Source organism: Melospiza georgiana, chromosome Z (assembly GCF_028018845.1).
Source record: "Melospiza georgiana isolate bMelGeo1 chromosome Z, bMelGeo1.pri, whole genome shotgun sequence".
Classification (NCBI taxonomy): Eukaryota; Metazoa; Chordata; class Aves; order Passeriformes; family Passerellidae; genus Melospiza; species Melospiza georgiana.
Genome location: NC_080465.1, coordinates 41,029,250 through 41,097,409, shown reverse-complemented (window position 1 = coordinate 41,097,409; position 68,160 = coordinate 41,029,250). Strand labels below are relative to the sequence as shown.

Here is a 68,160-nt window from a genome sequence, read left to right as displayed (position 1 = left end):
CAGAACCCAAAAGCTTTTAACTAATGCACTCTTCAGGGTCTTGGCAAGCTTGATTAAATGCTGTATCAATTATATTACTTACAGCTGGGACCCTCCCAGTCCAAGGGAGTTTATCCCTTTAACCTCATCAGCATTTTGTCTTTCTCTCCTACTCCTTTGACATCTAAGGCAGGGTGGACGCCTAAAAGAGGATATCTAAATGAGGTGCAAGCTGTACCTCTCACTGGAGAGTTAAATGCAATGTACTAAGGGCCCAAATTTAAATTTCCCAATGTATTCTGAAAAGCTATGAGTACATGTGCAATCTAGTAACTGCAGGAGGAAGCATGTACTTGCCACAACTAGCTGTTTTTAAAGCGTTCTGCGTTCCCTTATGTGCAATTTGGCTACCATAAAATAACACTAATATCAGCAGGGATATAGTTTAACCTCACATTTTATTGTAATGTGTTCATGGCTTTAGTCATGATTAAGGGCTGCCTGTAGCCATTGGATTTTGCTCCTCCCCCAGATGCAACCATTTAACAGTGTCACACAACATGCTGAGATCTTAAAAACAAAATTAAAACCCACTTGGAACAAGCCTAGCATTGTATTTTTCCCAGTTGTAATCCATGACAACTATTTAGCATTTACAGGTTCAGAGGAGTCACTATGTAACAGCAATGAACTTCCCTTTTTTTATACTCTGCACTTACTTTCAGACTCTAAATCCCCTTTAGAACACAAGAGAAAACAAGAAGATCCAATTGCACAGGTTACTGCCTCCTACTCACACAAATGAAAAGGTCACAAAGCACACAATAAAGGTGACAAGCAGGGTATATGTTACATCCATGAGGCAGACAAGCCCAAGGCAGAGAGCCAGCTGGGAGGCAACAAAGATGTCCCTTGTTCCCAGCGAGGCACCCTGGAACAGTTTCCCAGACCCTTCTGTACCATGTGCAGCTCCAGCAGAGCTCTGAGCATCACCAGCAGGAGGGTCCTGCAAGCCAGGCTGACAGCTGCACCAACAGAAGGCTCAGAAATAACAGGACTTTTGCAGGTGTTAGGACTACCAGAGGCAAATGGCTGTGGCACAGGATCAAGTCACATTAAAAATTCTGCCATCCCTGAAGACTGCACTTTAAGGCACACCCCATGGTGCAAGTCCAGTAAAACTTAATCCAATACTGCATTGGCATGGATTGCTACGAAAGGCACGATCACCTATGGAGAGCCAAACTCAACCTGGATCCTAAAGCCCATCATTCAAATCCCTGCATTTTCTCCATTACAGAAACATAAAACAGTTTTATCAAACCGTCCAGTCATGCTGAGCTTTGAAATGGGGTTGGGGTAGAGCAAAGAGTGGAAAAATATAAACATGAACTCAGGCTCACCTGGAGCTATGGACTGAAGAGTGTTGTCACTAACTCGCTCAGCAAACATTATGTGTCTCTTCAGGGATCCATCATAAAAAAAGTAAAACTCAGCATCCACTGGGAGGTAAATGTCTTTGTCAAATTTTGCATGTACAGTCACTTGTCCCTGAAATTGAAAGTGCATTCTGAAACATCCAGTAAATTTCTCATCTTCAACAGACTCACTGATGTATATAATTCAGGTCTAAGCTTATTGTAATCTTCATAACTCTGGTACACACAGGCCCTGATAGAGTGACAAATCTTCCATTTCCTACTTCCACTTAGAAAACAACACTGGTTTTATGCCTGCAACAGCAAAGCTAATTTTTAAAAATGCTTTTTAAATAATATCTTTAAAGAAATTTATTTCATCTTACCCCACACAAATACAATTGGCTTTTTATTTAAAATGCATCAGAATAACTGAACCCAAATATTTTGTTATTTACAAAAGCAAGTTTTGTTTTAAAAAAGTTTAAAAATTCAGAAGCTATTTAAATTACCTTAGACTTCAGTCTTCATAAAGAAGCATCAATGCAATTCTACAAATGGTTTCAAAGAACACTAGTTCCCAGATATTTGTCTGTGGGTTTCTTTATAGTAAATAGAAAGCAACCGGCCAAGAAAAACCTGTCATACAATAGCTTCAAAAAAGAACAGGAAAAGGATCTCAGAAGTGGCAAACAATAACAGATGCCTGACAAGTCTGAGGGAGGAAATTTAGATCAAGCTGCATTTCCTTGAGGAGGAGGATAGTGTGCTACAGCATAGTTCCTGACTGCCACAGTTGTTCTAAATAAGGTAGAATTGCCCCAACATCTGGCAGAAAGCATGCTACAAAAGAATATCTGAGCCATATTTCCAAAGATGCCTGCCCTGCTCTATTCAAACAGTTACCACAGCACTGGCTCCACCAGCTCGACCGACAAGTCTTGTAAAAAACAAAGCATAACACGGTAACACAGAAATTTCGGTGGCTGAAAGCCACGCTTACACCTCTGACTGTCCTTACCCTGGTCATTATAAGCCAAACACTTCACTGCAGGGTGACTCTTGCCACCCTCAACAACTTCACACCTCAGCCTACTTTCCCCAAGGACACCTTTCTCATCACTCAAAACAATGCAAACTCTGCAGGTGTTTTCCTCTTCAATGCAGACAAATCTAATGAACTGGGGTCAAGAGGCAAAGACTGGTTTCAAGCCCAAAATCTTCCTCAGATAGGACTCTTCCCGTAAGGACAAATGGAAACAACATTATGAGTTCAGTATCAAGAGCAAACATGCCTGTTATCCCCAAACACTGATAACACCCCTTTTTTAGGTGGCCTGAAGTGTTATTATAGCTGCAAAGTGTTTCTCCTATTTGTCTCTGGGTTTTGCACTACTATAACCAGAACGTGTTATGATTATTGCACTTGCTGCTTTTACTGTTGTTATTAAAACAGTCTTCTTTTAAAAGAAATTATTGTATTTGTGAACAACCATTTTGGTCTGTTGAGTAATAATGTGGGGAGACAGGAGTAGGGTAAGTCTCTGAAGATCCTCCACAGTGTGCTCCAGTGAGCTCAGCTGCCTAGTAAACAGGAGCACAGCAGAATTTCTTCCACATGGGTGCCTGAGACCACAACTCCCAAACCATCTCTATGCCCTCTGGACCCCTGAGTCAGAGAAAGTACACAGCCACACAGTTTTCATGTTTTCTTTGCCCTAACTAAGCAAAACAAGGGAGATATTCTGTGGAAACTCTTCTCACTTAATTAGCCACTGTTGGCAGGGAAAAAAATTCAAGCCAAATTTAGCCACACTGCTCGTTTTTTAAAAATGCTAACGGAGGTTCACAAAAGACAGAGAAATATCTTAAACTAATTACATTACATAATATGTAAGCATGAGAGAGAATTTCACGAATCCTTGTCTAGAGGAAAAATGACAGTGGAAAGTTTGCGCACACATAATAAAAAACAAGTTCTATAGAGCTCACTCCTTGCAACACTAAAGAAAATTCAAGTCATGGTCATTTAAGCAAAGATTTTACAAAAAGAAGGAAATTGGCAGCTACCTTGTATCTGGCCAAACAATTAAGTGATTCAACTGGAAAGTCCCAAATTATCCAAAAAGAGGTTAAACCCTATATTACAGTATAAGATTCAGAGACAACACAGAAAGTAATAGTGGAATATTATTTTTTGTGCTGTATGATTATCACACCTGACATCAGAAACAGTTATTTAATGCAAGTTCCTATCATCATCTCCAGCACTTTCTACCCTGCCTTCAGATACTCCTGTTTCATGTTGCTCTGTTCAAAAGTATTTCTTCTTTCTGCTGCTGCTGCAACTAAAACATGTATCAGTTTACTTTCAAATTGTCTCTGTATGAAGCCAAATATATTACAGGACCTATTTAATCACTTTTTTTATCCAAAAAGATCACTTGCAGTCCATTCTTGAAAACTCCTATGTAGAAAAATACTTTGAGAATGTAATTCAAGTTTTATACCCATTCCCTGCAGAAGTATTTATATCCTGAGTCCCTCATGCAAGGTCAGTCCAGACCCAGGAGCAGGCTGCAGCAGGAACTACCTGAACAGATCTCTTCACCACAGAAAACTTAACTCAGAGTCACAGGAGTGGGAGCAATTCCAGCTCCCTTCTTCCTCCTCCTTTCCTAACAAGGCACACAATGAAGAGGGGAGCAGGCTAGATCTTGCAATGAGATCCAGTAATTTAGTCCTCCACCAAAGAAATGTCTGTCTGCTTCACAAGGCTTTCATGGAGGTTTTGGGAGATGACACCTCTTTTGTAAAAGCACTGCTTCCATTGCCAGAGTGCTCAATCCAGGTTTTCTATCAAAGCATATTCACTTAACTGTTACAGCAATTAAATGGTCTACATAAACAACAATGAAACATTTTTCCAGGTGTTCCATGAGAAATTCATACTTAGGAAACTCATTTGCCCAGCATCACTGTCACCTCAAGTGAGAGAAAGCCTTCTCCACTGCTTCACAACCCGTTCTGCAAGGCATGATCAATGCACCATCTCAAGTCTGAAAAAAAGCCCTGGCACTGATTTACTACTAAAGCACAAAGAAACTAAAACTACAGTTACTGGCATTGAAAAGTAAGTAATTAAGCCCTAACTCACATATCAGTACAAAACAGCAAAATCAACAGAAATAGATTACAGTATACACACCACCTAAAATGAGAACACTGGCTTTCTACAAAATTATTTTTGGTCTGAGTTTGTTCCAGACACTGAAACTGGAAACACATCTCAACTGTTTCTTCTACATTTCTAAACATAAAATTTAAGCTTATCCTCCAGATACCAAAACCCAAATGAGATAAGTCACACTGGCACCTCATCTTTGGCAAAGTGGCCAAATACACTGAATACAAAGCAGCTATGAGAGCATGGATCCAGAAGAGCCAGATTCGTGACAATCCCATTGCTAGATGTCTTTCACACCATTTTTACAGGTTCTTTCTTTTAACAACAGCCTAACAGCTCTCCCAACTCTTTCCTTGCCTTAATAAGGTTACCTGTATCCTCATAGACTTGGGAAAATGTCACAGAAAGAGCTTGATTTCTATGTGTAGGTATGCTTAAGCATGCTTTCAGGGTCCCCGTGAACCTTGGATAGGTCAGTCCCCATTTAATCAAAGCAAGGGGAAGGGTGTGCCACTTCACCATCTCAGCAAATAATCACAGCCCCTGGCCACAGCCCATTTGTCAGGCAGGTGCAGGGGAAGGTCCTTGCCTCAAGCTCACACTATGTTGATTCTGATGGACTTGTAGAGAAAACAAAATTTTAAGTCAAAGAGCACTTACTGACACTGACCAGCCATTATCTTACTTAGATTTACACAGGCATGGCTAAAAAAAGGTATTCATTTCTAGAGAATCACCACAGGAGCACATGAAAACTGGAGATCTCTCAAACACCACTCAGACCTGTAACAGAAGAGAACTTCAGCCAGCTGCAGCAACACCTTTGACCCAACCTACAGTCCTCAGCCTACTGCAGCCAAGAGGAGTTTTGACATCAATTTAAAGAAAGCAAAGATTGTCACTGTAATCCTTCAAATAAAAACCAGAAAAGCATACACAGAAACTGGGGAGAAGACTTTGTAGTTGGGGAGACCTTGAGTGAGACACAGACTCAACTCCAAACACATTAAACCTGTGGCTGAGGAAGTGTTAGTTTTTGTCTCTCTGGGATCCATAAAGTAAAGTCTACCTTTCATTAGCAGGGAAGGCACTGTCCTGGTACTGGCACCAGGGAGCAGATTAGCAAGGTTTGTGTTCTTAATAGGATTTATAGGTCTATGCACTCTTTCAGCATCACCAATCAGGTTTTCCAGACACACATTTTCCCTTGGTTTGTCTAGGGCACTTGAGAACTGACCACGTCAGCTGCACAGCAGCAGGTCCACTCACCCCCTGTCCTGGGCAGGAAACAGCAAAGGCCAGATCTGGGAGAACTTCCACCTCGTGACACTCATCTGACCCTGTTCTGCGGGGGAACAGGGTCTGAGGAATGTCCCTGCTCCCTGAAGGGGACTGAGGCAGGCTTTCTGGGGAGAAGGCAGTGTGGGTAGGAATCCCTCACAGCTGAAACACAGCAGCACCCAGGCAGGCAGGAGGGGTTTGACCATGGCACTTCCCCTATGCCTCATCCCCAGCCTGCTGCAAGACACTTCATGCCTCAACAAATAACTGGCCATTAATGTGAACTGTGCTTCTTCCACTTTGAATACCACCATCTTCCTCACCAGGAACCTGCCCCAGCAAAATAGGTGCAGCACAAAAAGATCTTTACAGGACTTCCAGATACAAGCCACCATGCTTAATTTCAACAATTGCTCTCTATCCATGTATACATAGCCTGGAAAAATCTACTTTCCCAGCAGATTTTTACCAGAAAAATAACACATTCTAAAGTATGCTAAAAATTTCCTTACTAAACTAAGCATGCAGTGTAATAGCTTGAGAAGTAATGTTTTATCCAGGGTTTCAAGAATATCATCTCCAAATGTAACAGGACAAATAAATACCAGCTTTGTAATTACATGCTGTAAGAAAAATATTTATGTGCTGGGGTAAAACAGTGGCTTAATTTTTCCTAAAACACAAGTCCCAACACACTGAAGCAAATGCAAATCTCCAAGTATTGCCAGCTAAAATAGGAATATTTTCCTCTATGTCAGCTGCTACTGGCCACTGCAATTTCACATATATATTTTTTCACTGTTGAGAAGGTTCATTTCAGAAAACGTTTATATTTTACTTGTGCCTGGACAAGAACAGTAGCAGCCATATAGTTTTAATGACCCTTTTGCAACTCACCTGCAACTGTGAACACTTCTACATAAAAGATGCTAAAATAGGGAAATTTTAGCAGTAGGAAAATTCTAAATGAATCCAAATCAATCATATTCAAAATATTAATAGCAAGAAAAAAGTTATAAATATGCCTCTCCAATGTTCTGTGATGTTTTTATAGTGTCCACCAGACAGACCTTGTCTACAAATTGCAGCAAATGCAGTTATGGACTTGCTTAAAAAGCATGCACTCCAACTGAATTGAATGCAATGGCATTCAGCACACAATGAAACAGCAGCACTGCATTTAGGGAAGGGAAGAAGTTACAAACTGGGAAAAAAAAAAAAAAAAAGAGAGATAAAAGCTGAACATTTCTCTAGAAGCATTAGCTTTCAAATTGTATAGCTAAAAGTGCACCATGGCAGATTCTCCAAACCACATCAGCTTTATGCATCAACCACCTGCAGGTATTTCTTCAGTATGTGGCAGGTTTCTGAGAAATGCAGAGGATGCATTTGCACAGATACCTCCAGCACAAGTAAGAAGCATCACCCCCACAGGTGCTCAAACCAATACAGCACACAGGAAGTCCACTGACTAGCAGCTGAGGCAGCTCTCTGTTCTTGTCAAAAAAAGTGAGAAAAGAAAGTGTTCAGTGACCACCAAATCAAAATCTAAAAGATGCCTCTAGCAAGGCCCCAGCACTATCTTGAATAGAAAAGAACTGAAAGAGAAAATCCTAATTAAGCTAATTTCCTAATAAGCTTCCCTCTTTTGATATGAAAAAGCAGGAAGCTCCTCATTTTGGTTAAGATGCACTGCCTTTTTTAAAGAAAAAGTAAGTACTGGTAGAAGTTAGAGCCACCTTTTTGAGTAAGTAGCCCACATAAACTGGAAAAAAATTAAGCACTCTATTACATCCAAACTGACCACAAAAGTACACTCCAAGCAAAGAAGGATGGAGGAGATACTGACAAATTAACTAGCTGACTCCCCTGCCTCACAGTATGATAAAAGCTGCCCAAGTTTACTCCCCAGAGATGGATTTTCCTCATCCTGCTTGAAAACACCACTCACACAGTCCCCTAACACACAGCACTGTGAACTTCCTCCCACCCAAACAATCCCTGTCTGGCCTCTCCCACCTCTTGAGCCTGGTACAAACTTTGTGCTTCTTTAACAGCTTAACATATCTTTGGTCTTTGGCATTGATTAGGGGAAGAGAGAGAAAGGATTGTTTTATGTTGTTGGGGTTCAATAGGAGACCATCCTTAAACCTTGTGGGTTTTCAGTCAAGCTTACTGCAATACTCCCCTTACAGTGACAGACTGAAATGCATCCGATGTATTGGGAGTTTCTGAAATTGCATACACTGGCTTTTACCCAAAGCTGATGTCTCAAAATGAGTTACACCTTCTACCTCCTCACTAGCCTCAACAAAGGTTTGCTCTCTTCAGAGACACAGACAGAAAAACAAGGGCTTTTGTTGAGAACTGCAAGATTTGCCTCCAGCAAAAGGAATTAGAATCCAACTGAATTTAAAAAAAAAAAAAAAAAAAAAAAACACAGAAGAAAGAAAAAAAATTCCTCTAATAAGAAGAAACAAAGTAACAGGTCATGACATACATATGTCTGCAAGTCTCTACGCTACTGTGCACTGTTAAGCTGCCTCTAACATTACCCACTTTAAAAATCATGTATTAGACATATGTTTTTCATTTAGTGCAAATGCAACATGTCCAGATGCTTTCCAGATCTTTATTTTCTATGGCATTATCTTACCACAAAAAAATTGTCCTCCTCAGTCCTAAGGAGTTTCTTCTGTTTAACCCCTGTTCCTCTCAACCAGTCCTTTACTCAATTTAAGATACAGCTGGCACCACCACCACTTCCACGTCACCATAAGCAACATCCAGTCACACTAACCTGACTCAGGTCAGACTCTGGGTACACAACCTCTTTTTTGCTGAATTAGTGAATGATGTCTGCTGGAGCTACCAAAAAACAGAGACCAGAAAAAAATTAAGAGAAGAAAAAGCAATTATATTTATTGAAGGGCCCTCAGGTACATTTTGGGCAGACAAGGCCTCCCCAGGGACTACACCCAAAATGGACAATGGGTCATGGGGTTTTGTAGTTATATAAGTTGGTCTGTTTGCATTTTGGGGGTTAATCTTCCAATTACAGCTGCAAGTAATGAAGTCATTTACCACAAGTTTGCTCTCACCCCCATTTGCCCAGCATTGACTTCATGACTTGCAGCTGTAATTGTCTACATTTTGTCCACATTTTGTCCACATTTCTCAGGGCCTGAGACAGAGAGGAACCCTTGATCCCCAGGCCTGGAGAGGAATTGTTTTGTCTGATCAAAATGGGAAAGCACTAAATAGCACTCTATATGGAGTTTAGAGTTATACACTAAAGAATTGCAGGATTACAAATACATGAAAAATATTAAAGCTAAAATCCTAAGGCATCCGTGAGAGCATACGATACAGAGCTTTTGCTGGCTTTGTGCTTTTTACGGCTGCTCTATGTCAGCAGCAGTATAAGGGAAGTCATGGAACTGACCATTCATGCAGAATTAATCTACCAGTGTTTTTAAACAGTCTGAACTGCAGCACAGGTCTACAGCAAATCAGCACTTTACATCAAACTGACTTTATTTTCCTTACCTTGGCACTACCAGTCTTAAAGCTGTGTTTAGCTAATTATCAAACTGAGACAGCAGCAAAGTTGGAGAAAAATTTTCAGAGTCCTACTTGGTAGCAACATAACATAAGTAATAAATAAATAAATAAATAAATGGGATATCTTTTAATTCTGGAAACACTGGATAAAAATAAAAATATCTGGAATGCTTTTATCAGAAAGGAGAGGGGAGAAAGCAGAAGAAATAGAAAAAATTTTAAACCCACTGCTTAAACATACATTATTGTGCTTGCTCATCTATCATTGAAAATATCATTCAGGGTTTTGCCGTCAGGGACACAACTTATGTTCATGCATAAAGTAATATGGTGGAATTGGGAAGCTTAAGAAAGAGATATTAACATAGGTCAGAAAATTTCTGCAATAAGAAAATCAACTTCCCTTCCGACATGCAACTGCTGACTAAAAGAAAAGGAGTAATCTCTTTCAGTTGACTTGGTTTAAAATATACAAATCAGACCAGTTATTATTCTCATGTCCTATGTAATATCAGGGCTCTACTGCTGCAGACACTACACAAAAACATGTAAGCTCAAAGTCCCTGCCCAGAAAAATCTCAGTTTAAGGACTGAGGGAAAAAAAAATAATATAGCAGTGGAACAAAAATTATCTGCCTGCTGATGGACACCTTTTGAAGCACCCATTCTTTTCTTTCATATTTTTTAAAATAGGTCCCATACTTTCAGATACATTTTCTCAGTCTCATTCTGGCAGCAAGCCTGCATCCAGAGGCCAGCCTGTGCATACTCTTTTGTGCATCCCCATGCAGGCATTCCATGACGGACCTGACCAGGCTCCCAGAGCAGACAACAACAAATTGCTCCTGACTCCAGCCAGAGCTGGATCAGCTCCGTGCAACACAGCTCTGTGCATTAGCAAAGGTATGCTGAAAGGCCAATACAAATTCACATTTTAAACCACACTTACTTTTTGTGTTTTGAAGTCTAAGTAAGGCAGTCATTTCAGCCTCACTGAACACAAAGATAGGCCCAGAATTAGGGCCAGACCCACTGCAAGCAAAGAATGTGAAAGCACAGAATGGGCAAGATGGCCCAGAAACCATCTTCTTTCCACAAAGGGCCGGCTAGAAGATACCGACTACCTGGCAAGAGCAGCAAATACACAAGCTGTATCCAACCATGGAAAATCATCCCTTTCCACCCCTCTTCAAACATCAACTACAGCATGGAGGAACTGGGAAGGCAGACAGCTTGGGCAAGGGAGACAATCAACTACTCACAATCAGTACCTAAGTCCTACTGCCGCTTCCCACCCAAATCACACAAAATCATGCTGGAATAGAGTTTGGCACTCTGCAGACCCAGCCCAGGCTTAGACCATCACTGAGCTTACCCAAAGCCTGAGAGTCTCCAGGCCCTCAGACACTGTAGCTGCAAGCAGCCTGGTGCCACATCCTACTCTCTGCCCTTCCTAACCCAGCCAAGAACGCCTCCAAAACTTCCCTCTAGGAATACTTCCATACATCAGTATTAAGCACCTCTCTCTCCTTGGCACCTATGCTTCGCCCAGGAAGATGTAATAGTGAAAACATTGGAGCAGGGGCACCTTAAGAGGAAGACTTTGTATAACAGAACACAAGACAAGGTAATTAAGCTTAAACCTTGAGGACTTTAAGCCAGCTCCAGTGGTTACATAGGAACATGTGATACCTTAGGAGAGTACATTTTGAGAATAGTAAGCACTTTGCAGCACAAGAGCAAATGAAAGTTCTAATTTCCAGGAGATCTTGAGTCTTGAAGGCAGGAGCCTGTGCTTCTGCCTCTTCACAGAGAATTCCAAAAGTTCCTTTGGAAAGACAAATACATACCCTTCAGCACCATCTCCTGGGGAGATGAGGTCCCTTTGGTGTCTCCACAAAACTGCTGGGAATACCCTCTGTGGCTCAGCATTTATTTATTTATCTCTCCTGCTCCCATGGGAAACATTCCTAAGGCTCTCAGCAGAAAAAAATTTACAAACTGCTGAGAACACTTATTTACTGCCCTTGGGAGCTCACTACTTCCACAGTATGTTTGCCCCATGGCAGTAAGGTATTTCTTTGCCAAAATCAAAGTTGGTAATCAATAACATTTATTTAAAACTAACAAAACCCAGTTACTTACCATTAAATAAGATGGAATGCTTTTCCATGAGAGAGATTTGTTTCTCCACACTAAAAACTGCTTACAATAGGAGGAATAACTGCCATACATAAATTCTTTAATATCTGAAGAGTGCTTCATCAAATATTTTGCTTTTATCTTTCATCATTCATGAATAGCCTTTTTTCCATCTACAATGAGACCAGTGTCTTCCAGAAGATAGTGAGGTTTTATTCCATATTGTGTCTTAAGTACACAATGAAATTAAAAACTCAGCTTGCTGCTCCTCTTACAAACAGAATTGGCTAAATATATTTTTATTTGTATCAGTTTAAAAAAAGCATAATTTAGGAGGGCAAAATCTACTTACATTCAAGTTCTATATACTTAAATGATGTATTATTAGCATTGAAAAAAGACTGTAAAGCTGCAACACTTTCAGGCACCAACTCATTAGATTAACTACATCAACCTCAAATGGTCAGTATAAGATCTGCTAAGATTTCTCCAAATTTCAGATGTGGGTTGAAAGAAAACTTTCCATCTTTCCGACACAAATACACAGAAATAAATATAGGAGACTGTTAAAAAATTACTACAATCCCAGGTTCTGAGAAACTCACCCCAGGTGCTCCCACTGCAAGTCCCTGGTAGTCCATTTTTCTCCACTAACCTCAGGCATGTTAGGACACTGGGGACCCACAAGAAAAACACCATCTCCATCTGCTGCCCCCCACAAGAAAATGAGTTGGTGACAATTCAAACTGCTCTCACTGGGTTTCTAGCAAGTTATGAGCTCCCTCTGGAATTTATCCACCTGGGTTGGTGAGAGGCTGAAGACCACAACTGGAAAGTTACCAAAGCACAGGACGACAATCAGCAAACCTTAGATCTGGTACAGACTTTCACCTGTGCAAAGCTTGGGGTGAATGTTCTCAACTGAAATCACATTCTCTCATCCAACACACTACAAGTGACTAAAACATTCCAAGCCTCCCCTGGTGAGTCCCTTGTTCATAAGAGATGTACCATTATTAGTCTTCAAATGCACCGTTTTGTATCATTCTTTGCACTTCTCACTGGCATAAATAACAGGAGGGAAAATTCAATCTTCCCACATAATCACTGAATTCTTCTCGGTACTAACCAGCATCTCCCAAAACTATGATGTCAATAGATTTACATATATTTTGCAAACCTATATCTGACTCATAGGGTTATAATCAAAGTACTACAGTAGCCTTAAGTATGACACTTAAGGACCTCTCTACCCTAAGAGCTCTTGCTTGCAGTACCCATACATCTTTATCTCTTTATATTAATCTTCCCCTTCTTTATTGTCCATAAGATTTTCCTGCGAGACACAGTACCAAATGTTTCATTTTCAACAACCTGGATTAAAACCACTGAATTGCCTTTTGCAAAGTGCTCAGTTACCTTATTATGGGAAGATACCAGATCAGTCAGATCAGCTATCACCATGTCCCTTACTACTTTTCCTGTAAAAATTTGTTTTTAAAGCCTTGCACCACATAATAAACATCACACGAGCAGGCCTCAAAAATACTTTTCTACCAAAGTCTTTAAAGATACTGCATCTAATTTTTGCAAGCCTGAGGTTCCAAGTCTGAAGCTGACCAATACAATGAAAAATTGTGCTGGTGCATTACCAATCATATGTTCCTTAAATACTCCAGGGTACAGATTATTTGTACTCCTCCTTTCCCATCCCCATCTCGCCACAATAAGCAGATAATTGTTTTGTTTCTTTGTTTCATCTTTTACCACCCTTTTGAAAACCATTCACTGTTCTCTCATTTTTCCGCTAGGCATCATCCATGTACCCCTGCTACCCTCATTGCAAAGCAGAACAGGTATAAAAAACACAGAAACTTGTTGCAATAATAACTGTTAAGAGTTCCCAAGATTTAATACTCACAATCACATCCCCCTGAAGGCACAAAAAAAATTTAAGTTATCTAATGTATGTCCTCAGTCATGCTACTACGTGTTTTTTAACTTGTAGTTCATCTATTTTAAGCAATTAAGCAATTATTGTTTTGCAGAAAAAAAATCCATTTCATTATAAATCTCAACTTATTTTTTTACATAACACAAAATTTCCTGCTTTGTGGAAACTGAGAGAATGGTAGTTTGGAATTTTGTAAGGAAAAAAACAACCAAAAATTGTGGGAAAGCAAATGAGAGGTGTCTCTTCACAGGTAGTAAAACTGATTTTGAAAATTGCAAGTGAGAATACTGAAGGAGAATAAAATAATTATCACAAAAGAGAAATAATTTCAAACTTCCTTCAGAGAGCTGAACTGCACTACTGGAAACTATCACTTTCACATGTGTGTCATCAGACAGCAACATTCAACATCCTCCAGTCTCAGAAAAACAGAGAATGGAGTTTAGTTTCATTCATCCTGATTTTGAATGAGCTATTACCCGAAAGAAAGCAACTCTCCAGGCAGAAGCCTAGTGTTGTAGGACTTACATAAAGAGGTACTTCAGAGCAGCTTAACTCCATTGTCACAGCATCTAAAAACAGAATAAACCAGTGGAATTATTACACACCCATGATGAGGCCTTGATATAACGTGCAATTCATGTCTGCAAACTAGGTCAACATCTTCCAGAACTGGGGGGGGCAAGGTGGGGGAAAAGATGTTAAGCTTATCAATTGCCCTAAATCTCCCCAGAATGAGAAAACACTGGTTTTCACCAGAGTCACATAATGCCTACGTAAGGCTGGAGGAGGAGTGGCTGGTGTTAGTTAACATGTCGCATGCATTTCAGATAATAGAAACAGTGAACAAAACAGGTCAGGCTGCGCCCAGCTGCTGAGACACTCCTAGCTGCAGTCAATTAAGTAGCAGGAATTTCAGCATTTATCCCTAGAAGTAAAGAATTGAACTTGAACTGCATTGTAGCAACTTTTACTCCCCACCAATTTCCCAAGTGTCCGGTGTTGATTTTTTTCAGCAACTTGATAGAAGTCATCCCCAGGGCAGGTTGCCTTAACTACCATAAACAGCAAACTACTGAGACAAGTCCTCACCAGATCTAATACAGCAACAGTCATCATAGCAACTCTGATTTCCATAATTATATTTGAGATTCACTACACCCTCAAAATTCATAGTCTAAAAGTAATATTCCTTTCAAATGGGAAAAGCATACAAGAGCAGCAAGGTGGGCTCAACAACTATGCACAAGTCTTCCTCAGCATGCTACAACAGGCTACAAAAAAAGAAGCCTGTCTTAAGAGAGGGCTGTCTCAGCTCAGATGTGGCCTTGTTTTTACAGCTGAACAGTTTCCAAGAATAACACAGTTGTGCCGCTCATTGCATGCTAATGTATATATACAGCATTTTATGAGTCAGATAGGATTTGAGAAGTTCCCTGCCTACAAATGCAGAAATTAAATGCATGGCTTCAGTTGAAGCCAAAGATTACCATCCATGCATATAGTCCTTTTAAACCTCAAATTTGTTAATTTTCATCTTCGGGTGCCCATCAATTCAAGTACATTCACAAATCCATACATTCCTGCAGTTATAAAACCAGGCAAAGTCCCATACAAAATCACTGGTCACAAAGATTCAGCCAAAAAACATCCAAACCTTTCATACTGTGAGAAAAAGATATCAAGGCGAACACTAATCCAGCCAGCCTATTCAGCATCAAGATTCAGGCAGAGGGGTTTCTTATTTTCTGTGCAGAAAGGAGGTATCCTCCAGCTGACTCCACGGCATCTCACTTCAACAGACAAAGCTCTGCAGCTTCCAGCAACAGCATCCTGAGCCCAACCTTAAGAGCACCAGCCCGTGAAGCACAGCCCTATTGGTACAGAAGAAAACAGGGTTACAAGAGAAGTTAAAAACAGTAACCTTAGTTCCACAAGGAGTAGTTTAAGCTAGAGCCCTCCACAAGTGTTAGCTGACAGAATAGATGACCCACATTAATATCTATCCCAGGCCTCACAATTACGGCTGCTCTTCTGAAGTGGGCATCACTTCATGGCTGTCTGAAACAAGAGACACATCAGTCAGCCACCTGACATCATTGCTTTATTCCTATGTATGAAACTCCTCCACCTACAATGGTTCTCAATCTTTCAAGGAACACATCCAAACTAAAATCCACCATCTCCTCTCTCCTCAAGAAAACATGACCACATTCCAGTCATTATACCATGCCAAGGGAGTAAGAACCACTCTTGGACGCTTTTGTCAAATTATTATTCTGACCTCCAAAGCCTTAAGAGATGTATCTCAACATCTACCTCCTCTGCAAGGATGAGATAGGCAGGTACTCAGTCTAGTCCACCTACTCTACAGAAAGCGTGAGCAAGAAAACATAACTTAGCTCTTCCTTTGGAGGATAAAAATTCCATCACCAGCACAAAAAAGTTGTTTTGTATTGGCAAATACAAACACAACTCACTTGTGGTGCCATCCTAGCTTCCCTCCACCCTTTGCTTGCATCACACTGTGGATCCCCTGGGAGCCTGAGGCATTGGAAATACTAAGTGCCCAGCTCAACACGAATTTTGAGAGGATGAATAAGCTCATCAGAACCAAACAAGGTTTTTCATACAGCACTGACCAGAACCATGCTGAAAGAGTATCAGTACTTTCCCTGTGTACTTGCCTGACAAACCAGCTTACAATGGATTCCTGGATGCAAAGGAGTATCTAATGGTACTCGTTGCTTTCTGCAGAAGAATCAATAAATATCAACACACAGCACTAAGTGGCTTCTTTTGCTTTTCTCACACTCTTAAGAATGCTGGCTGTTTAGAAAAAATTCCACGTGTATGGCTCACGTCTTTCCTCTGTCTGGGGCTTACAGTAACTCAGCCTGGCTGCTGGAAGTGGCTGGGAGAGGCAGGAAGAAGAGGATGCACGTAGGGAGGAAATACTCAGCTCTGGCTACAGCACAGCGCTTGTGCAATCTCCATTTCAGATCTTGGGACTGAAAGAGACACCACACATGCAGCTTACTACTCACCATTCACCTCCTCTGTACAGCAAAGAACTGCCCACATCCACAAAAGGGAGGAGAGCACACAAGGTGGCACGCAGACAAATCCTCCCCAGTGCTAAGGCAGAGTCCTACCCCACACAGCAAGGGCAGGGTCAAGCTCCCGGCATCATGAATGCACATAATTTCACAGAGCAACACCTGATCCCTTCCTCTGACATCTGTGCCTCTGACACAGAAACCAGCACGACGGACATCTAACAAACAGGTCTGGTTTCAGGCATTGCCCACACTGCCAATGACAGCAGTAGCAGAATTCATCTATACACATAAATAAACCTTCTCAGCATCCAGTTTAGCAGTTAATTTAATAGAATCATATGTTGTGATATGGTGATATGGTGCAAACTGGGAAGACTTGCAGTAGAGGTTTCTTTCATAGCTGGAATATGTAATTCCGATATTCTTCACCCAATATTTTATTTATTGGTTGTCAATTATGGGACTGTCATATATTCAAATTGTTTCAACATAATAAATTTTAGCATTTTACAGTATGGGTTCCCCAATTATCAAGATATGTTAGAAGGACTACAGTCAGAAAATAAACCCATGGAAAATAAAGACATCCATTATTTACTTAACTGCATTATAAGATGTCAGTTATCAAACATTTTTATTCTGTACACACCAAGAAATTAAATAAGGGGAAGCATTATTTAACTATCAGCAGAAAGGCATTTCTACCAGTTGACAACGTGACCCTTCAGCCAACACTGACTACTATTGGCTGTCCTAGCACTTACTGTCTATGCAGCATTTTCTTAAACACAGAAAGGCATTTCCTGATCCTACAGCAACTCAGCTCACAACCAGTGACTTAAGTCTCTCCTCTTCTTTGTAAATAAAGCATATCACTGCGGAAGAAAGAGACAGAGACTGTAAAGATGGCACTCTGGCTTTGATGCTGCTCTGCAATCCAGCAGTCACTTGTACAAACTTCACTGAACTTCTCTGTGCTCTGTGGCTGTTCCAGCAAGCCTCCACAGCTCTTTAAGCTGCACCAGATCGGTTTGTGCAAAAATACTGTGCCTTACAGAGAGATGCAAAGTGTGAGCAGTGGTATAAAACATTAATTTCATACTCCCATATCAATATCAATTGAATATCAATTCAAAGGTTACAAAACATAAGGTCTTTGCTTGTACTCTGTTTGGTACATTCTCCTTTCAGATCACAATCCATGCCACAGACCTGCTGCTTCATAACAACAAAGCAACTGACCTAATGCCAAAAATATACTATATAAATAAACCCTAAATGATTCTGCAGAGGTGTCCTGGAACTCAATTCTTCCTTTTTAACTACACTTCTTTTTGGTGACGGTCACACTGAAACCCATGTCTATAAAACACTGAGAATTAGTCTTATTACCACTATATCAAGACACATTAAATCTGTACTTGTGGTCAACCAAAACAACAATAAAGCAAGGATGCATCCCCCCCAGAGGCCACTGGAAGGCAAGCACGAATCCTCAGAGCATCATTTGTAATGCTTTAAAATCCAACATATTTGTCTTAGCAAAATGTCTTGTAGAAGTCTAGCAGCACATGCAGATCAAGAAGTCTTCTACTGAGCTCTCTTTTGCTTGTTGATTGTGTAACTAACCATTACCACCATTCTAATTTTTTTTGACCATGCAAATAATCTGTTTATATTTCTCAGATCTTAATACTCTTCAAAACCTGTGAGATTTCAGTATGGTGCTCACAGACAAGCCAGTGCCCACTACTAACACTCATCCCACAGCTCCCACTATAAAAGCACAGCAACAGAACTAAACTGTGTTCCTGAATTTATAGATTCCATCTGAGTTATGTTATGTTATGTTATGTTATGTTATGTTATGTTATGTTATGTTATGTTATGTTATGTTATGTTATGTTATGTTATGTTATGTTATGTTATGTTATGTTATGTTATGTTATGTTATGTTATGTTATGTTATGTTATGTTATGTTATGTTATGTTATGTTATGTTATGTTATTACACCAAAGGCTCACTCACAGCTTCCCCAGCACCAGGAACTACACTGCACAGCCACCAGGTCAAATGTGGTACAGAACAGTCTTTTAAGTACAGATCTTTTTTCTGAACCTGACTAAAAGATCTTGGATAAAATAAATGAAAGGGAAAAAACTAGCAAGCTGAAAATACATACATAATAAATATTACATTCCCAAAGTCAGAGATTTAACTTTACAGCCAAGGTTTTTGACATGATCTTCCATTTTTCCACTAGGGTCTCTTGAACATATAGAGAGCATCGGGGAATAGGGAGGGGACAAAGCAGAGCCCTCAGCTCATAGCTTCACAAGCACGTTCATTTACTGCCTTCTAACACTACTCAAACTGAGAGGTGAAATAAACCTTTGCCTGTCACATTTATCATGAAGCAGCATGCACTAGTGCTGATACTTTACCAGACACTAGCTGCTCTTGAAGGCAACTGAACAGAAGAAGTATAGCTAACCATCTTTTAAAATGTCACTCTTCTCAACAATTTGAGACAAACAGAAGCTTAAATCTTATTTCAAAAAAATCACCCCATTTAGGGCTATTGCAATACCAAAATACACACAAATTATTTTGTGAAAAGCATAGCCATTTTGTGATCCTTAGAAGGAAATTCAAGAGTCTCCAAAAAAGGACCATACTTCTTCACCTTTAAAGAACAGTCTTGGGTTTTAAAACACGGGAAAAAAATTCTTTTCTGACAGAAGTCTGCTGTTGAGGTTGGCAAAATACATTCTTTATGTATTCCTGTATTAACCTTCTTAATGTAGCACTTTCATTTCAACTAAAAAGAAAATGGGGCCCTAGATCTTAAAAATGTGAAATGTGGGTTTTACATCACCAAAAGGCAAAAATAAAATCAAATGTATTACTAAGGTTACTGAAATAAATAAAATATGTTTGATAATGTTGTGGGACACCTGTCTTACCTCACTCCTTTTAACACCTGTTTTGACAAAGACAGTAGCTTTCTAATTGTGAATTTTTTTACGGCTTTACCATTTATTACTCCCTAGTTTGGGCTCTGTGAACCCAGAGCAACAGCAAACCCTTGAAATAGCTCATGCAGCACAGTTGTACAGCTGAATGACAAGGTAGCAAAGAAAAGGACCAGAAACTTTTAGTTCTACAAATGCATAAAACTGAGGGCTCCAGTGCTATCTTGTGACACTTCATCATCCCTCAGGCTTGGCCATCCACCAAACTGCTACAATTAAGAAAGCAGGAGGATATTCTGTGTATTTAAAGATACTTTTGTAATTGGTATTCCATCTTCATGGACAACTAGAACTGTGCTACAAGTTCTACACCAAGAACCAGAAAAAAAATTTTATACCAAAATTCATTAAATATAATTCAAATAATCAAAGCAGCAGCTTCCATTGAGAAGTGCAACTTATAGCCCTCTTTTAACTATTAATGTAGTTTGGTGGTATCTGCTTGTCTTAATGATGCTAAGCCTGAAAGATACAACTCAACTAGTTTGTAGGTAAGTTTTTGAAAATTCCACAAATCATTGGCATAAATGTCTAATTTGCAAGTTAACTGAGAAGGCCAGATGAGTTGCCTATTACCAAGATACACCTACACAACTGCTTTCATTGTTTCAGTTAATATTCAAACCCATTATGGAAAAACAAAAGCATTTTAGTAGTTCAATATTTCCACCAGATGTTGTCCTGTCAGTTTTTCATCCTGAGCATACAGAATACAGCTCCATCTTTACTTATGTGGAAAAATCCCACTTAGTAAAATGCCCCCTGATATCCTATTTCCACAATGTGCAGTAAAGAGCAAATTACTTCTGTAACATAAAACATCTGGTAGATTTTCAGTCACATCTGTGTGCTTCAAAAGATTTACGAGCAGAACTTCAACCATTTTTGTACAAGATCAGATACAGAGGCATGAGTTAAGGCCGTAAAAATGAAGAAGGATTTTTAGTGGCACATCTCTAAGCTGCACACAGCAGTGCCCCAACAAGAACAGCTTCAAAAGGTGTTTCTCAGAATTTTACCGTTAGAAACGCTTCAATTTCCTTTATATTCTTGGCTACTAAAAAAGTTAAGAGTAACGTAGTTAAAAACTTCTTTTGCTCTGTATGAGAAAGGCAAGCATCTTTATGGTTAAGACCGAATACCTTGTCCCCACTGAGGGAAAACCCGGGGGGGGGGGGGGGGGGGAAGCGAGTAGCTTTTACGGCAAAGTAGTGAACTTAAAACAGGACAACAAACAGCCACATATATTGAAAAACAACAACAACAAAGCTACAGCAAAACCCCACTGAAATCGCTCTCGGCCTGTCGGGGCTCCGAAGGCCACAGGCAGCGCACGCAGAGGCGGAGCCCGCGCAGGCGCACGGCGGCGCCGGGGCGCGGTCCCAGCGCGGAACATGGCCGCAGCCGCTCGGAGCGGGGCGCCGCAGGCTCGGACCGTGCCCCGGGGCCGCGGCAGCAGCTGCGGCCGCGCTCGCCCTCCGCGGCAGCGGGCGCCTTACCTGCGCCTCGTGTGCCGGGGCACGGACGGACGGAGGCACGGAGGGAGGGCGGCGGTGCTGCCGAGCCGCCGCGGGAGCGCTGCGGGACGCGCCCGGGCCCGCCCCGGCAGCCCGCGGTAACAAAGGCGCTTTGTGACAGCCCCCGGCGCTGGGAGGCTCCCGGGGAGCAGGGCCCGGGGCAGCCGCCGCAGCTCCAGGGACAGGGAACGGAAGGCAGGAGCCACGGGGCGGGGGGCAGCCCTGGCGCGCTCGGGAGCGGAGCGGTGCCCTGTCCCGCTCCGTGCTGCAGCCTCCGCTCCGCAGCCCTGTCCCGCTCCGCTGCCCTGTCCCGCTCCACAGCCCTGTCCCGCTCGGTGCTGCAGCCTCCGCTCCGCAGCCCTGTCCCGCTCCGCTGCCCTGTCCCGCTCGGTGCTGCAGCCTCCGCTCCGCAGCCCTGTCCCGCTCCACAGCCCTGTCCCGCTCGGTGCTGCAGCCTCCGCTCCGCAGCCCTGTCCCGCTCCGCTGCCCTGTCCCGCTCCGCTGCCCTGTCCCGCTCCGCTGCCCTGTCCCGCTCCGCAGCTCTGTCCCGCTCGGTGCTGCAGCCTCCGCTCCGCAGCCCTGTCCCGCTCCGCTGCCCTGTCCCGCTCCGCTGCCCTGTCCCGCTCGGTGCTGCAGCCCCCGCTCCGCTGCCCGGCCGCGCTCCCACGGGCACCAGCGCTGGGCCGGGCGCTGCCCACGCAAGGGGCTGGCTGATCAGCCTGCTGCCCGGCCCTTCCATGCGTGCTTCGTGTTGCACAGTGCACGGACCCCGACAAAGCACGCCACACCTTAGCTTCTCAGCTGCCACGTATACATGATATGTGAATTCATCTGCACTTAAAAGCATCTAAAGTTGACTCCCTAAGGCTTTTCTGCCCACCTGTTACACGGGTTAAGGACAGTGAAGCACTGAAGATGTAGGGTGATGAGTACCAGACTGGGCGTAGAGGCTGAGCAAGTTTCCTCCTGCTGCACTGTAATTTAATTCATAACCTGTCTGCTGCAGATGGATAGCATAGTTTCTTTGTAACAGCAGTGTTAGACTAATATTAAGCAAATTAGACTGCTGTAACAGAGCAGAGGTCAAAAAGACACTTCCCTGTGAGAGGTGAAAGGGGATTTTGCTTCTGCCCAAAAGAACTATGGGGTAAATTAAGGAAAAGTGTTAATTCTGTTTTCTACTTGTTACCTATGGTTTGGGTATGGTTTATTTGATCAGTTCATTGCACCTGTTAAGTGCTATTGAGAACCAATAAAGAAGCAATGTTGAACACGTAACCAAAAAAGAGAAAGGTTGCCACTGAAGCAAAGTGTTTTGTGTTTTCGCCACCGAGAGGAAACACAACTGACTCGTTCATATGAATATTTTTGTTTTAAAGACGTGTTCCCCTCTCATTCTGTGGAAAAGTGAGTTATTTCTCAAAACCCTAAAGGAGAGAAAGAAGCCAGTAAAACCCCATTACCATCCCATGTCTTTCAGCAAGAATTTAATGGCTTTACATAGGTATGCATTCATTTCTAAACTTCGAAACTTTTCATTGTTTTTGCTTTTTGTGGCTGATCACATAAAAAATCATCTGTGCAAGGAAGCAGGGACAAAAGTCCACAACTCCAAAATTACAGAGAGAACCTACTGAGCTGTGGGGTGATCAGGCCCTTGGAAAGTTAAACTTGCCAGAAGGAAAAGAGGTACAGGTTGATGGGGCACACCCAGATTAGGGATGGTTTACAACCCTTTTATAGCACCTTCCCTCTACATGCAGACCCAGCATACTTTACTGGAAGCATACATAAGGATTGCTTTACTTCAGTTGCTACACTCACTCACCACTGAATATAGCAAGCTATCCACCTGCATGTTATCCTAGAAAAGAATACAAACATAGGCACATCTGCAGCAGCTGTAGACCTGGGATGTCAATGCCAAATATTGACAACTGAAAAAAATACAAGAATTATTATCTAAAAGTTAATTTACATAGTTTCCAATGTAACGATGTAATATTATTATAAGATACTATCAGGTCTCAGTTCCTCAGTTCCTCTGCTCTGTCTACATCCCTACTTGTGATGTAACTGACCACATCAAGTAATGGACCAGTTATCTCTGATTTTCATTTTTATAAGTTTGCTTCACTTTCTTATATTTTAAACACTCTGCATAGCTTAATCATAATGTTAGACGATAAGTATTTTAGTATTTTCTAAAATACCAAAAGTTTTCACATCATTAGTTACTCAGCCTTGAACAACTCGAACAATACAACTTAGTAAATTCTAGCAGCATGGTCTGGAAGCCTATCTCTTGAAGTTCCCTCAAGATATTAGAATGTATAGGTGATCTAGCAATAAAAGTTTCACTTATTGGCAGAATTAGTCCAGGGAAGATTCCACTGTCTTTGTTAGGGAATGTTCAGTTGAAGCCTTGATAAAAGCAGCAGAATGACCAACCAGCTCATCTATTTCTCCCATGTAATTCAGATGCCTGAACAAAGGACAGGGAAGTTTTAATTCACTATTCCTTTTGAATACCACTCTAATTCTGGTTGCATTTGTTTAGAAAAGCCTCTTTTCTGATAACACACTGTTCCTGAGCCACAAGAATATTCAGGGTAAGGAGGTATTCTTTGCAACAAAGAGCTGCAAGAATGTTCCATATGAAAAGTACATTAAAAGAATAATAACAGACATGCTTTTTGTCTGTAACTGCTCTGCAGCAAGGTAATTCATTAACTATATTTCAAGACAAGTCAACCTGGTTATTTCCAAATTACCTACAAGTCAACGATTATGCCATGTGCAATGAATGCTCCCTTTCCCTTATAAACAGATTAATATCCTTTCCCAAAAAGGACACCCAGCATTACGTCCCCTCCAATATAATGGACAATTAACTATTTGAAGTATTCCAGCTTATTACATTCCATCTTAATACTTAAAAATACTAGATTCTGGAGTGTAAGATGGAAAAAAACCTGCTGGAAAAATAACTATGTTTTCATATAAATAATTACTTTTCAACTTGTAGTACAAATATATGTAGGCTTGGCACTGCTGTAAAGCATTTCAAACATTCACCAGCACAAGAGACCACTACAAACTCTTACCTGGAACTTTTTTTCCTATTTTATTCAAGCTGCAGCCTACTTCAAAAGGGAAAAAAAAATAAAGCCTTATATTAAGTAAAATCAGAAAATTGTAAGTAAAATCAGAAAATTAACAACGGGCTCTACACTGGTAATAACAGTATCTTTTGCTAGCTCTTCTGTAACTTAGTTATATCTGTCTTGAAGAACTTGCATAATGTAAAAAAATCTTATTAAATGGGAAAAAATTAACTTATTTTTCAGAACAAAAACTTACATTCACAATGAACAGATATGTCTGGCAAGTTTGTCACCTGAACAAATATTAGGTTTCAATGCAGAGGTAGGAAATCCAGTGGAGCTTAAAATACAACTCATCAGTCATTCCAAATATCTTCCAAAGTCTTCCTTCCAAATTTAATTTTACTAACCTTCTTAGACATTAAGATCTTAAATGGCATTTATGTTTTCATATTTTCTTTCCATTTCAATTTGTGTAGAGAATATCTCACATTTGTTTCCACATCCACCTTGGCAAACTCACTTGAAAGAAAACATGAATAACAAACATTGTAATGCATCAAAAGCCATAAGATACAGATATATGGAACAAATTGGGTTGGAAGGGACCTTTAAAGATCACCTAGTCAAACACCTTGCAATAAGCAGAGCACTCCTTCAACTAGATAAAGTTGCTCAGGGCCTCATCCAACCTGACACTGAATGCTTACAGGCATGGAGCAGTTACCAATTCAGGGCAGCCTGTTCCAACATTTTATCAACCCTGTTGTAAAGAACTTCCATATGTCTAGTCTACATCTTCCCTTTACATTTTAACCATTACCCCTTGTCCAATCACAACAGGGCCTACTTAAAAAGTCTGTCCCCATCTTTCTTATCAGCTTCCTGCAAGTGCCAAAAAAAGCCACGATAATGTCCCCCTGGAGCTGTCTCTTCCCTAGGCTGAGTAACCCCAGTTCTCTCAGACTGTCCTCATAGGTGAGGTGCTACAGTTTCCTGATCATCTTCATGGCCCTCCTCTGGACTACTCCAACATCTCCCTGTCCTTGCTGTGCTGTGCCCCCAGAGCTGATGCAGCCCTGCAGATGGGGTCTCAGCAGAGCAGAGCAGAGGGGCAGAATCCCCTCCCTGCCCTGCTGCCCACCCTGCTCTGGATGCAGCCCAGGACACGTGTGGCTCTCTGGGCTGGCAGTGCCCGTGGCTGGGGCATGTCCAGCCTCTCAGCCACCAGCACCCCCAATTCCTTCTGGGCAGGGCTGCTGGGATCTGTTCATGCCCAGCCTGTGCTGGTACCGGGCCTGCTCTGACCCACGGGCAGCACCTTGCACAATTGGCTTGTTAAACCTCTTAAGGTTCACATGGGCCCCTCTCCAAGTCTGACCAGGTCCCTCTAGACGGCATCCCACCTTTCATGTGTGTCAGCTGCATCACTTGACTGGGTGCCATCTGCAAACCTGCTAAGGCTCCCACTGTCCATGTGACTGATGAAGATACTGAATGGTACTGGTTCCAATATGAATTCCTTCCTAAGGGACATTGCTGACATATCTCCGATCTCCAACTGGACATTGAGCCCTTGACCATTACCCTCTGGATGCAAACAACCCACCAAATTCTCATCCCCTTAAGAGTCCAACCATCAAATCCATCTCTCTCTACTTTAGATCCAATTAATCACTATTTTAATCTAACATTTTCCTATGCTTCTGCTAGCCATACATCAAACTTTAAAGCACTGAAATGGATACATACTATAGACATGAATACTGTCAGTAAGAACTAAGAGTATGTTTTATGTCAAGGTTAGTGGTTTGCAAGCCATAGAAAAAAAATGATGCTGCAAAGAGAAATGTGCTCCCTCAACTCCAAGCAGTACCAGTTCACAGAATAAGGATGCTCCAAGATAAGCATCCCCTGCATCTCCACTCCGAAAATTAATTCTGTGTGAAATCTAAGTGCTATTGCCTGATTAAGCCACACAATTAAAAGTACACTGATTTCCTAAAAGACAGAAGAGGTTTTAGGTCTATTAACACAAACAAAATAAAAAAATAAAAATAGTTAAGTAAGCAAACTAAAGTTTGAAGTTTGTTCCTGTTATTACCTGTTATCATTCTAACTATTCAAAACCAGTAACAGTAGTAGTCAGGAACATACACTGTTCACATCCCAATTTAAGGGCAGACCTAAAAGCACTCCATTTCAGTCACAATTGTTAAGATTTTAGGTAGAACTTGCAAAATTTTTCTAGCTATTTCTACCACTTGTATCTGCCTTTCAATGTCTTACATGAGCAAATTAATTTTGCAAGAAATTCCTATTACATACCAAATTCCAGGCCTATAGGAGAATTCAAGCCATAGAACAGGCTAAGAACAAGGTTCTACCCTAATGTCATACTACATGTACTCAACAGCCTTTGGCACACCTCTTTCCACTGTATTCACACTCATCCAGCCCTGCTTGAAGTTAAAATAAACCATTACCCTAGCATTCAAACAATGGACTCAAATTCCATCTACTGCACATTGGAAGTGGCAGAATTACAGAAAATTGAGTTCTGATATTGGGCTTGGTATTTTCTCATTGGTACTTTACTCATTATATTAATTTAATTCAAATTAATTCCCCTTTAGAAGTATTACCTATTTTCTAGAAAAATTGTAACCCAAAAATACATATGCATCATTAAAAAAAGTAAACTAAAAAGCATGCACTTCTTGAATCATTCTGCTATGTGCTGTGAATTCATCAAAATCTTAAATGGAGATGAAGCGGGGAGAGAAAAAACAATGTAGCCAAGTGTTATCAAATGTATATGCTGTTTTCTTTGTATTTTCAAGGATGTGAGATCAGATATTAACCTTAAATAAAGACAGTGACACATTAAAATTACACAAACAATTATTTTCTGGTAAATAAAAACTGAAAATTGTTGACTGCTGACAGTACTGGACACACAACTGTAGTGGGCTGGTGCTGGCGACACACCAGGCAGCCACCAAAGCCCCTCACTCAATCCTCTGCAACTGGACCAGGCAGAGAAAATATAACAAAGGATTCATGCGTTGAGATAAGGAGTGGGAGAGATCACTCATCAAATACCATGACAGGCAAAACAGACTCAACTAAGATATATTAATTATATTTATTACTGAACAAAATTAGAGCAGGACAATGAGAAGTAAAATAAACCCTTAAAAACACCTTCCCCTCACGCCCTCCCTCCTTCCCAGCTCTGCCTTCTCCCGCAGTGGCACAGGGAGACAGGGAATGGGGCTATGGGCAGTCCATGACCCGTGGCTTCTCCCACTGCTCAGGGAGAGGAGTCCTTGCCCTGCTGCCCTGTGGGCTCCCCTCCCATGCAGACAGATCTCCATGAACTGCTGCAGAGTGAGCCCATCCCACAGGCCACAGTCCTCCCCAAACTGCTGTGGGGTGGCCACTCTCCCACGGGTGCATCCTCCAAGGGCAGGCTGCTCCAGCCTGGGAGCAGGGCCCCTCTCTCCATGGGTGTCCCACGGGGTCACAGCCTCCTCCAGGCATCCACCTGCTCCAGCACGGGCTCCTCCATGGGCTGCAGATGGATCTCTGCATTCCCCATGGATCTCCATGGGCTGCAGGGGCAGGGCTGTCTCACCATGGGCTGCAGATGGATCTCTGCATTCCCCATGGATCTCCACGGGCTGCAGGGGCAGGGCTGTCTCACCATGGGCTGCAGATGGATCTCTGCATTCCCCATGGATCTCCACGGGCTGCAGGGGCAGGGCTGTCTCACCATGGGCTGCAGATGGATCTCTGCATTCCCCATGGATCTCCATGGGCTGCAGGGGCAGGGCTGTCTCACCATGGGCTGCAGATGGATCTCTGCATTCCCCATGGATCTCCATGGGCTGCAGGGGCAGGGCTGTCTCACCATGGGCTGCAGATGGATCTCTGCATTCCCCATGGATCTCCACGGGCTGCAGGGGCAGGGCTGTCTCACCATGGGCTGCAGGGGAATCTCAGCATTGGGAACATCTCCAGCCCCTCCTTCTTCACTGACCTCGGTGTCCACAGGGTTGTTCTTCTCACATCTTCTCACTCTGCTCTTCTCTGGCCACAGTTACAACTGCACAATAACTTTGTTATCCCCATTTCTAGTGGGCCCAACTTTGGCCAGCAGCATGTCCATCTTTGGAGCAACCAGGGATTGGTTCTGCCAAACATGAGGGAAGCTTCTGGCAGCTTCTCACAGAAGCCACCCATGCAGCCCTGCTGCTACCAAAAATGAGGCTATGTAAATCCCCATGTAAATGTAGGAAGTTATGTAACTCTGAAATAAAACTTTAAAACTAAATTGTCTGAAAAATATTTCATGGACAATCTTGAAAATGTCCTCTTTCTCATCTTCAGTAATCAAGCCTACTCAGCAACACAGTTTAAAAGACAGAACTTCAACTTATTTTGAAAGTCACTATTATAAGAAATTACCAGGAGAACAAGTCATGTCTTTCAAGTTAATTGTGACAATTTGTTGAGATGGGGGTCAGTAATTCCTATTTGTTTCAATGATCTCCGTGACACCATTACTTTTGCTCTCTTCTAGACACGTATCTCTTTTCTTAGTAAAAGTAGCAAACAGTGTATCCATCATTCCCAAAACTTCTAGTAGCTCCTCTTGATAGTCAATTTCTTTTCCAATAGCTTGCTGGAGTTTCAAGAACTGTTTATCAACTATTGCTGACTGCCCAACCACAGGTTGATAAATGTCTATAAAGAAAAATATCAGTTAAGAATCTATAGTTGTATAAAAAGGTAAAAATTATATTAGCTAGTTAGAGATACATTTAAAGACTCTAGCAGAAGTCCAACATTCGGAAAAAATAAGACAACTTTAATGTTGTCTGTTCTGAAAGCATAAGCTTTATGTACTTACAGCAGCAGTATGCCAAACTCACAGAAACAGAAGTTTTTATAACCAAATACTATTTTTAACATCACTAAATAAGAGGAAGCTATTTGTACTATGTAAACACAGAAACATAAAGTATCAAAGGTACTTAGAGACCACAAGGAGCTTCCTGCAGCCTGTGCAAATCAAATCCTGACTATGGTCAAAGTTATCTGGAAATATCTCTTTTTTGGATCATTCTCTTGACATTAAGCCCACAGATATAAACAGAATCATTAAGGTTTGGTTTCTTAAAAATGTAGCACTTTCAATCTTATTTGCAAGCTAGCTATATGGCTTTGAGAATCTTTTTTGTATTGTCTTACCAGTGATCATATCGGCAACAATAACCAGCACAGGAGTAAATCTAGGCTCAATCACACGCCTGCAAAATTAGAAGACATTCCTATTTTACTGGTTTTGTCAACTGTACTCCACCACCAACAAGCAGCTTTCTCACACAGGCATACAGACAAATTTTTCTTGATGAAGAGACATCACAGAACAGCAGTCAGAGATGAAAGTCAAAAAACCCCACCTATGTGGTATTTACCCTCTACCTTTCAGGAAGCCAGACGGGGCAGGAGGAGTGTCAAAAAGCCTTGAGTACATAAAAACACAAATTTCATCAAGGAGACAGAAAATAATAGACTAAGGGTAGAATGTTTAGCAAAGAAGTAGAATAGCTCATCAGCAAAACCATTCTGTGCTAACAGGTGAACTGTTTCAAACCTATCCCAAAGCCTTGGTATCAGAATAGAAAAGGCATATGAGATTTCAGGAATACCAGTGTTCTACCAGTGATCTGCTGAAACTGTGGTGAGTAATTAGGGAACAGAAGTGTCAAAATAGTCAGAGGGAGCTCATGTTAAAATAATACCTTGCCACAAAGGTAAGCAGGAGATTAACTTGCTTCTCATCTCGGCCTGCAAGTGCACTTCTCAGTGTTCCTCTGCGATGCAGCTCCTGCATGACTGCAACCGTGACTTCAGGGGTATGAAGCATGATGGGTGGCTGGACACATAAAAGAAGAGTTTAGTAGCAAAGCAACATCTTTACACACAACACTGGTGTCAGCAAAACCAAAACAGAACACAACTTAAGACTCCTTTCTAGTTCTACACAAAAACAAAATTAGTGTGACATACAGGGAAAATTAACATCAGGCGACGCATAGAACTCCGACAAAGAAGAAAAACCAATGCCTCACCTCGAGTACTGCATCAAGAGCCTTGGAAGACTGAAAGCTCCTCAGCAGCTTATCATATTTTCTCAAAACACGTTTTACAGGTTTACTGACACAGAAATCTTCCTAGAATTCAAAATAATAGTTCACAGTAAGACAAATACACACACACTCACATAATGGATTAGACACATTTATCATGAATAATTTTATATATCATATAAAATTATAAAATATATAGATTTAATATAAATAAATTTATATGTTATATTTATATATTCTTTTATATAATATTTATATATTATACCCTTCCCCTTCTCCAATTTAGCACATTCAAATAAACCAATTTTTCAGAAATGTTTCAGCACATATTTTCTTACCACATACCTGTTTTGGCATGTAACTTCTTCCTTTCACATAGGTTCTATATGCTGGTTGTCTCTTCTTTTGAGAGTTTTCATTCTTTTCTTCTGGTTTTCTGTGTTTAACATTTAGCACCCCATTGGTCATGCCTACAACTATGGTTTCATCTTCAGGCTAGCACAAAGAAATTCACAGAGTTAGGACCCAGTGCTTATCTGTGCTCTACCATGCATGTACGTGCTCTAGCTACACACTTTTATAGTTTTATGTTTCATAACAAGGTTCAAATCACAGTATCATAGATGACCTAATGTGGAATGCACCTTTTTGAGGCTCCATGATTGAATACTTTGTTCAAGGCAGGGACAGCTTCCAGGCAATGCTCATAAGCAACATTACAGACTGACTAGTGAATCAATCTCAATTATGCATTAACACCCTTCTGTAACTATAAGGTTTTGTTTTTTCCAACAGCATACAACTACCTTTGGCTATTAGGTACCATACAGCAGGCATGAACAGAACCTATGAGAAAGCAAAGCTACCACGGAACAGCAGGATTTTGAGAAATAACTGAAAGTTGTTCAAAACACCAGTCACTGGTTTACATAATTTCACTTATGTAAAGTGAAAGTGAAAGTTCACTTCATATATAATGAAGCAGGTGCAAATTTCACCCAAAAAAATTGTGGATGCCCCATCCCTTGAAGTGTTCAAGGCCAGACAGGATGGCGCTTTGTGCAACCTGGTCTAGCAGTGTCCTTGCCCAGGGCAGGGGGCTGAAATTAGATGACCTTTAATATCCCCTCCAACCCAAGCCATTCTACAATTAGATGATATAATAAAAGCCTACAGAATTATGACAGGAACAGATGGAGATCAGCTGATGAATGGCTCATTTAAGGGCATCAACTGAAGGTTATGAAGATTCAAGTGGAACAATAGGGAGCAATTCTTCACACAAGTATCAGAAATGTGGAACTCCTTATCAAGGAATCTAGGCAAGGTTTCAAGTTTAATCAAGCTCAAGGAGAGACTGAACAGGCTTATGCAATAGTAATTAACTGAATTACAACGAAACTACACTTTGATGAGTTAATTTCTCATCTGAAAATGGAATTTGGGAGAATATCAACACACTTGCTCTGCGTTTAGTTTTCTATATGCATTTCCTTATGCAGCATGTGGATTCAGACCCACCTTTGATTTGACTCAGTAAAAGCATTATAATGTTCTTGTATGACCATTTAAAATTCAAATTTAGTCAACAGAAAAATTCCAGTTTAGTCAACAGAAAACAAGATCATACTTCAAAAGATGTATTATACAAACTCTAGAGATGTAAAACTACAGGTATTGCATATTTTCCAGTCGCCATAGGGTCTTAAAAGGCTATGGATTCTTCACTTCAAAAGAAAATAATCCAAATTTATTATAGCTCAGCTCCCTTGGTAATACAGTAGGAAATGAAGACACTACCCACACATACCTTCCACATTCCAGCAGAGAAGGACAATTAGCAAAGGTAGTAAAGATCCCTCACAGGCCCATTCACATGCCCTTCAAAGGCTACATAAGGGGGTACTACATGACAACAGTATTGCTTAAAAACTGGTGCCAACCTCCAAATTTCAGGCCAGCAGATAACTTATCCACTGGAAATCAAGAGCTTCTGAGAAGTAAGAGTCTCTGCTGTCTGCTTCCAAGAGCCACCTTGACAAACAAATTTGTTTATGCTCACAACCATTTTCTTTCTTCCTCAGACCAACCTGACACCAACTTTTAAAGCAAGTTTACATCCTATTCTGAATTTCTCAACAAATTAACTACTTTTTTTTTATTGCTGCCATGCGAAAGGACTCACAGCATTCCTGAAAGGCAAAAGGTAAGCATAATCATCTTGAAGTTGAAGGACCACCTTTCTAAAGTGAATGCTTTCCCTATGATGTACATTGTCATTCATAAACACAAGACATTGCACTGATCTAGTCAGGTAACATGGTATTTGAATCTATTATGCTTAAAAACTGCTAGTGTTTGTTACTCAGGAGAAATATATTCAACACTACTTTGCACATACACCATTCTTCTGAAACACCCAACAGCCAGGAAAGCAACAATTATTTATTTTAGTGACTTAAAAGGTATCAGGAATTCACTTCTAGGAATTCTAGGAAGTCTAGGAAGACTTCTAATGCGCTTACCGACAACGCAAGACTGAGGATGGATGTTGCATAGTTGAAGCTGTGGACCACTTTGTAGGACGTAGTACTGTAAATCTTCACATGCCTACACACAAAAGCAAAGATAAAAAAGCTGTTAGTAGAGATTTACTGTTGTCACTTTACAGGAACTTCATCACTCTCATCTTCTACAGGTCATTCAAGGAAACTGAGAGTTAATACAATGCTTTCCTCAGACTACCACTGAGCTTCTTAGGTATTTCTCCTGCCACAGTAATGTTCTGTTAAAAGGTATCCACAAGTCAAGTCAGGAGTGCACTTACCTCACAAAAGGTGAAAATGGGGCAAGAATAGAAAAAGAAATTGAAGGCAGGCATAGTGATTATTTGAATTCAGAAATGCGTATTAGGAAAACACTGAGACAGCATTTCTTCAAATTTGTTCTTAATTTTTAAATACAAGATCTACTAGCAATATCTGAGAGTAAATCTGTAGATACTCTTGCATCCAGCTGCCCATTAAGGATTTAGTTGGAAGCACGAAATATTTAACAAACTCGAAAACAAAGTATTATCTTCCAAGGACAAAAGCTAGTGTTATGTAATTGTAAAGCCTGAGGTAGCCTAGGCAATACAGGAGGAAGGAGGAAAACAGATTCAGTGTCATTTCACATCACTTTGTATTTCTAATGTCTAATGTCTCAGACACAAGACACCAACTATCAGTACTCGTCAACTGAAACCGAATGAAAAAAGCAAAGAGGTCACGTTCACAAGCACTCTTGGGTACAAGAAGCAAAAGCAGCAAGACACAAACCCAGGCTTTTAAAAGGCAAATACTAGCACATTTTCAGATATTTAAACTGTATTAAAGTTAAAAACAGTTACATTCCTGTCCTGGGTTGACTATATGATGCTTTTATCCCCAATCGTCACATTCTGTTTATGTTGAATAAGTTTTGTACCTTTAAGAGTGTTCCAGAGAGTGAAGGGGGGAGAGAAGAAGCGCGCAGTTTGTTTTCAGACACTGCACTCACTCCTCCACATTCCTGCTCCTGGACTGTGTTGTCTGCGGACGGACAGCGGGGCAGAGAGCTCTTCTTTTGCTTTTTAGTTAGTTCTAGCTAGCTGAGGCAGAGAAGTTCCCTGGACTGTTTTTTTCCCTTTTTCTTTGGACCTCTTGAACCTGCTCTGGACTGAACACCCAGGGGAGCACCGGCAGCTGCAGCTGAGGCCCACCGGGCCGGGCCTGGCCTGCGACAATTCCAGCACCGGACGGACTGATCAGAGACTGAGTGAGCTGAACTTCAACCTGGGGTTTTCTCAGTTTGTCATCTCTTTTAGAGTGGCAAGGGGTCTCATTGTTTGATATTGTGTTGGTTTTATTGTTTAATAAACAGTTTTTTTCCACCTTTCTCCAAGGAGGTATTTTTTCCTCCCGGACCAGTTGGGGGGAGGGGCTGATTGGATCTGCTTTTCCCACCGGAGCTCCTTCGGGGGATTCTTCCCCAAATTTGCTCCAAACCTGGACAAATACATGAATTGGCACCCAACGCGCTGCTGGAAAAGGTGGAAAAAAGCCCTATAATTGTGTGTTTGTTGTTGTTAAAGCAGTTAGTAGTCATGCTGCTTGGACCCCTGATGTCTCTGGTTGTGAAAGCCTCCGTGTGGCTCTGGGCTCTAGACCTTTTTGAGGTTTCAATACCTTTCTGGTCATTAGGATTATTGTCCTTCACAAGTAATTTTTACGGTAGAGGCGTACGGATTGGAATAGCTGTTGCGCTGGCCTTGGTGATAATGATTTATAAAGCGTTCACAAAGATACTGGCCTCTGTTTACGACATGTATGGTTTATGGTTTCTTCATCCTACCCAGCATCCCAATTCCAGTAGTACGTTTTGGGAATTTATTAGTAACTACACTCAGTCTGTTAGAGGAGGAGCCAAGAATGAGACTTTCCAGCCTTCCCTTTCCCTCTTCTCCTTTGGATTGGTTATGTCACTTTTTGAGAATGTTCAGTTTCCCCTGAATATTAAAGAGACCATCTTTCTGGTATTTAATCTGGTAAGCTTCCTCTATATGGTCTGCAGCTTCTCTAGAATGAGAGCTGAGATATCCAGAGGAGCTGGTGAGACCCCTGACCCAGAAGCAGATGCAGGCGTGAAAAATCCTGAGTGGGGTGGAGAATGGGAAAATATAGGCCAAACCCTGAAGGAATTTTCTGATCCTGTAGACTGGGATTTTCCACGGGAACAAATTCAGAACGCAGCAGAGGTGGGGAAATACCTAAAGGAGAAGTGCCATGACGATTCTAAGGAGAAAAGGCTCATTGCAATAAGCTGGGCCCTGGCCTATGCTTATTGCACTTTGTTAGATACTGTCGGGCAGCAGACAGAGGCAGGGGGGCAGGGAGATAAATCAGCTATCTCAGTCACTCAAGCTGTAGCCAACAGCCCAGGCTCGAAGCCAGCAGCCAGACCAGATAGTGAGCCTAAGCCAGCATCTAAACCCATGGCTGTTGCTACCAGTACTAGAAGTGAGAAACGCACTGAAAAAACTGATCGACCAGTGGATGATGATGATGGTGATACAGGAGAAGGAACCTCAATGCCTCCTTACATAAAATCAGGAGTCAAAGCAGCAGGTGCAAGACCAGACACAAATACTGAGTCTTATTCCCTGAAGGACCTTCGTGGCCTAAGGAAGGATTACACCCGACGACCTGATGAATCCATCATTAGTTGGCTGGTCCGTCTCTGGGATGCTGCAGGCGAGGCTACAATTCTGGATGGCACTGAAGCCAGGCATTTGGGATCCCTGTCACAGGATCCTGTCATAGACCAAGGAATGATGAGGGGGGCTAACTCTCACAGCCTCTGGGAACGGGTCCTAAGAAGTGTAGCAGAACGATACCTGTGTGCAGACGATCTCTATATGCAGCAAACTCAGTGGAAAACCATAGAACAAGGGATTCAACGCTTGAGGGAAATGGCAGTAGCTGAGATTGTCTTCTCAGATGATGGAAACACTGTAAATCCAGACTTGGTACCATGCACATCTCTGATGTGGAGAAAACTTGTACGACTTGGGCCACGAGAATACGCTTCTGCTTTAGCAATGATGAAGCAGGGTGATGGTGAGGAGACTGTGCTGGATATGGCAAAGAAGCTCCAAGCTTATACAGACACTGTGAATGGCCCAACACATGCCAGAATCACAGCGGTGGAAACACGTCTTCAAAAATTAGAGGACAAGATAGAGGAGGGTCACAAGAAACTGAGGGAGGAGATTAATGAGAGCTTTCTCCAAATCTCGGCAGTACAGATCAGAGGTTCTGGTACCCAACACAGACGTTCCCTGGATGGCGAGAGAAGGTACACCCCATGAGCTGAGCTGTGCTTCTACCTGCGTGATTGTGGAGAAGACATGGGGAGATGGCATAGAAAACCTACCGCTGCTCTGGCACAACGGGTGAGACAACTGAAGATTCACAGAGGAAGTTCCAAAAGGGAAGCAGCTCCAGTGGCCAGTAACTGAACTGTCACATATGATGATAATGACAATATTTTTGATCCCCTTGAAGGAACCTCCAAGACATATGCCCAGGAAAAGAAGGATAACCAGGCTTAGAGGGGCCCTGCCTCTAGCCAGGTAGAGGGTGGAGAACACCGTGTTTTTTGGACTGTGTGGATTCATTGGCCTGGCACATCAGAACCACAAGAGTACAAAGCTTTAGTTGGTTGACACTGGTGCACAATGCACATTAATCCCATCGAGACATGTGGGGACAGAGTCTGTTTCTATTGCTGGTGTGACAAGGGCATCACAGGATTTTACTTTGGTGGAAGCTGAGGTGAGCCTGACTGGAAATGAGTGGAAGAAACGTCCTATTGTGACTGGCCCAGAGGCCCATACATTTTGGGCATAGGCTACCTTCGAAGTGGGTATTTCAAAGACCCAAAGGGACTCAGATGGGCATTTGGAATAGCTGCTGTAGAGACAGAGGGTGTCAAGCAGTTGAACAGCTTGCCTGGACTGTCAGAAAGCCCATCTGCAGTAGGTCTCCTGAAGGTGGAAGAGCAATGAGTGCCAATTGCCACCTCAACAGTGCACCGCCGACAGTACCGAACGAATCGAGATGCTGTGATCCCCGTCCACAAAATGATCCGTGAGCTGGAGAGCCAGGGGGTGGTCAGCAAGACCCACTCACCCTTCAACAGTCCTATTTGGCCTGTGGGAAAATCTGAAGGAGAATGGAGATTGACAGTGGATTATCGTGCCTTGAATGAAGTGACCCCACCCCTGAGCGCTGCTGTGCCGGACACGCTGGAACTCCAGTACGAGCTGGAGTCCAAGGCAGCCAAGTGGTATGCCACTATAGACATTGCCAATGCATTTTTCTCCATTCCTCTGGCAGCAGAATGCAGGCCTGTTTGCTTTCACCTGGAGAGGCGTGCAGTACACCTGGAACCGACTGCCCCAGGGGTGGAAGCACAGCCCCACCATCTGTCATGGACTGATCCAGGCTGCACTGGAAAAGGGTGAGGCTCCAGAACACCTGCAATATATTGATGACATCATTGTGTGGGGGAAGACAGCAGCAGAGGTGTTCGAGAAAGGGGAGAAAATCATCCAGATTCTCCTAAAAGCTGGCTTCGCCATCACGAAGAACAAAGTCAAGGGACCTGCTCAAGAGATCCAGTTTCTGGGAGTGAAGCGGCAAGACGGATGGCATCAGATTCCCACTGATGTCATCAACAAGATCATAGCAATGTCTCCACCCACCAATAAGGAGACACAAGCTTTCCTAGGTGCCATAGGTTTTTGGAGGATGCATATTCCCAAATACAGTCAGATCATGAGCCCTCTCTACCTGGTCAGCCATAAGGAGAATGCTTTCCACTGGGTTCCAGAGCAGCAACAAGCCTTTGCACAGATCAAGCAGGAGATTGCTCATGCAGTAGCCCTTGGCCCAGTCAGGACAGGACCAGAGGTGAAGAATGTGCTCTACTCTGCAGCCAGGAACCATGGTTTGTCCTGGAGCCTTTGGCAGAAGGTGCCTGGGGAGACTCGAGGCCGACCACTAGGATTTTGGAGTCGTAGTTACAGAGGGTCTGAAGCCAACTATACTCCAACAGAGAAAGAAATTCTGGCTGCCTATGAAGGAGTCCAGGCTGCCTCAGAGGTAACAGGCAATGAAGCACAACTCCTCCTGGCACCCCGACTACCGGTGCTGGGGTGGATGTTCAAAGGCAAGGTTCCTTCCACTCACAATGCCACCAGTGCTACATGGAGCAAGTGGATTGCTCTCATCACTCAGCGCGCCCGTATAGGTAAACTGAATCGCCCTGGGATTCTGGAAACAATTACAAACTGGCTGGAAGGTACACGATACGCTCTCTTTACTGATGGTTCGTGCCACATTGTGGGAATGAACCGGAAGTGGAAAGCAGCCATATGGAGCCCCACACGACAGGTGGCAGAAGCCACTGAAGGAGAAGGTGGATCAAGCCAACTTGCTGAACTCAAAGCTGTTCAACTGGCCCTGGACATTGCTGAGAGAGAGAAGTGGCCAAAGCTCTACCTTTACACTGATTCATGGATGGTAGCCAATGCTCTGTGGGGATGGCTGGAAAGGTGGAAAGAGGCTAACTGGCAGCGTAGAGGAAAACCAATTTGGGCTGCTGAAGAGTGGAAAGACATTGCTACCAGGGTAGGGAAACTGCCTGTGAAGGTCCGCCATGTAGATGCCCATGTACCCAAGAGTAGAGCTAATGAGGAGCACCAAAACAATGAGCAAGTAGATCAGGCAGCAAAGATAGGGGTGTCCAAAATAGACCTAGATTGGGAACATAAGGGAGAGTTATTCCTAGCTCGATGGGCCCATGATGTCTCAGGCCACCAGGGCAGGGATGCCACCCATAAGTGGGCACGAGACCGAGGGGTGGATCTAACCATGGACAGTTATCCATGACTGTGAGACATGTGCTGCCATCAAGCAGGCCAAGCGAGTGAAGCCCCTGTGGTACGGTGGGCGGTGGTCCAAGTACAAGTATGGGGAGGCCTGGCAGATTGACTACATCACACTGCCTCAGACACACCAGGGCAAACGCTACGTGCTGATCATGGTGGAGGCCACCACTGGATGGTTGGAAACCTACCCTGTGTCTCATGCTACAGCCCGGAACACCATCCTGGGCCTTGAAAAGCAAGTTCTGTGGAGACATGGTACCCCTGAGAGGATTGAGTCAGACAATGGGACTCATTTCAAGAACAACCTCATCAACACCTGGGCTAGGGAACATGGCATTGAGTGGGTGTACCATATCCCCTACCATGCAGCAGCTGCAGGCAAAGTGGAGAGGTACAACAGACTGTTAAAAAGCACACTTAAAGCATTAGGTGGGGGATCTTTCAAGAACTGGGAGCAGCATCTGGCAAAAGCCACCTGGTTAGTTAACACCCGAGGCTCTACTTACCAAGTGGGCCCTGCCCAATCTGAGCCTTTGCAGAGAGTAGATGGAGACAAAGTCCCAGTGGTACATGTCAGAGGTTTATTAGGGAAGACAGTTTGGATTAATCCTGCCTCGAATACAGACAAACCCATTCGTGGGGTTGTTTTTGCTCAGGGACCAGGTTGCACATGGTGGATAATGCAAAAAGATGGAAGAACACGGAGTGTACCTCAGGGAGCTCTGATTGTTGGATAAAACCTGTATAAATATCCCTGTTACCTGAACGTTATTACCATTGTCTGTGTATAGTTGTATAATGGATGTATCATGTATGTACCTGAAGAGTTAGAATTTATATTAGTGTTAGCAGTGAGCAGACGATATGGGGATAAGGGGTGGAATGTCCTGGGTTGACTATATGATGCTTTTATCCCCAATCGTCACATTCTGTTTATGTTGAATAATAATAAGTTTTGTACCTTTAAGAGTGTTCCAGAGAGTGAAGGGGGGGAGAGAAGAAGCGCGCAGTTTGTTTTCAGACACTGCACTCATTCCTGCTCCTGGACTGTGTTGTCTGCAGACGGACAGCGGGGCAGAGAGCTCTTCTTTTGCTTTTTAGTTAGTTCTAGCTAGCTGAGGCAGAGAAATTCCCTGGACTGTTTTTTTCCTTTTTCTTTGGACCTCTTGAACCTGCTCTGGACTGAACACCCAGGGGAGCACTGGCAGCTGCACCTGAGGCCCACCGGGCCGGGCCTGGCCTGTGACAATTCCGGGACTGATCAGAGACTGAGTGAGCTGAGCTCAACCCGGGGTTTTCTCAGTTTGTCATCTCTTTTAGAGTGGCAAGGGGTCTCATTGTTTTGATATTGTTTTGGTCCTATTGTTTAATAAACAGTTTTTTTCCACCTTTCTCCAAGGAGGTATTTTTTCCTCCTGGACCAGTTGGGGGGAGGGGCCAATTGGATCTGCTTTTCCCACCGGAGCTCCTTTGGGGGATTCTTCCCCAAATTTGTTCTAAACCTGGACAATTCCAAAGACTGGAAAGATCAGTTTATTTAAAAAACTGAATCCTTATTCAGAAGTTCTCCATATGCATTCCCAAACGGCACATACAATCCTTATTGATATTCAGATTAGTAAGAGGAAAAGGTTAAATTGTATCATAGAATCATAGTACAGTTTGAATCATAGAATCATAGTACACTTTACCGCAAACAGGTTAGCAGTGATGTGAAATAATACTTTTCAAAGAAAAAAGGTCCTAAAGAATGGAACCATAAGGAAGCCACAAAATATACCAACCTGTCGAGAGATCCTGACAATAACCTTTGTCCAGAGCTGTTCAGGCACAAACAAGTCACAGTTTTATGGTGATTTTTAAGTGAAACTAGTAACTGTCCACCTTTTAGTACATCCCAAACTTTGACATATCGACCTCCTGTGAAGAGGAAGCACACAAAACATACACATGTACATATTTATGCTTCTCTGAAGAAGTTTTCACAGAGTGATGCAGTATTTCCTTCGCAAGTACCTTTACCTCCTAACAGTTTTCTGTACCTACTCACCATCCTCTTCCATTCTATCTTCTGGCACAAGCCTGCTCTTTTCTTTAGGCCATTCTGAATGGACCTAAATGATTCAAGCATTCTCCAATCATACTCATTACCAAAAAAAAAAAAATTTTTAAACTATAGGGTTATGGTACCTCTGATGGAACAGCAACAAGAGACTAAAAAAGCTTGTCAACATGATGAGAAAGACAGTTCTATCCTTTCAAAAGCTAAGTATGTTAATTCCTTCACTTTAGAAGTGGGCCAATTAGTCTGCATTTTGTTATTACAAATTATATTGGGGGCAGGGAGGTAGTGGAAACAACAAGAATATTAAAACAAAGACAAAAAGGAAAGACCCTTACTTGCACCTGGCACCTAAACACAGATTCTGACAGAAGATATTTGAGAAATCAAATTATTACATCACTTACCACTTCATTATCAAACTAAAACAGCACACAAAAAGCTGAAGTATTCCTCAAATGAGGACCACAGAAAATATATTTGATTTAATTCTATAAATTCTAATTCATAGAATCACCTGCAGATACCAGAAGTCCACCAGATGGAAAGAGAAGCACGCTCTCCACAGGATGGCCGTGCTCTATCGTCATGACACTACTCTTTGTTCGTGCATCAAACAGTTTCACAGTGTGATCATAGGAACCTGCAAACATCACCATAAATCAGTTTCATAATTTCAACTAGTTCAAGAACTAAAACAGCTGTGTACTATCATCTAAACGAGTTCCTGGCTAATAGCAACAGTCTTCAATCATACATGTAAAAACACCTTGTGACTTACCTTGGTTAGTTTACAGCCTTGGGGAAACAAATTTTCTAATTCTAGCCCTAGCTACCTGTCAGTCTGTAAAATTAATTTGTTTTCATTTCATTTCACTTCCATGAACGAAGTGTATTTATAATAATAAATATCAAGCAACCTGATGAAACCTAGCTTCTTGTGCCTCATGAAAAAAGGAATACTAGGTTTTTTTCACAGTTTTCCACAGACTAATACAAAGCAATTGTTAGGAAAACCAAAAGCAGCTGATTCCAAGAAACTCCACATGATTTCACATTTTTGAGTGTGCCAGTTATGAGCTGTACAGACTAGAGTCCTGCTCCAGAAACTTGGTACAACTTTTCAGTCACTCCCTGACTAAGGATACATTCACAGTATTTTCTTTCACAAGTTCTGTTAACCCTAATAGACTAAACCATGAAGATGTTAAAACTCAGTTCCTGCAGTTTCCCCTAGAACATCAGTGTCAAGCTTAAAAAGCGAGCAAAAAAAGGAAACAATAAAGTAGGTATTGCACAGGCAGACTGATCCTTCATGACTAAAATGCAATAAACATGACCCTACTGTATCAAAAACTCTCAGCATTTTTCTTCAACTCAAGCTAAAAGAAGTATAAATAAAAAAACAAAACCAAACCTGTTATGAAGACATCTGCATTCACTTTACTTGCACAGCCACATCTCACATAGTCAGTGTGCTCACTGTAAGAGATGATTTCTGTGGCACTTGGAATATCCCACAATTTTGATGAATAATCATCACCACCAGAAAATATTCGGTATTTATCAGACAGGAATCCCACTAGATGAACTGGTCTAGAAAACAAAGTCCACAACACCCGAAGTTAAAATATATTCATGTTTCAAGAAGAGTTAGTACGTATGAAGAGTTTATTAAAGCACTCCAACCTAGAAGTGCAGTGTTTAATGTCAGAACTTGCAAAGCCTCACATTATAACAGCAAATTTCAAGTATGGCTGCTTTGAACAATCTTCTTCCCTTTTAAAATCACTACTGAAGTCTTTGTTATCACTGTAATATCCCAACGGGTCTTGGCAGAACACACACAGGTCTATTCTGTGCAAATGCAGGTGTGCACAGGTATGAAGTCAACCTAGCCATTGGAACACCCAATTTGCAAACAGACCTCAAACAGAAACACTCTGAAGGTCAGTCTGGGTACTTCCTACTGAAAGGGGGATTCTTCTTGTTCTACATAGATAAACCACAAATCGATTTTTCATAGCACAAAAGTCTGTTGAGGCACTACCACTGTCTTCTCCTCACTGATACATCAGAACTCCTAATTTCTTCCGCACCCCATGCTACCATTATGCACTTCTTTGGTTTTGTTTTTGGAGCTTTTAAAGGAATTCCTGCTTTTACTGGTGTATTTCTTCATTGGTTTTGTTTTTTTTAGAACTCTTTTCCTACCAGCATCAAATAAGATGTGCTTATCAATGCAATGTACCTGCAAGAGAGTATCTACACAACATATTAAGAGACACCTATGTGAAAATGTATTTACTCTTCTACATACTTGATTCATATTTAGATTTTTTTTAAATCTCACTCCCATTTTAAATTTAACTTAAATCTACTTTTCAGCAAGATCTCCATGAGACAGTCAAAAGCGACGTAAATCAGTTCTACTCAGATTTTCAGCAGCATGTGAAGCAGACATACGACTATAATTTAATGTAAATACTGAATATTGCTGAGGCACTTGAGCGGGTTGCCCAGAGAAGATGGGAATGCCCCCTCCCTGGCAGCATTCAAGGCTAGGCTGGGGGGGGCTCTGAGCAGCCTGGGCGCTATAGCAGCAGGCGTTCCTGCCCTGTGGCAGGAGGGGTGGAACACGGCGATCTTTAAGAAACCCCCCGGTTGCTTTAGGATGCAAACAAAACAGCCCTGCCTTACTTGGTTTGACCCTCGAACTGCCTGAGCGGGGCTTTGCCGCTGACGTCGTAAAGGGAGATGCTGCCGCCCTCGCTGCCGGCGGCCAGCAGGCGCCCGTCGTCCCTGTAGGTGGCACAGTACGCCGCGTCCCGGAAGCGAGAGAACGTCTTGATGGGCTCCTGCGAGTAGCGGCCGTAGATGTGGATCTGCCAGAATAAGAGGGAATTACATCTCCCGGTGTCATGCCAGCTGAAGAACAACAGCATAAAAGCCTCCGAAAGGCCACTTACCCTCGAGGATGCTGTGACAGCGTAGTTATACGGCGGGACTGGGGAGAAGTCAATTTTATTTATGGCACCGAATTCCTTTATCTGAACAGGTGTCTAAAACAGTTGTGATAAAGATCGTTAAATACACATAAGGACACAATCAAGTATGAAAACAGCAAAATAAAAGCTATTTTTCCTACAAATAATTTAAAACTCCGTAAGAATCAAAACGTTTTTGCGGTGCAATGATAATGAGTTTCAATTCTGACAGACCACTCCTGTTCTTTTAATTTTTTTCCAATTCACTCAATACAACTTACCCTTTTAATTACGTGCTCTGAACTTAAAAACTAACTCATACGTGTTTATAAAAAAAAAATCATTGCACCAAAGCAGTAAAAGAAGGCATTCTGAGCCAGTAACTGCGACTGCTGGGCTTCCTCCTACCTTGTATCCCCGCCAGTACAGCGTGTCCTGTGTGATCTTCTCCCCGAGCTTGGGGCACGCCTGGACCACCACTGGCTTGTACGCGGCCATGACGCGGGGCCGGGCCGGGCCGGGGCAGGCCGGAGCTCAGCGGGAGAGGCCCGGGAAGCGGCGGAGACCCGGGAAGTGGGAGAGGCCCGGGAAGCGGCGGCGGGCTCGGAGCACACGCGGCACGCCGCGCCGGCCGCGAGGAGAGATGGCGGCAGCACCGGCAGTGCGTCATCAGAGCGCGCCTCTCGCTGGCCAATCGGCAGGGCGGCGAGACCGCACTTCCGGCAGTGGCGGCGGCGGCGGCTGCAAGCCGAGGCGAGGCCGGGCCCGGGCCCCGGCGCTGTGGGGCCTGTCCTCGGCCTGTCCTCGGCCTGTCCTCACCGGCTGCCTGCGGGGACAGGGGACGCCTCCAGACGTGCCCCAGACTTCCCGCGGTACTGCGAGCAAGCCACGGGTATTCTGGGGTTGCCTTTATCGGTTTAACGGGATTTGGTTTTTTTCCTACGTATGTAATAGAAGCAGTTTATTTTACTCAGGTTGCAAAAGACATATGGGAGCTTAAAGTCGCTTTAACTTTTTCCTCAAGTGTAATGTTTTCGGAAAATAAAGTCATATTATAGCTTGTTCTTGGCTTAGTATAAATCTGGTTGTTGTGTGGGCTTTTTTGTTGCAACTAGGCAAATATTCTGAAGCGTCGTTTCACATGGATGAAACTCCTACTGGCTTAATAGCGGAGTTTGGTTTAAATATCCAGGTGCTGAAACATATTTGCGTTTTGGTCGCTAACTTCTGACAGCAACAAGAAAGGCCATAAGTTCGAATACAGTTTGATGTGTTTTTATGCATTGTTTAAGATTGATATTTCACCAGTGTTTTGACTGACAAAAATAAATACCATAAGCTTAAATACAGTTTGATGTGTTTTTATGCATTGTTTTACCAGAATGTTCTTAACCAGTGTTGTGTCTGTTCAGGTGCAGGTTGTCCAGAAAATTTGGCTTGGCTGGCCAGAATTGTTCCTGGCTGGAAACAATGAAGAACGATTTTGCATGAAACTTGAACGGGACTGAGATCATGGCATCTTCAACAAACTTAGATGTCGGGGCCCAGTTAATTGTGGAAGAATGCACCACCAGCTACAGCCTTCCACCCATGCCAGACATTAAAGTGGAGCATCAGCTTGATGCCAGCACAGAGGAGGGCCCAGCTCAGAGCGTCACCATGGGGATGAAATTCATTTTGCCCAATAGATTTGATATGAACGTCTGCTCACGATTTGTGAAGTCTTTGAATGAGGAGGACAGTAAAAATATTCAAGATCAAGTCAACTCTGACCTAGAAGTCGCATCTGTCTTATTTAAAGGTTGAATTTATGGTACAAAATATTATCTGTGTACTGTGTCATCCGGCTAAGTTATTATGCTTTCTGAGAAAAGAGTTTCTGTGCTATATGTGTATTGATCAGTTTTCTAAGATATGTTCCTCTAACGTTTTTTTTAATATGTTTAATGGATTATTAATATAAAAAGTTGCTCCAATATTAATTGTTATGCTACATTTCGAATATATATATAATCTGAAGAATCAGGGACACAAAAAGTTTTTGAAGCTAGTCAGAGCTGATGCTAATTAGGAAAACAAGCTGCTTCTGTATGGCATGTCCTGCAGCAGTATGCTTCTTCAGAAAACACTGCTGAAAGCACTTTATGGGCACTTCAGTAACTTTCAGCAGCGTGTTGTATCTTTTCATGAGGGTGATGAAAGACTGCACAGGGCAGGTGTGTTTTGTCACTGTGGCTGTACAGTGTCTGGTCCTAGCCATGGGCTTGCCACTGTAGCTGCACTGCTGCTGGAAAGCAAATGCTGCTCCAGGGCAGGATCCCTGCAGCTAATCCTGCCACTGCTGGGCAGTTTCATCTCATGAATGAGTCACTGAGTCTAAATACTGAGCTTTTTCATAACTCAGGATATTGATACAGGGCAAAATTAGCACTGCCATCTACTTCCCCTTACCTGTTGTGGTTTCCAGCATTTGCTGTCATATTTCAGACTGTTCGTGGTGTATCTCTCCCTGAAGTCCATGTGAGCTATTGCCTGTGACAAATGCAAACACAGGCCTCCTCTGAAGTTTGATGGTTTCACTGACTTGTGTTGTTTGGCTGCATTTCAGCCACTATAGTTTTCAAACATTTTTGATTTTGCCCCAAGTGCTCAGTAGCAGAGCTGCAGGTCTGAGTGGCAGATTTACACCCATCAGCACCTGGGTAGTTTTTCTTAGGTAACATCTTTAAGTCCCTTAGAAGTAGTCCTGCAAATCCAGGGACCACAGGTTAAAATCTGTGGTAGGACTCTTAATTCTTTACAGTCCGTTCTAGCTGTTTGATTGGCAAACAAAACATAATTTTGTTTTTTTTTACACTCTACTTCTTTTAAGTAGTCTCCCTGAATTTGTGCTTGCATTTATGATCACAGACTTCTCTTTGGTGTTACTTCAGTGTGTGTGTTAATTAGTTTCTCCGCATTAATTACTGGTGTCAAATCAGTTAAGCCAGTATGGAGTTTAATCCTTCAATATGTCCTTTAAAAATCTAATCTCAAAACCAAAAGCTACTTTTGAGAATTAGAAGCCCAGACAACATGATAAATATATTCTGTAAAAAAATGCCATTAGCTTCTAGGAGAAAGCAAGAAAAGTTAGTATGAAGGAGCACATCAGTAGTGAAGGACTTCCTGAACTCTGAGCAGTGACCTGCTGTTGCATTTTGTGTACATTCATGTGGGTGCTGTCCTTCTCCTGGATAAGTATTCATCAGGCATTTATAATGCTGTTAAATTTTATCCAGGAGTGGGAAGAGCCCTGGTGAAGAAGTTAATGAATGTTGTCTCCACTCGTGCAGTGGAGTGGTTAGGGAGCAGGCAAAGGCTGCAAAGGTACCTGAGTGCAGGTCTGACCAGAGCTGCATCATGTTATTGCCTTGGAGAGTGTTTAGGAGAAGATGACAAGTAGAACCTTCTTACCTAATAAATCCATGCCAGGGATGTTGAAAAATCAAGACAAAGGCTTCCCTCATTTAGATACTAACTTGTCTCTGGGTGACATTATGCCATACTGAACTTATGAAGTAGCGTAATTGTTTTATGTTAGAAACTAATGCGGGTCTTTATTCAGCTTTCACAGTACACAGTGGGAAAAGCACATGTCACAAAGCTTTCTTAACATGGATTTTAAAGGTCTTGTGATACTTTACAGTGCTTTACAGTTTCACTTAGAATCTATGGCTTGCTTTTAATGCTCTTATTAGTACTGAAATCCTCTCTGTTTTTTGTTCAATGTAGCTGAATGCAACAGCCACACTTCTCCTTCCCCTGGTATCCAAGTAAGACATGTTTATACTCCATCAACTACTAAGCATTTCTCACCAATAAAACAATCAACTACACTAACTAACAAACACAGGGGAAATGAAGTCTCTACAACACCTCTACTTGTAAACTGTAAGTATCTTTCTGCCTTTCTATTAATTATTTTGTGAACTATATTTTGGATGCTTGACAAATTTGTACGGTTTTTTGTTTGGTGTTGCAATGAACTTAAAGATAGGAAAAAACCACTGAGATAGTCTTCCCTCTCATCCTGTCCTCCTCAGAAAAAAGATGGAGACTCATTTTCCCTCTCATTTATTTGAGTTGTACCTGCCCATGTAATTTCACATGGATAATTTCACATGGGTCCAGCCATAAAATAGTCATCCACCTGTTGTATGGAATTCATGACTGACGTTTATTTTCCAGATGGGGAAAAAAAAACAGAAAAAGCCTTACCTATACTTTTTAAATCAAAAATTAGATAGTAAGTTGTAAGTTCATGTACTTCATGCCCATGTTTTCAGAACTTGTGCATCTTAAAATTAGATGTTTGGTAAATGCTTCAGGATACTTAAGATGCAATGTAAATATAGAATACTGTGTCATGATTGTCACAGATCTTGAAAATCAAGGAAGCATTATTTCCAATGGGATTTTTTTCTGAATTGTCAAGCATTGCCTTTTTAAATTAATTTGCTGTAATTTACTTTGTAGTAAATTATTTTCTTTATAAATTACAAGTCACTCTTTTTAAAAGAAAAATGCTACTTGCATGGAAAAAATTAATCGGGAGCTGTGGTATAGGCTACTGAACAAAATACATCATCTTCCTCAACAAACTCAACTTTCATGTGGTTACTTGGAGGAGGACAGTGAATATTTACAGTTAATGTAATCATTAGCTAATTTTGTTACTGCATCATGTGGATAATTTATTACATTTAGCCTCCTGATTACCTTTCAGGACTGCTCCAAGTTGCAGTCATCAAAACCATGCAGTTTTCTGTGGGATTGGAGGTTATTTTTGCATAATCTCTGCAATAACAAATCCCTCAATCTTTGTTTTCTTCTCTATATATCAAGTTATGTATAGTTTTGTAATGTCTGATCTATTCCACATTATAGGGAGTGGGAGACACACCAGAGGCTTCCTTTGTTGACTAGTGGGACAGATCTTCTAGTGATCCAAGTGTGATTTTTAAATTAAACTTCCTTAATCTATCAAAATGCGTTTATTTTCACTTAATAAATGGGTCTTAAAGTAATCTTGGGTTGCTGACCAAACAGCAGTGAAGACAGCATGTTACTTTGTAAAGAGTCAGTGTAGGAAGTATCCTTTGCTTTCAAGAATAACTGCTCCATTGCTTTAAAAATTACCTAAATCTGCGAAACTCTTCAGAAAATTTTCAGTGGTTTAATTGTGATTTAAGTTCAGAGCCTAAGGTAGAATCATCTACACGCTTGATTCCAAGTTCTGTACTGCTGAAGCCAATGGACATGTTATGCTCAGCTCTAAAGAGAGCAGAATTAAAACTGCTGTATGTAGCATGGCTTTTGCTTTCTTTTTTGCAGCTTTATCTGTCCATCAGCTGGCTGCTCAGGGAGAAATGTTATATCTGGCCACACGTATTGAACAAGGTGAGACAGAAGAAGGTTAAATGCCTTTTTTGTTTTCTTTGGGCCATTTATATGCTGTTGTGTTTGACCTTTTCACCAAAGGAAGACATTTGAGGTATCTGTTCTTTGCAGATGTGGACTAATATTTTGTATCAATCTATTACTCACTCACTGTATCATTTGCATTTTAAATTAAAACATTAACATTAATAACAGTAGGTAAATCCCTTCCTCTCCCTGTTCTGTAGGGGTATATAGGTAATCCATGGTACTAAAAAAGGAACATGTTAATTCTGTCACAGCAGCTTATTTAATTTCATTTTTAATTTATCCATGTCATTTTAAACATACTTGCATTAATGGTGGCTTTCCAATTCTATTTAATCAGTCAGCATAAAGACCTGCATGTCGCTAATGTAAGCCATGCCTCACACCTGCAGTGTAGTAGTAGTACACATTCTGAATGATGTGGCATTTGTGTGTCCATAATACATGTGCAAAACTTCAGCTCTCTCTAACGTATTTATGAATTTAGTAGCATTAGTAGTATATTCTTACTGCACTAATAGTAATCTCCCATGCTTTCGGTGCATCCTTATTGAAATGTTTACTGGAAAACAGGTAATGAGTCACTGTGTCTAAATACTTTGTAATGAGCCATGTATATGAAAAGTAAATAAATTCTGGAGTGTTGGTAGCAGTTAAAAATGCTTATTTTGGTGCTATGATAAGCATGAGATTTATAAAGTACTTAGATATTAAAATAAAATCCAGCTGAAATATTTGTCAGCCAGCTGTTAAAAGAAGTTCTTTTCTTTTTCCAGCTGCACTCGATGTGGACCTTAATTGTTTTCACAGACCACCTTATTGATTACACAAACTTTGTGGAGAATGGGGTTGTTTTACCTATATTGCTGTACAAGTTCATTTTTTACAAAATTGTGTGGCTCATTCTATTGAAAAAAACAGTCTACAGTATAATACAGGATGTACCTCTTTATTTTTCAAACATCCTTTATCTTCTTTAAAAAAGGTGAAGCCCAGATTACAGACAACTTGTAATTTTCTGAGTAAAAACAGAGTTTGATTTATAGAGCTTAAAAACTTGAATTTTAAATTATTAAACTAAAGGCTGAAATTTTTCTTTTGTCAGTTGGATGTGTTTTTCTTTCTTGGACAGATACTACCACCACCACTGGGACAGAATTTTGTTTTTAAAGTTGAGAATAACATTTAGGTCACACTGGTTCCTGGTGAATAAATGTTACCATCAGCACATTTCACCAGCTGATACAGTGCAGTGAGAAAAGGATTACTAAGTTATATATTTTTCTCTGAACAGAAAATTTAATCAATCATAAGGATGAAGAAGGATTTACCCCTCTGATGTGGGCGGCAGCTCATGGGCAGATAGCAGTAGTGGAATTTCTGCTCCAGAATGTAAGGAAAAAATCACAATTGATTTTGAATTCATTTACTCTTCAGTTTGTTTTGCATTCCTAAGTTTGTCAATGCTGCTACAAGCTTAAAAGATTTAAAGTTAAGGTCTATGTAAAACCTCGAATTTGCTTTTTTTTTTTAAACTGATACTTTATTTCAGGGTGCAGATCCTCAGATTCTGGGCAAGGGGCGAGAAAGTGCCCTCTCACTGGCCTGCAGTAAAGGATACACTGACATTGTCAAAATGCTGCTCGACTGTGGAGTTGATGTCAATGAGTATGACTGGGTAAGATTCTAGCTTGAATTTAGTCAGAGGGTGCTTTGGTCAGAAAATTGAAGCAGGACATAGCACTGCCTTGTGTTTGAAGCTGTTCTACCTCTTCTGAAATACTTGAGAGTTTCACAACTTTCATAGGATACGAGAGGGTGATGCTACTAGTTCTGACTTCATGGTAGAAAGAGAATGAGACCAATGCTGACTTCTTGTAGAAGTGTGATCTTAGTGTTTGAACAGTATACAAAAATGATGAAAGTTGTGAAGATCTAAAACTGAACCTCATTTTTATAAAACCTAGGAAGTCTCATACTGTTACATAGAAGCATATTTGTGTATTAAGGAATTACAGTTGCAGACTGCTTAATCATTTAAGTGTCTGAGGCATTTCTCTGCTTTTGCAGAATGGAGGCACACCCTTGCTATATGCAGTACATGGGAACCATGTGAAATGTGTTAAAATTCTTCTCGGTAAGCAGACTGTCCAAATTATCATTAATAATGTATGATCAGTTCTCCCTGTCAGAAATGTAAGATTCTATCCCTGTTTTACATAGAGAGTGGTGCTGATCCAACCATTGAAACAGATGCTGGCTATAATTCCATGGATTTGGCTGTAGCCTTGGGCTATCGCAGTGGTGAGTATTGCAAATGTAAACACTTTAAAAAAAAATTCATTTTTGCAGCTCCTCATTTATGTAGCTGCTGTAATGGCCCAGTAGAGGTTTTGCAGCTCTTAACATGTTACCTATTCTACAAGTCCTAATAATCCTAAGTGCATTAAGCCAAAATGGGTAGGAGCTTCTATTCTTGTTTCAGAAAGTCAAGTACTTACTAAGAAAATGTCCCTGACCTGGCTCTATATCACTGAACACAAATAATGGTGTTTAGGGCTGATGCAGCCATGACTCAGATAAGGCCTGCAACCCTCCTGAACCCATCAGCCTACTTGACTGGAATGATGTTATGTAGTTTGCTAAACCTTCTTCAGTCAGATCAGCTCTAGCTCTAGTTTGTCTTGAGGCAGACAGTAATCAGTGAATTGTAATATCTGGCTTGGTTATGGAAACCAGAAGCAAAGAAGGGACTCCTTATTGTTTTTTCCCTCACTGCTGCTGTCATTTTGAAACCTGTGAAATGTCTGCCATTACAGAAATGAATGGAATCAAAAAGTAAGCCAAGCACTCTATGTGTAGCTTCTCCAAGCACTGCCTTGTGCTTAGGAATGAGCCCGTGTTATGGTTTAACCCCAGTCAGCAGCCAAGCCCCACACAGCCACTCAATCACTCCCCCACCAGAGAGATCAGGGAGAGAAGAAGTGTAATAGGGAAAGCAAAGGCTGTGCACACAAGCAAAGCAAACCAGGGAATTAATTCAGTGCTTCCCATGCACTGGCAGGTGTTCACCCATCTACAGGAGAGCCAGGCCCCATCATGCAAAATGGCTACTTGGGAAGACAAATGACATCGCCACAAATGTCCCCCCCTTTCCTGTTTCTTGTCCCCACTTTATACTCTGAGCTTGGTGCCACATGGTCTGGAATATCCCTTTGGTCAGTTTGGGTCACCTGTCCTGGCACTGTCTCCTCCCAGCCTGCCAAGCACCCCCAGTCCCTCCCAGTGTGGCTGCACCAAAAGCAGAAAAGGCCTTGGCTCTGGGCAAGCCCTGCTCAGCAATGACAAAAACATCTCTGTATTACCAACTCTGCGTTCAGCACAAATCCAAAACACTGCCCCATAGCAGCCACTGTGAGGAAAATTAACTCTACCCCAGATGAAACAAGCACATCCCAACTTGACAGGAGTTTACATAGAAGACTGCTTCAAGAGGTCAATCTCCAAGTGTTTCACAGAAGTTTCTCAGAAATGCTTCTGCCTATTTTCTCTTCGTAGGCTAAAAATTTGCTTTCCATGTGCTAGCAGTCTATTCAAACCAAAGAACTGATGATGACCCCCCCAAAACATTGTTTGCCTATCTGGGGGTATTGTTTTTGCATTATATAAGGCTTTTACTTTCTGAAGGAATGCTGACTTATTCACAGAGTGAATTTATACATGTCTGGTTTTTATTAAATGATTGCACAGGACAAGCAGATATCTGCTAGAAAAAAAACAGTGTAACTCTGAAAATAGAGAAAAAATAAATACTAACCTCATCTCTTTTTCTGCTTTAGTTCAGCAGGTTATTGAGTCTCATTTATTGAAGCTACTTCAAAATATCAAGGAATAGCAGTTGGCTTTTCTGCAGGTGCCACATCTTGGCTTGGAGATTTGAACTGCTGTTTAGCTCTAATCAGTGACAAGAGTTGGTTGTTTTGTAACTTTACCTCAGTGCAACTATTTGCTGGCTTTAGTTAAGCTTTTTGGTGTTCTTCCTCTTCTTTCATTGTTGTTAATACAAATGTGCAGTGTCATCCTTTTCTTAAATATATTTTGTATAATTTTAGAAGAGTCAGTTGTCATGCATGAAAGTATTTGTAAATAAACCCAGTTTTGACCATCTAAATGTTTACACTGAGTGTAGTTGGTGGCACTATGCCAAGTGTCCTACTTCATCACATCATCAATACATATTCACAGGAAGAAATGTGTTTAGATATTGAGGGATATCACCACCAAAAGATAGATACCTGTATTGTTAATAATGCCAAAATGTTCACTCTGTGTGAAGTTTTTGAGACCCGCCCCCCCAGTTTGTATTAATTCTGGCTAGAGCCAGAGCAGGGTTCATTTTTGCAATACAGAGAAGGTGGCTAGGATGGAGAGCTTACTCTGTATCACCTCACCTCATTGCTAAGAGAAGGAGGCAGTCCCTTCCAGGGTGCAGGAGTTCCTTCCAGTCAGGGTAGACTGGTTGCACTGGGGTTGGTGGAGCTCTGCAATAAGCAGTTTTGCATGTGAATCGCTCTGTCTTTTGTACATTGTTGCTGTTAATGCTTGTTTTCTTACCTCATTGCTGTGTCCAGTAAATTTTTCTTATTTCAACCTGTGATCTTTACCTTTTTTGCCTCGAATTCCCCTTTCCATCTCACCCCAGGGGAAAGCAGAGAGGGAGTGGGGGAGCAAGCAAATGGGAGTGCATTTGAAGTGTCCCAGGGAGCACTAAACTGGGCAGTACCATTCCTAAACCACAGCAGTCTTGTTTGGCACCTACAATGGGCCAGGAAGGATTGAGATGACAGATAAAATCAGGGGTAGTTGGAAACAAATTTGATCTAAGTATTTGCTGTATTAGGTAGGGAGCCACTGGTCACAGTGTGGCTTTGTCTGTTGGTGTGGGTGTTGTACCTAACCCTTTGTATAATCCTCTATGTGCTCCTCCTGATGGTATTTTTCAGAGGAGGGAGGGGAATCAGGATTGTTCTGTTGCTGTACACTGTGACATCAGTTCATGGCATGGTAACATCAAAGGCAGTGAGGGCCATTAGGGATATGTATTCAGTGCTCCTCTCCTACCCTTACCTCAGGCACTACGATTTGGGACTCTATTAATAGTCATGTCCAGTCTGGCAGGGGAGAATTGGAAAGGACGATTTTCCCCATGTTTTTACTCCTGTTACAACAGCTTTTGAGAATTCTGAATTCCCTTTGCATGGTTAAGAAGAGCATGTTCTTGTTGCTAAGTCTGGCAGGTCTCCTCAGGGCGGTTTACATCATGTTTAGATATTTCTAGGGAGGTTATTCAGACATCTGCCCTGAGGGTAGATAGTCATGAGTGGCATGGAATGTGGGAAAAAATGGGCCAGCTTTTGAAGGATTATTGTGCTTCAGTGGTTTGGAAGTTCACCTGTGTCAGGAAAATCCACAAATGCCAGAGTTCTATGTCCAAAAAGGAGACAGAGGACTCCTTCAACTTCATTCAAATAAAGGGAGAAGAGTCCTCTGGGGCACACACACCCACAGGGTTTTCTCTCTCGGGGTTTCAGAGGGCACAGCCTCCTTTTATCCCAAACTCCTGGCCGCAGGTTTCCCTCTTCATTTCCCCACTGGCTGAGCTACTAGGAAGGTACAGCCTTCCCAAACCACCAACCCCATGTGCCCCTTGAATCTGTCTTTTTACCCCAAAGTTGAGAAGTTCAGGCTTGTGAAGACTCTTGTCGATCTCAGGAGCCAAGCTGTCCGGTCTCTACAACAAACCTGCTGCCTTGAATTTAGTAGAGACAGTAAGAGCCATTTCAAAGAGGTAAACACTCATACCTTCACCAGCTATGAGATCCTGATAAAGTCGCATAATATGTGAAGGAAAACTGGTGTAGCAAGAGAGGCACAAAGTTATGCAATGTGCTGGGGCCTGGCTACTCTTTCCTGGGCACTGCTTGACCCTAAACAGCACGCTCAGGGGAGAGGCCAGAAAGCAGACCACCAGGCACCACGGCCACGCAGACTGCAGCTGAACAACCTCTTCTGGTAGTGTTGCAAAATATGTAAGTATAAAATTTTTTTATTTTATAACTTTAGTCAGGTTTGTTCACCTTTGCCCTGGAGGAAGGGATCTGAAATTTGTTTTCAGGCCATTTGTCTACTAGGTGAGGCCTGATGAGCTTAACATCTCAACAGACTGGGAGCAGCACAGAAGAGACAGAAAAGATAACAGCCAGCAACAGCCATCAAGGGCCATTAACGGAACATCCATTCCAAACATCTCTGGCATGGTCAGAGACACCTCCTTAGGGAAAGCAATAAGGATGAGGATCTATATAGCATCGGAGGCAAAGAGATTTGTAACAAATGAGAAATGGAATACTAAGAACTACATAACTTGGAACCAATGAACATTGAACCAACAATTTTTTTCATTTTGACTGTATAAGGTTTGTGAAAAATCTGGTAAAATTCACATGTGATGAAATTACATTCTCTGCACACCCAGACTACGTGTGGATAAAATTATTTCTGTTGCGTATCTTGGCCAGAACAACATTCTGGCCAGAAGTAAAGTAATGCCTTGATTATTTAACACTAAAATAGTTGTCAGATAGTTTTGGTTTTTCACAGTTTAGGTGACAGTAGCAATCTCCCCTATACAGAAGAAGAAATGCAAGATCAAATCAGTTCACACAGGAAGGAATGAGGAGGAAGCAGGGCTCTCTTAACAGGAGGAAGAGGCAGGGCCAGAGATAATCAATCACCCCATTTCTGTCCCTCGGTGAGGTGCAGGATGCACAAGAAGATTTCAGCCAGCAGTCAGGAGAGTCCCTGGTCACCTGGCTGGCCCAGTGCTGGGGTATTGCAACCCACGATGTGAAATCAGACAGTAGTAAAGCTGGGCAACCGGGATCCCTGACCCTGGGATGTGGGCACTGACAAGAGGATTGGGAAGAGGACAGAAACTCAGACCCTGCAGGCAACTCCTGTCAAGCATGAGGGAAAGGTACTAGATCAAGCATGATCTAGAAGTGCACCCAAGCAGGTGGAATGCTATTGAAAAAGGTATCCAGTACCTGAGAGAACTAACTGTGCTGAATGTTATAGATACATATAATACTGGCTTTTTGCAAATATTGAAATGGATTTTATATGTGTGATGTTAAAGTAACTGTTTTAAAGATATAGTTTTTATTTCTGCTGTTTAATCAAGCTTAGACCTAGTAGTGAAATAGCTATGCTTGTGTTAAAATGCCAGATGGGATAACATCCAATGAACATAGGATGAGGACATCTGCTACAGATATGCCAACTATCAGCACTTGCCGTCTGAAGACAGTGAGGACCAAGGCCCAGACTGGAAGTGATAAAAGAGAAGGAGCCAAAACCACAACCAAGAAACACGTATGCTCTAAAAAGGCAGACCCGAGGAGGGGCCATGTAAAACCTGGAAAATGTAAACTAGTTTATGGATAGGCATAAGGGTCTATGAATATGCAACAGGCTGTAGGGGATGATGTAGGGGAAAAGGTTTTTAAGGGGTATCTCAGAAGGTGATGGTGTGCTCTTGGCTGAGTGCCAAGACGCACCTAGGCATTATTTTGCTCTATGGTCCTTGTGTCCTATTGTCCTTTATTAAACTTTTTAAATTTTCACAGGAGAGTGAACGTGTTTTTCACACTGAGCACAGTCTATAAGGATTTGAGTAATGACCAGATAGATCCTTATGGGTGGAGTAGAGTGTGTGAAAAACACATTCACTCTCCTGTGAAAATTTAAAAAGTTTAATAAAGGATAATAGGAGACAAAGACCACAGAGCAAAGGTTATTACGGCTGGGTGCATGTTGGCACTCAGCCAAGACCACACTTAACTTCAGAGACACCCCTTAAATATCTTTTCCCTTACATCAGCCTCTTGCATATTCATAGACCCTTATGCATAGTAAACTTTTCCCCAAACTAGTTCACATGTTCCAAGAACTATTTAACAAGTCTTCTTGGATCCACCTTTTTAGAGCATGCATGTTCCTCGGTTGTGGTTTTAGTCCATTCTTATCACCTCCAGGTTTTGGGCCTTGGTTCACCTGTCTTCAGATGGCAAGTGCTGATAGTTGGCATATCTGTAGCAGGTGTCCTCTTCCTATGTTCGTTGGATGTTATCCCATTCAAGCAGGCATTTTAACGCAAGCATACGTATATCAGCGATTTCACTACTACGTCTGGGCTTAACTAACAACAGAAATAAAAACTACATAACAAAGTTACTTTAACACCACACATAAAGAATCCATTTTAATATTTGCAAAAAGCCAGTATTATAATATGTATCTATAACAGAGTGAATGATTGGTGGTTTTATATATATGTGCATGTGCATGTGTGTGTAGAGTTTGCCTTAGAACAATTTGGTTGCAATGGAGAGGATGTATGTAGCCATTTTGGTTGTTTTTATCCATGGTAATAATATAAAAGTATAAAAGTAACACTTAAGAAAATACATAAGGAAAATAATGAGAAAGAAATTATAAGAGTAGAAAGGTATTACCACGATGAATCCCGTGACGAGACTTGATTGTTGCAATTCGGATGTCCATTGGTTAAACTGATGTTCACAGTCTTCTGGCACCCTGACTGCCAGTCCTGGGATGGATGTTCAAAGGGGAAGTCCCTCCTACACGGCATGCCACCAAATCTGCATGTAAGTGGGTCTTGTAGATCACACAGCTTGGCATGCCTCCAATTCTCTCTAGTCTGCCACAGGGGGAAGGGAGTCTTAATGAGCAGTGTGTGCTTTCTGTGGGAACACGGACAGTACCTGACTTCTTTCCTCCTGCCTTCCACTGTTAGTCCTGGAACAACTAGGCCAACACATTGTAGATTGAAATTTCCTTGGTACAAGAAAGTCTAATTGCTAGTACAGAACTCCTAGCTCCTAAATATCCTTCATGCAGTGGCTGAAAGCAGGTATCAGCTGTATGGAATGAAAAGCCACAGTCTCCTGCACTACAGCCTTCTTCAGCCATTGTAGTTCTTTGGATCATGGAATATTTCAAGTTGAAAGGGACAATGCACATCATTGAGTCACACTCCCTGCTCCTTGCAGCACGATCCCTATGGGTCCCTTCCAACTTGAGATATTCTGTGACTACCTCAGACTAAAGCATATCACTAAGCATCACCCAGACACTCCTTGAATGCTGACAGGCTGGGAGACCATTTTCGTGGGAACCTGCTCAGTGATCAACACCTCTCTTAATAAAGAGCCTTTCCCTCATGTACAGTCTGAACTTTTCCCTGATGCAGTTACATTCTATTTCCTAATGTCCAAAGTCTGGTTACCAGAGGGAAGATCAGTGCTTGCCTCTCCACTTCCTCTTATGAGGGAGCTGTAGGCTGCCATAAGGTCACCTCAGGCTCCTCCAGAATGAACAGACCAAGTGACATCATCTGTTCCTCATACTGCTTTCCTCTCAAGACCCTTCACCATCCTCAAGGCCTTCCTTTGGACACTTCCCCAATAGTTTTATATCTCACTTTTACTTTGGCACCCAGAACTGCCCCCAGCACTTGAGGTGAGGCTGCCCCAGTGCAGAGCAGAGCAGGACAATCCCCTCCCTTGCCCGGCTGGCCATGCTGTCCCTGATGTCCCCAGGGTGGCCCTCCTGGCTGCCAGGGCACTGCTGACCATGTTCAACTCGACCCCAATCCAAGCCCTCACATCTCTTTTTGCAGGGCTGCTCTCCAGCCTCTTGTCTCCAGCCTGGGGGATGTCCTACTATAGCTGTTCAGTCAAAACAGCAATTAAGATTTTTAAATTAGTTGAAAAAAATCTGACAATGTTAACTGATCTTCTGGGACTTCTGCACTTACTCAAAGCTGCAATGAATCATGGAACATAACAGTTTTGCACAAATAATAGATAAACTTTTGAAAGAGACTTTTCAGCAGCTCTCCCCCAACAGTACATAAGGTTTTCTCCCATATAATGTTCACGGTTCCAAGCATTTCTCCAGTGTGCCCACTAGAGGTCTGGCATCTACTGACATCCATACACCATTAATCCCTGCTTTTTTTCCCAGTCCATGAGTAGCAAGCCCAACCTCCAAGTTCCTGTATTTCTTGTATAGTGTCTCTACTGTGCTAATTTTTTTCTATTTGAAAGTAAATCCATACACAAAGAAAATGAGCGCTATTTAAAGAATATGCACTGTGATTCTGATGAAAGGGACTATAAGGCTGGAGAACAATCCAGCTAAATTCTCTGAGTCAGAGCCAGAGAAATAATGAATTAAAAATGCTAACCCTGAAATAACAAAGTGATTGAATATACAAAAGGGGAAAACGTAGAAAAAAATTCCAAACCTCCATGGATTAAACCGGGATTTCTGGCCTAATTTCCCTCTGACTCTATGTACCGAAACATCTGTGGTACATAGAAGGTGTACACTGGGTCAGAAGTAACCTCTGAAAGGTGGTGTGAAGAGCCAGTGCAGAGATGCATTTCTTTCAAGACAGTGAAATCTGCAATGGAATCAGCCTTAGGGGAAGTGAAGCAAAAAAATGTAACTGATCTTGCAGGTGTTGGTGAAATCCTTGCTCCATTATCTGTCCCCCAGGCTTTGACACCTGTATTCTTACGTAGCATTTACACAAGTTTTATTGCATCAGGCATGATTAAATCAGATGAAAGAAACAACAAATCTGACATGCCTTGGAAGCAAGAGACAAAAAATATTTTATAATCAAAATCCAGAAAAATGTCTCTTGTAAGTAATTTTAAAGTAAAATAAGATGAAGTGCCAATTACTTTAAAGTTGCATATTAAAAATACTGAGATTTAATGTCCTGTGTAAAAACAAGTGCTGAATTTCCACACTTGTTGAAAAGTAATGCAAATAAAAGGCAAATTGTGTTTCCTTGAGATACCATAACCTAAGCCATTTTTTATTAAATTGCAAGACATCTTATGTATACACAAAACTACATCAGTATGCTTAAAGAAAAGAATTTCCTTTTCCTGTATTATTTGTGTTACAGGAAAGTACTTGTTCTAAATAATGAACCTTCAATATCTGCTCTGTATTTTGTCTTGAATTTCAATCAGCAATGAGATAACATATAGGAAATAAAACTGACTAATTCTTAGCTATTGCCTCAAAAGATATCCCAGAAAATGCATTTTTTAATTATATGTGAAGACATACAAGAGGAATGTAGATTAAGACAATGCAATTTCTTCCATCTTTTTGCTGCAGAATTTCAAGGAATTGTCAGATAGTCATTACAACACCTCCCACAAGAGTGAGTACAAAGGTGAAGATGGTAATTTTTCAGAAGCTGTTTCCTGCATCATATGCCCTTTCTACTATGTAACATTATGCTGCTAAGGGAACACGGAATTGAAGTTTTCTGTGGCTCTTCTGAGGACCTTGCAGGGACCAACCAGCACTATTTCATAAGCTATGATTCAGATACCCTGAGGAAAATTTAGTCAAGAGTTAGCAAACAGCGGAAAAAAAAATCTATGCAAAGAAAAAGCCTTACTCACAGGAAAAAAATCCGTATGTAAAAGGCACAGACAACTGGTGATTATGCAATATTAACAGCATGCTTCACTCCACATACTTTTATTTCCCTGAGGCACAACAACGAATTTTTGTTTTTCTTGGTGTAAATAGTTCTCAGTATTCATTTTCCTTTGTTTATAGCGGCAAAAATTTTAAGTGGTGGGAACTTCAGCATCGGTTAAGTGTTTTGAAAGGTCAGTCTTCTGATTTCATTCTAGTGAATGATTTCTGTAGCCTCTGATGGCAGTGAGACAACACTAAGACAGACTTGCCTTTGAACTACACCTATGGATCCAAAGTGTTTCCTTGTCACAGAACCAGATGAGTTTGAAAATTCTGCAGTCAGAATCTTAATTACAAGCTGATTTTCTCCAAAGTTTTTTACAAAAGCTCTAGTCAATGTAATTTCTTACAGAAATTTTTCATCTTTTAAATTTGAACTTAAATAACAGTATGCACTTTTTCAGAGTATTAAGATCTATATATAATAAATTGCTTTTTCTGATTAACTAAATTATTTTTTGCCAAATTCAGTGTGCAACATGTAAACACAGATGTCATGAACTCTGCTCACAAAGCAGATTGCCAGCAGTTTCATGTAGTAGTAACAGCCAAATGGTTCAGAACTGCACAAAGTCTTTGTCTTATTCATTCCCGTTTGACTTTGCAGGGTATTCTGGTTAATCATGTACAATGTTAGCATTACTATTTGCATGTAAATTTGATGAGCACTTTGTAACACTCTTCCCTGTCTGCTCTGGTTTTCCCGGGGCTGTTACTAGTTCCACTCTGTTGCCTTCTTTGTTCATCTGTCTTGTACTTTGAATTCCCCACTTGTATTTCTGAGACAGTTACAGAAAGCAGCAACCTCCTGCCAGACCTTCCCAGGGTAGAGCATAATCTCCCTTCAGGCCTCCTGTGGGCTTTTCCTTGGCATTTAAAAAAAAAGTCTGTATCATACACTTCCTTATGCCACACAGGGAGCAGGTGCCCACAGCAGGAAGCCAAGAGATGGAAGATGGGCCTCTGCTCTTCACCTTTTCCATGATCCACAGGAGATGATTCTGGCTCCTCACTGTGGTACTAGAGGAAAACTCTCTCCCAGGGCCATGATGGAAGTGCCCCATGACACTTTTTCTTCCCCCCCCACCCCCCGACGTTGTTAACCCAGCAGTATTCCTGCAGTAAGAAATAATGTTGCACAGCTCCAAGATGAAAATCAGCCACTGGACCGTACTCTTAGCTGAGAAACAACACGAGACAAACTTTTATTTACAGCATGCACCAGCTCTGCATTTCCAGAGCAACTTGGTCCTACAATCTACCTTTAAAAAATCTCGAATCTTGCTTCTTTAAACCTTGATGATGATGATGCTTAGCTCAGCCTGAGGAAACAGATGTAAACTAATGCCAGAACTATTACTCATCTTCCACAACTGTTTTATAACAGTTGGACAAAAAATGTCAGAAGCAGAGCAACCACGAAAGTTTATCTTAATTCTAGGTGACTTGTTTTGGCTAAGCATTTCACATTCACAGCTCTAGCCTACACCTAGCATCAACCAGATGTAACTCCATATTCTCTGGAAGGAATGAAGGATAGGGAAAAAAAAAAAAAGGACAGACTGTATTTACTCAAATGAAAGACTCAAATATGTTCTGCATTTTTAACTAGTAAGCTAATGTTAGGGGCATTCCAGTAGTTTTTCCTGAACGCTGAGGACCAGACCTTTTTCCTTTACAACAACGGTATAAATCACTGGAGTGTAGACACTGCCCATCACTAGAATGATCATCATTAGTATTGTTATAGCAGTTCCGCTTGCATGCACCTCCTGCTGTGCAGCACATAATGCTTTCAGGAAGTACACTGCTCCATCTGGCAATGAATGTATAACTGGGTGAATTAGGAATCCAGTCACTTGGAACTTTAAAGATCAAAGATATTGTTAGGGGTTATATATTACTATAGTCCTAGGAATGACGTCTGAATAGATCTTTCTGTTGAGGGTTATTTGTCACCAAATTAAGCTAGCAACTCTCCAGGCATACAGGACTGTAAAGCACGTCAGTCCATCTTCTGCAGATGAGCAGTGATGAGGCCAACCATGTACGCAGAAATCAGCAGGGAAGGTTGCAAACCCCAACAGAAAGAAGATGTAAACTGGACACAGCAACAAGGTGGATTACAGCTGTGGGACTGCACTGTATGGCTCATCCTTTTCCTGCAAGAATAAACCTAAGTAATCCCTAAATAATCCTCTGAAAAAAAAATCCTGACCTGCATTGTGGGAGATACTGTTTTGATTTGTTATGTAAATCAACCGAACATGCTCTTTAGCACTGAAATCAAAGCATAGCAAGTACAATCACATCACATGCTTTTCACAGCCTACAAAATTTTCTAGCACATCAGCATTTCTACCTCATAAACATAAATGAAGCTTACAGAACAGCATCACTTTCACACCAGTTCTAGTATATACCATTGTCAAGCAGTTCAGAAGGACCTATTATACCATCCAATGCCTGAACTCAACCTTGTGTATTGTTGTCAGCTAAAGGACACTGAATGATATGTAGTCTGCGGGCACATTTGATGTGCCAGAACTTATTCAGGCTTCTAGCACCACGGAAAAACAGGTAAGCTTTAGCTAAACCACATAGATCATTCCATCCCACTTTTGTAGCCACTAGACTGCATCTAGACTGTCTTAAATGTTACAATCTAAGGGATTCAGCACAATTGTTTCTGAAAATGTATCACAAAAATAGCTTGCCTTTCTACTCTGCAATTGTGGTATAATCTATCCCAAATATACAGTAAAATCACAGGCATAACAGCACCATCATTGTCTCCAAAAAGGCTTTTGTTTAGAAGCATTATGATTTTCTGTTCACACAAAACTGTTTCCAGAAGGTCCACAGCATCCCAGAAAAATGTATTGGTGCATCCTAGAAGCTTGCATCCCCACTGGAATTTAATTTACAGCCTGCTTATATAGTTTGTCTCAAATATATTGTATATCCTGATGAAACCAGAGAGTTGCCAAGGTGGGACATAATCAGGAATAAAAACAGGTTTTGAAATAAATAATCACCTATTTCCAAGGTACAAATTATTAAAATAGGACGATGCTAAAATATGAGGAACAAATATAACACGAGTAAAGGGTCTGTTGTAAAGGGCTGATGCACTTAAGCAGAATGACAATCCATCTAGAATACAGATCCTGACAGAGGTCAGCCCAGACACCAGTGTATACGTGCACAAGGTCACATCTGAGCAAGTCTGAATTTTTTTGCTGGTGGAAGATGATGACTCAGTGAATCCTGAGACCTGTAAGCTAGTCTAGCTTCTACACAGTAAAAACATACCCAGCCCCAACCCCCCCCCCCCAAAAAAAATCTTAAAGATCATCACCCCCGGGCAGCAATTACTGGAGCATGAAATGCTGCAGATGTACATGAGAATTGTTTATCCAAATGTTGCCCCCAACATACGCTAAAGGCAAACCCCAGCTACATGAGCTGGCTATGCTAGTTTCATGCTGTTTAGGAGCTTCCCTAAACCAGAAAGAACTGTAGTAACTACTGATTCCTAACACTAACTGGTGCAAAGCAGCTGGGAGGGAAAAAAAAGGAATTCTCAAATTAACTCCTCCCTGGTGCTCTGTATACCAACTGTCCCTGGAACAAAAACTTGTAATGGACATCTCAGATCAATAAACCTGCCAGTCTGCTGACACAATTGTTCAGTATTTTCATTTCACCTCATTTTTAGTTTAGGTTTGCATCCTTCAAACACATGTTCACATAACCCTCACCATATATTTACATAAGGCTCATGCTTGTTGGGGACAGATGAGTAAGACAAATCTAACACAACAAAATGAGATGACTGACCTGGACAGGTGAAGCCAAACAATGTTGGCTTCAAAACAAGCACAAATGCAGAAGTCTTTAAGATGCAAAAGTATTATAAAAGTGGCTCCTAACTGCTTTAGTCTGCTCACTGCGCATCTTAGCTATGTTACTCACCCATGTGGCTCCAATGAATAATAATCTAAAGATTATTACTTTTAATTCCTCCTAGTTCTGCAGAGGCAACTATACTGAAGAGACAAGGAGCATATTCATCACCCCATTCATTTTAACACCATTCTACTCTACTGTGACTACTAGTGACAATCTCTGTGTAATACCACAGATGTTATGTCAAACACCAATGTCACACAAGCATAAATTTTGGCATGTCCAACCATCTTTCTTTTTACAGGCACAATAGGGCAAGAAGCCCTCTCAGAACACCTCAGTTGGGTTCTCAAAGGTGGCAGTAGTCTTGCTTACACACAGTTACTAGACATCCATCACAAAACAGCAGCTCACTGTGGAGAGATGCTACTGTTGAGAGTTCTGACTATACTCAGTTGCATCTGCATTTGCCTGATGTAGTTACTGGAAGTAACAGCAAAGAATAGCAGGACTAATCACAGTCCCTGAAGAGGCAGCTTAAACCCACAGCTCCCTCTGTTTCAGCTGATACTTTCCACAACTTCAAACCTTGCCTAATCTTATTGCATCACTTTAAGTCAGTGACAATACGCAGGCACAAACACTTGCCACAAGTTGGGAAGCAGGATACTTATCAGGTATGCAGAGCTGAAATTTTTGAGACTCCAGCATAATCCTTACAGACATTATTAACTCAGGTACAACTTACACAGATAATGTTAACTTCATGTGTGCCCTAAAAATTTGGCGTAGGATACAGCCCATTACTACATTTTTGCAGAAAAGAAGGGGAAAAAAAAGGGCATTGTTCAATGGAATTGCAAAATAAGGATCTCAACTGCAGCAGATTTATCTGCCAGTAACCTGCAGCACGCATCAATCAAATCCTTGTGTGAGGACGTGTTGCAAATCTTGGTTAATGGGTATCACAGCCAAAAGCTTTTGCAGGATCAAACTGACCTTCAATCAAACTGATTAGCAGCAACATATCCTAGAATTCTGCCTTCCACTCATGCAAGAGGTTACAGACATAGCCACTGTATTATAGCCTATACCATTACAACACTAATTAGTCAACAATTGTTCTGATTTGTCTGGATTCACTACGAATGCAAAACATTGGGCTGTAACTCATCTGTTAAAGTATTACTAATCCCTGCATTACACAAACATTGTTCAAATGGCTTTTTTTCACTACCAGGATACCTTAGGTGCAATGTAAATGTAATATAAATTACATCTGTTAAATCTCTTATTAAAAAAAAACAGATTACAGTAAGACCATACAGTAATAGTACTACATAAAATGTCTTCCTTCTATTCAGTAACATTATTTTATAATGAAAATCCACACAGGAAGACAGAGTATTAGCAGAGGAGTTAAAACTTTCATGATGAAACTGCAGGTACCATGTTACCAAGAAACCACAGCTTAAAGTCAATTAGGATACCCAGAAATAGTTATACTCCTGATTCTCAGAGCTTCTATATATACATCCACTTTTCATCCATCTTTAAAGTTACTGAGATCACCTTGTAGCCAAACTAATTGTGTTATTTCCTCGTCCTACAGACAGTTCCCCCAAGCTAAGTAAGCTTGGCTCAGCTGCACCATAAGCTCCTTTTTCTGTAAAATAAGACTTCCTTTCAGAGTCCAATCTCTGTTACTGGTCAGGATCTTACAACTATCATATCCAGTAGTATCATATCCAGTGAAAACATATCCATGTTTTCATATCCAGAAATGAAAACATGTTCAGCAACTCTCATAGTTTTCTATCATTTCAGCCACATCTAAGAAAGAATAGCTCAGAAAAATTAGAAGCCACATTGCATGTATTAGTTAAGTGCAAGACATGTTGAGTACTTATTAATATTTTAAAATACGCAGCTTAGAAATCTCTCTTTTTTACATATACCACCATCTTGCCAATCACTTAAGGCTGTAATCAAGTCATCACCAACATGGACTTCCCCATATCTCTGTTGAATATTAACTCTCCCGTTTACTAACTTACTCAAATCTATTCCCACATTTAAAGGACAGAACAGCCTGCTATTCCAACCGTACCATTACACATTTAGGTTTTCAGCAGATACAGTAGACAACTTGAGGAAAAGTAAATTATCTCTATGATGTTTCACCCACAAAACACAGTATCAGCAAAAAATTTCAGAGAGGTGGCAACTATACTTAACTTCCCCCACACTCCAGGCAAATCAATGTAAGAAAATACACATTGATTTCAAATTTCAAGTATTGAGCTGTGAACATTTTAAGCATGTTCTTCCTTTGTCATGTATGTCAAATGTGCATTACAAATTACATTAAATTCTCAATTATTACTTTTCCTAACAGACACAACCAAAGACTCACAAGCCTTTAATAATAAGAACAAACATGTAATAATAATGCAAGGTGACTTTGAGAACTTTACTGGTCAGGATCTTACAACTATCATATCCAGTAGAAAACATTTTCAGCAACTGTCATAGATGTGGCTTACTTTAAAACCATAGTTAGAAGCTTTTCATATGTACACCACTAATAAAACACACAGCTTCACCATCTCCCAAAAGGTTTTTGTTGTTTGGGTTTTGATATTAGAATATACTAATTTTAAAACACTGCAAAGCCCTTAAAGCGTAAGATTAATATGAAAATATTTCCAAAAATCTGTTCCAAACATTATGAAAAACCTCACTAGAACCCACCACTGCACTGAGTTAAGCTATTTCAGAGCTTAATGTGACAGAACCTGAACATTCCTTTAGCCTTTTAAAAATACAAAACTCAGTAGAAACACAGGCATTTGTTTTCTTCCATTGTCCAAAATATTTGGAATGGAGAGCCATTTTCCTTGAGTAAAACTAGATATGAATCCGTAACAGCATAACTACAGTATGGTTACCCTGAAGTTCAACCTGATGAGAAACATCAGGTTGAGAAACTATCCTCAGTTTCTAGTAATCAGTGACAGATTAGGAAAACCATAACTAAATTCTTTACTAAGAGAAAAATAATCACACCATTGAGTCATGGATTGAACACTAAGTTACACATGAAGAACATTATAACCTTACCAGATAAATACTTTACTTCCATTTAGACTCTGCTATAGTCAAGAACATAGTTTGCTCATACC

At 41.4% G+C, this 68,160-nt stretch overlaps 2 protein-coding genes across 5 annotated transcripts; one reads left to right on the top strand and one right to left on the bottom strand.

The window, feature by feature from the left end:
• Nucleotides 1–24,451: 24,451 nt before the first annotated feature.
• On the bottom strand, nt 24,452–44,557 carry UTP15 (UTP15 small subunit processome component). 2 transcript variants are annotated; one of them, XM_058044326.1, is made up of 12 exons: nt 44,342–44,557; nt 43,916–44,008; nt 43,647–43,831; nt 42,364–42,542; nt 41,464–41,589; nt 40,669–40,804; nt 32,934–33,018; nt 30,754–30,903; nt 30,391–30,492; nt 30,061–30,194; nt 29,507–29,565; nt 24,452–28,999 (listed from the first exon to the last, which is right to left on the bottom strand). In XM_058044326.1, the coding sequence occupies exons 1-12, from the start codon at nt 44,429–44,431 to the stop codon at nt 28,776–28,778; spliced, it is 1,563 nt and encodes a 520-aa protein (XP_057900309.1). In that variant the 5' UTR covers nt 44,432–44,557; the 3' UTR covers nt 24,452–28,775. The 2 variants fall into 2 exon arrangements, with proteins under 2 accessions (XP_057900309.1, XP_057900308.1); XM_058044325.1 differs by having other exon boundaries at nt 43,647–44,008.
• A 133-nt stretch (nt 44,558–44,690) lies between these two features.
• Nucleotides 44,691–54,052, top strand: ANKRA2 (ankyrin repeat family A member 2). 3 transcript variants are annotated; one of them, XM_058044356.1, is made up of 9 exons: nt 44,691–44,876; nt 45,346–45,734; nt 47,708–47,866; nt 49,310–49,375; nt 50,697–50,794; nt 50,955–51,080; nt 51,473–51,539; nt 51,626–51,706; nt 53,242–54,052. In XM_058044356.1, exons 2-9 carry the CDS (start codon nt 45,446–45,448, stop codon nt 53,295–53,297), a joined length of 942 nt encoding a protein of 313 aa, XP_057900339.1. In that variant the 5' UTR covers nt 44,691–44,876; nt 45,346–45,445; the 3' UTR covers nt 53,298–54,052. The 3 variants fall into 3 exon arrangements, with proteins under 3 accessions (XP_057900339.1, XP_057900338.1, XP_057900337.1); XM_058044355.1 differs by having other exon boundaries at nt 44,692–44,805; XM_058044354.1 differs by having other exon boundaries at nt 44,692–44,825.
• Nucleotides 54,053–68,160: the final 14,108 nt, after the last annotated feature.

What these genes read in the sequence shown, in the direction of transcription:
- UTP15 (XM_058044325.1), bottom strand. Translation starts at nt 44,431, where the DNA reads ATGGCCGCGTACAAGCCAGTGGTGGTCCAGGCGTGCCCCAAGCTCGGG. An exon ending in CAGTTCGAGGGTCAAACCAA is followed by an intron (nt 42,543 to 43,646) that starts GTAAGGCAGGGC and finishes TTTGTTTTCTAG; the next exon opens with ACCAGTTCATCTAGTGGGAT. An exon ending in GAAGTTACATGCCAAAACAG is followed by an intron (nt 30,493 to 30,753) that starts GTATGTGGTAAG and finishes TTTGAATTCTAG; the next exon opens with GAAGATTTCTGTGTCAGTAA.
- ANKRA2 (XM_058044356.1), top strand. Translation starts at nt 45,446, where the DNA reads ATGGCATCTTCAACAAACTTAGATGTCGGGGCCCAGTTAATTGTGGAA. An exon ending in AACACCTCTACTTGTAAACT is followed by an intron (nt 47,867 to 49,309) that starts GTAAGTATCTTT and finishes TCTTTTTTGCAG; the next exon opens with CTTTATCTGTCCATCAGCTG. An exon ending in GGCCACACGTATTGAACAAG is followed by an intron (nt 49,376 to 50,696) that starts GTGAGACAGAAG and finishes TTCTCTGAACAG; the next exon opens with AAAATTTAATCAATCATAAG.